Source organism: Spermophilus citellus (assembly GCF_964194105.1).
Source record: "Spermophilus citellus genome assembly, chromosome: 9".
In the NCBI taxonomy this organism is placed as follows: domain Eukaryota; kingdom Metazoa; phylum Chordata; class Mammalia; order Rodentia; family Sciuridae; genus Spermophilus; species Spermophilus citellus.
In genome coordinates this window covers 120,363,120-120,433,762 of record NC_138191.1, presented here as the reverse complement: position 1 = coordinate 120,433,762, position 70,643 = coordinate 120,363,120, and the positions used below count along the sequence as shown (strand labels likewise).

The following is a 70,643-nucleotide window of genomic DNA, read 5'->3' as shown; positions in this document are numbered from 1 at the left end:
GCTACTTAAACAGAATTACCCCAATCTAAGCACTTATGCACTGACACAAATGTGATTTTAGCTAGGTGCAGTGGTGCACACCTGTAATCCCAGCTACTTAGGAGGCTGAGGCAGGAGGATTTCAATCTAAGGCCAGCCTTAGCAATTTGTGAGAACCTGCCTCAAAAAATAGGTGCCATGGCTTACGCGCTGGGAGCCTGAGGCAGGGAGAATTGCAAGTTCAGAGACAGCCTCAGCAATAGTGAGGTACTTAGCAAATCAGTGAGACCCTGTCTCTAAATAAAAAATACAAAATAGAGCTGGGATGTGACTCAGTGGGCATATGCCCCTGAATTCAATCCCTGGTACCAAAAAAAAAAAAACAACAACAACAACAACAAAGAACAAGAGATGTAATTTAGTGATTTAGTGGTAGAGCATCCGTGGGTTTAATCCCTACAAGTTACTTGTAGCGGAAAGTATTTCAATTTTTCCTGCTTTCAACAAGTAGAAGAAACCTCCATCCTCAGGGTGCAATTCTGGAGGAGTAACCAAAGTGATCTTTCCTTTGAACAAGGGAGAACAGTGACACCTGGTGAATAAAGCTGCTTCTCTGCAAGGTAACCGGTGACTGGTTTTCCATCCTCAAGTGCCCTTTCTTGCTTGACTGGTAAGCATTGTAAGAGGAGCCACAGCAGCATGAATGGGTAAATTGTAAATCCAAGGTTGACTAAAATGGCATTTATCCTGCTTCCTGGCACCATTTGATTGGTTACGAGCTATCACAAATGATAGGAGGATCACTGACCCCACTGAGCAATTTCTGCCTATTCCTTGAGCCAGGAAAGAGTTTGATTCTGTGTCATCACATCATCATCATCTCTTTTTTTTTTTCCTTTCATAATCCCTCTTATGCCCCCTTTGAGCCAAAAATTCCAATAAGCAGAAACTTCAAAACAGATGGGTAATCATCAACAGCTTCTGGAAAGCCCTGAGAGTTGGAATTTGGACACACTCCCTCTGACCGTGACAGAAAGCTAAACTTGCCAGCTGAAGGGAAGCTCCTGGCTGAAGCCCAGCACCCTCTGTGGGAGCCTCCGGCCAGCCAGGCCAATAAGCATTCCTACCCATGGCCGCAGCTCTAGCATAGCTGAGCATTTGGTCCAGTATCAAATGCTTCTGAAAATGTACACACAGATCAGGGCAGCCCTCTGCCTTCTGCCAAGACACTGAGTGCCCTTCTTGGCAAAAGATGATCACCCTTGCCCTAGTGTCCCTCTAGCTGGCAGAAACCATTCCCTCTCTCCTCACCAACAGCTGCAAATCCAGGGACTTCCACCCTGTGTGTGGGAGGGTAGGAGTGGGGAGTTGGGGTCCATTTAAGTTCTTTATTGCCAAGCCAGGAGCACTAGGTCCTTTGCTCTTGGCTTCTATTTGCCTCTTTGGGGGGATAATCATGACTGATTGTTTCCTTACTGAAAGAGGTGACTCAAACCCCACAGTGTGTGATTTCACTGCTCTGGCAGTCTCAGCATAGCTATCAACAGGATCTCATCACCCCCAGAAACACTACACCTGAGGACCCCAGCTAGGTGGGTGTTTCTGGAGCAACATGGTTTTCTCTCTGACCTTGGAGGTCTAGTTGTTGTTCTCTAAGCATCTAAGGAATTAGTTGATTTTATGGCCAGCAGCTGTCCTTTTACCATCCTATTAACAGTCTTTAATAGTCTGGAAGAGGGACATGAAGGGCCCAAGGCAGGAAGCTTCCTGTTTACCCTGAGGTCTAACAATGCCGCAGCTGGGTTGGGTCTACAATTTCAGAGAAGTCATTTCCTTCTGAGACCCTGCTAAAACAGAAACCAGACACTTCGCTTAACTAAAAGTAGAGGGTTGTTTTTTTTCTTTTTTTTTTTTTCTTTTATGAAGGTGAGAGGAGAGGGAGTGTTTGACACATCTTTACCATTCCCCCTGGGGAAGGAGGTGGGGAAGGTCACTCCTTTCCTTGAACAGACCCTCTCATCTTCATCTAAAAATATAATGTGCAGCCTCGAGAAATTTGAAATTGATTCTTTCAGCAGTTGTTTATCACTGCCTACTTTAGGCATTGACCAAAGGAGACTCAGCTATCCCTCCTGTCCTCAACTGTCTAATGAATTGCTAGCAGATTCACAGAAGCAATAATTAAGGTAGAAAGTAATAAATTCTGGGGAGTAGGATGACACCTACACTTCTTGCTCTCTGTCTCTACTTCAACTATTTTGTGTGTGTGTGTGTGTGGTAGTGGTGATTGAATCTAGGGCCTTGTATTAGCTAGGTCAGTGCTATACCACTGAGCAACATCTTCAGCCTTTCTCTTATTTTAATTTTGAGATAGCAATTTGCTAAGTTGCTGAGGCTGACTTTGAACTTGCAATCTTCCTGCCTCAGCCTCCCGAATTGCTGGAATTACAGGTGTATGCCACCATACCTGGATGAATACTTTACTTTCATTTATATTTCATTGGCTACGAGTCCACTGGCCAGATCCACTATAAGGGAGGGGGAGGTAGGGTGCCAAAAATAATTTTTTTTGTATGACTATTCTGAATATTGCACAAGACATACTTACTTCATTGTTTGGCTGGAAACAGTGGTGCATGCCTGTAATCTCGGGGACACAGGAGGCTGAAGCAGAAGGATTGCAAATTCAAAACCAGCCCGGGCGACTTAGCAAGATCCCATCTCAAAAAATAAAAGGCTGGCAGTGTAACTCAGTGGTGGTGGTGGGGAGAATCTTGGTTGTTTTGAAATTTGAATGTAACTGGCATCTTGTGGTTTTATTTGCTAAAATCTGGCAACCCTACTGGGAAATGAAGTCTAGTATAGGTTCAGTAAGATAAGAATACAGATATGTGCATGTCACAGTGTACCTTACTGAGCCAAATACCTGTTTTTCCTCAGAATAAACTCACCCCTTCCCTAGGGAAATAACCCCCAATGCCATCTAATCATTATCATATTTAGCCCAAAGTCTCTCAATCAGTTTCAGATAAGGTTCCTTATGGTGATTTATGCACAGAAAGAATATATTATCTGTATTTCATAAACACACCCCAAATACATTGGTAGATCAGGAGATAGATAACCAGTTGAGCCTTCCATTTATAAAAGGAAAGCAGTGAGCGGCACAATAGTCTCTGGTCCAAAGCTCCTTTGAACTCCCATTGGTCAGAATTCTCTCACTGGACAGAGAAAACCCCTTCCCTGACTTTTTGTTGTTTTTAATACTTGGAATTAAACCAGGGATGCTTTATCTCTGAGCTACATCCTCATCCCTTTTTATTTTGAGGCAAGTTCTTACTAAATTGCTGATATTGACCTCAAACTTGGTATCCTCCTGCCTCATTCTCTTCAGTTGCTGGGATTACAGACACTTCCCTGGGGTCTTTTTTTTTTTAATATTTATTTTTTAGTTGTAGTTAACACAATATCTTTTTTTTATACAGAGAGAATTTTTTAATATTTATTTTTTAGTTTTCGGCGGACACAACGTCTTTGTTTGTATGTGGTGCTGAGGATCGAACCCGGGCCGCACGCATGCCAGGCGAGCGCGCTACCGCTTGAGCCACATCTCCAGCCCCATTAACACAATATCTTTATTTTATTTATTTATTTTTATGTGCTTGCATGTGGTAGGCGAGTACTCTACTGCTGAGCCACAACCCCAGCCCTTCCCTGGGGTCTTGATTAGAACCTGATCTTATTATAAGAAGGACTCCTTTGTCTATTGTTTTCCATGTACCCTCTGGGAAGTCCTGAGGCCACATCTGAGATAGCCTTTAAAGAGTATGATCTTTTTGAAGAATGCTCATCTTTGGGTTGTTTGTGGTGGTACACACACACACACACACACACACACACACACACACACACTTGTAATCCCAGCAATTTGGAATTGACTCTGAGGTAGAAGGATCACAAGTTCAAAGCCAACCTCAGCCAGATGTGGTGGCACATGCATGTAATCCTAGTAATTTGGGAGGCTGAGACAGGAGAACTGCAAATTTGAGGCCAGCCTCAGCAATTTAGTGAGGCAATTTAACAAGACAACAATTTAGCAAGACCCTGTCTCAAAATAAAAATATGAAAAGGGCTGGCAATGTGGCTTAGTGATTAAGCACTCCTGGGTTCAATCCCCAGTATCAAAAAGAAAAAAAAAACTGCTCACATATATGTATAAAAGGGTGGGTACTGGAGATTGAACCATGGGATGCTTTACCACAAAACTATATTCCCAACCCTTTTTAATTTTTCTTTTCTTTTTTTCATTTTTATTTTTGAAACAAGTCTTCCTACACTTTGAGGTTTTTGCTAAATTGCTGAAGCTGGCCTTGAACTTGTGATCCTTTTTTTTTTTTAAGTCTTTTTTTTTTTTAAGAGAGAGTGAGAGAGAGAACATCTTTGTTGGTATGTGGTGCTGAGGATCGAACCTGGGCCATACGCATGCCAGGCGAGCACGCTACCGCTTGAGCCACATCCCCAGCCCGTGATCCTTCTTGCCTCAGCCTCCTGAGTGGCTGGGATTACAAACACACACCACCATGCAGGCAAAATTTGTCATTTTAACTGATTTTTAAGCGTAGTTCTGTTGCATGAAGTACATTTACATTGTTATACAACCAGCTCAACAATTTGTCTTCCAAACTTTTCATGTTCCCAAGCTAAAACTCTATACCCAATTAAAGAATAACTTCTCACTCCCCCTCTTTGGTAACCTGGCAATCATCATTTTTGCTTTCTGTCTTTATAAATTTGACTGCTTTGGATATAAGTGGACCTCATCTATAAATGGAATCATAAGATATTTTTTTTACTTATTTCATTTAGCATAATCCTCAAGTTTCATCCATATGATAGCTGGTATCAGAATTTCTTTATTTTCTTCCTCTCCCCCACCAGTGTGATCCAGAATTTCTCTTTAATGCTGAATAAAATTCCATTGTATCATATTTTGTCTACCCTTTCATCTGTCAGTGGACACTTTGGTAGCTTCCACCTTGTGGCTATTATGAGTAATGCTGTTATAAACATAGGAATACAAATATTCAAGTTCCTGTTTTCAGTTCTTTTGAGTATACACCCATAAGTAGAATTACTGGATCATATGGTAATTCTGTTTAATTTTCCTTTTTTAAGATATTTATTTTTTAGTTGTAGTTGGACACAATACCTTTATTTCACGTATTTATTTTATGTGGTGCTGAAGATTGAACCCAGGGTCTCACACGTGTGAGGCGAGTGCCCTACCGCTGAGCCACAACCCTAGCACCTTTCTTTTTCTTTTTTGGGACAGGGTTTCATGTGTTGCCCAGGCTGGTCTCAAACTCTTGAACTCAAGTGAGTCTCCCATCTCAGCCTTCCAAGTTCTGGGATTACAAGCCGTGCCACCACACCTAGTTTAGGCTTTCATCTTTTACTTTTTGTGTGTGGTGTTGTGGATCAGACCCAGGACCTAGTGAAAGCTAAGCAAGCATGCTACCACTGAGCTACCCGAGACCTAATTTTTTGAGAAATTGCTTGTTTTAGTTAGCTTTGTTGCTGCTGTTGACTAAAAGACCCGACCAGAACAATTGTAGAGGAGGAAAGATTTATTTAGGGGGTCATTGTTCATGGTTTCAGAAGTCTCAATCCGTAAGAGGCAAGCTCTAGTCCTTGGGGCTGGAGGTGAGGCAGGACATCATGGCAGACAAGTGTGGCAGAGCGAAACAGCTCACATGATGATCAGAAAGCAGAGAGAGACTCTACTTTCCAGATACAAAATATATCTACCCCCAAGTCATGCCCCCCTGTTCCCACCTCCAGCCACACCCTACCACTTCAGTTACCACTCAATTAATCCCTATCAGGGGATTAATTAACTGATTGGGTTAAGACTCTACAACCCAATCATTTCTCCTCTGAACGTTCTTGCATCGTCTCACACGTGAGCTTTTGGGGGACAAAACCATAACACTGCTGTAAAATTTTTCATAGAAATTTTATTATTTTATATTCCAGACAATGTACAAGGGTTCCAGTTTCTCCATATCCTTGCCAACACTTTATATTTTCTGTTTTTTTTTTTTTTAAATAACCACTCTAGCCAGGTGTAGTGGCACATGCCTGTAATTCCAACGACTTGAGAGGCTGAGACAGGAGGATTTCAAGTTCAAAGCCAGCCTCAGCAACTTAGGCCATAAGCAATTTGTCTGTTTCAAACTGAAAAAATAAAAATGACTGGGAATGCCAGGCATGGTGGTGCATGCAGGCTGAGGCAGGAGGATCGAGAGTTCAAAGCCAGCCTCAGCACTAAGTGAGGGGCTAAGCAACTCAGTGAGACCCTGTCTCTAAATAAAATACAAAATAGGGCTGGGGATGTGGCTCAGTGGTCGAGTGCCCCTGAGTTCAATCCCTGTACATACCCACCTCAAAAAAAAAAAAAAAAAAAAAAAAGACTGGGGATGTAACTAACTCAGAGATAAAGTACCCCTGGGTTCTATTCCCAGTAACACACACACACACACACACACACATAGTTGCTCTAGTGGCTAAGAATTGTTATCACATTTTGCTTTTCATTTGCATATCCCTAATGATTAGTTGTGTTGAGCATCTTTTCATGTGCTCATTGGCCATTCATATATCTTCAAAGAAATATTATTTAGATCTTGTGCTCATTTTTTGAGTTTTCTTTATTGTTTTTTGAATTGAGGTTCTTTATGTATTTTAGATATTATCATATTCTATCCCATTCTGTGGGTTGCCTTTTCACTCTGTTGATAGTATTTGATACACAAAACTTTTTAAATTTTGTTTTGTTTTGTTTTTGGTACTGGGAATTTAATTCAGGGACACTAGGCCACTAGGCCACATCCCCATCTTTATTTTGTATTTTGTTTAGATATAATATCCAGCATCATACCCCAAATTTTTCAGTTTTGATAAAGATCAATTTACATACTCTCCTTGTTTAAGTTATTAATTTTTGCCATAAATAATATTGAGCCCAGGCCTCCCATGTGCTAGCGAGTGCTCTACCACTAAGTTCTACCCCCAGCCCGTATTTATTTACTTACCAATACTAGGATTGAAACCAAGGGTGTTTTACCACTGTGCCATACCTCCAGCCCTTTTTAAATCTTTTTTTATTTTGAGACAGGGTCTTACCATGTTTCCCACGTTGTCCTCAAACTTACAATCCAATCCTCCTGTTTGCAGCCTCTGAGCATCGGGGGATTACAGGCATGTGTCACTGGGCCCGGCTTACCTACTTTTCTTTTATTTTGGGGGGTGGGTACCAGGGATTGAACTCAGGGGTACTCAACCAATGAGCCACGTCCCCAGCCCAATTTTGTGTTTTACTAGAGACAGGGTCTCACTGAGTCGTTTAGTGCCCTGCCATTGCTGAGGCTGGCTTTGAACCTGTGATCCTCCTGCCTCAGCCTCCAGAGCCGCTGGGATTGCAGGTGCACACCCCCACCACACCTGTCTTTGACTTTTCTTTTGTTGTCTGTGTTTTCAGTGTCATATCCAAGAATCTTTGCCAAATACAATGTCATAAAGTTTTTCCCATTTTCATCTAAGAGTTTTAAAGCTTTAGCTCTTATATTTCAGACTTTGGTCCATTTTGTGTTAATTTTTTTTATTTAGTAAAGATTCAGTTTCGGGCTGGGGACGTGGCTCAAGCGGTAGCGCGCTCGCCTGGCATGCGTGCGGCCCGGGTTCGATCCTCAGCACCACATACCAACAAAGATGTTGTGTCCACCGAGAACTAAAAAATAAATATTAAAAATTCTCCCTCTCTCTCTCTCTCTCTCTCTCTCTCTCTCTCTCTCTCTCTCCTCTCTCACTCTCTCTTGAAAAAAAAAAGATTCAGTTTCATTCTTTTACAGCTATTACCCAGTTTTTCCAGCTGGATTTGTTGATAAGATTAAACTTTCCCAATGAACAAACTTGGCATCCTTATTGAAAATAACTGAACCACATATAAAGGTTTATTTCTAGGCTCTATATTTTATTCCTCGGTTTATATTATCTGTCTTTCTTTTTAATTTATTTTAAACTGATATATAAAAAACATAATAGGAACAGTCAAGATGACTCATGCCTGTAATTCCAGTGGCTGGGGGAGGTTGAGGTAGGAGGATTGCAAGTTTGAGGCAGCCTCAGCAACTTAGCCAGACCCTAACCAACTCAGTGAGACTCTGTCTCAAAATAAAAAGTAAAAAAGCTGGGGATATAGCTCAGTGGTAGGATACCCATGATGTTCTACCAGTATTGCCAATAGTAGTAGTAGCACTAGTAATAATAATAATAATGATAACAATAATAAACATCTGTCTTTATGCTATTAACACAGCATTTTGATTCCTGGAGTTTTGTAGTAAGTTTTTTGTTTGTTGTTTTGAAACAAATTTAATGTATATATTTTTATTTAATTAATTAATTAATTAATTTATTTATTTTTGTGGTACTGGAGGGCTGAACCCAGGGGCACTCCACCACTGAGCCACACCCCCAGACCTTTTTATTTTTATTTTGAGGCAGTGTATTGCTAAGTTGCTGAGGCTGGCCTCAAACTTGTTATCCTCCTGCCTCCGCCTCCTGAATCACTGGGATTACAGGCATGTGACATTCACACAGCTGTTAGTAAATTTTGAAATTAGAAATTGATACATCTCCAACTTTGTTCTTTTTATTTAAAATAAATTGTTTTCACTTGAGATTCCATATGAATAGACACAGAGAGACAAAGACAGAAAAAGATTGATTTTAAGGAATCTTGTTCACATGATTGTAGAAGATGGCAAGTCCAAAATCTATAGGATAGGCTGGCCTCGGAAGATCTATGGAAGAACTGATGTTGTAGTTGGAGTGCAAAGGCCTCTGCTGGCAGAATTCCCTCCTTCTTGGGGGAAGTAGGTCATTTTTCTATTAAGACCTTCAACTGATTGAATGAGGCCACCCACATTATGAAGGGTAATTTGCTTTACTCAGTCTACGGATTTAAATGTTTATCTCATCTAAAAAATTTTTTTACAGGAGCTGGGATGTATCTAAATAATAGAGTACATGCTTAGCATGCACAAAGCCCTGGGTTAAATCCCCAGCACCCCCCAAAAAAAAATGCTCACAGAAACATCTTGAATAACATTTGACCAAATATCTATGTATTGTGGTCTAGCCAAGTTGACATGTAAAATTGATCATCACAGTAAGTTTCTGTTCTATTTGCTTCTAGTTAGATTCATGTGACACACAAAGTTCTTTCCTAGATTCTCAAGCTGATGTACTTATTTGCACCATTATCCCCTTGCCTTACTCTCAACGCAATGGTGGCCACATTGAAGCCATGTGAAATAATAAGTTAGAAGGCCACACTCTTTTTTTTTTTTTAAATATTTATTTTTAAGTTTTAGGTGGACACAATATCTTTATTTTACATTTATGTGGTGCTGAGGATCAAACCCAGTGCTTGGTGCATGCTAGGCGAGTGCTCTCCCACTGAGCCACAACTCCAGCCCAGAAGGCCACACTCTTAACCTGATATTTGCCTTAGATGTGATCATATCTTTCAGCTCATGTTTTTCAAAGCCTTTTCAATCTTACCTTGTACTACTGTTGTCTAGAGGCAGTAACTTTTCCAATCCTGAAAGGCCCATGATCTCTGAACTTTCTCTATTCTCCTTACCTATGCTTGAAAACCAGCTAATTCTCACCTAAGATCACCTCCTTTTTTTATACTACTTTATGAAGACACCTGTGCTACTTATTATGTGTTTGCCTCCATATCCACTTTTCTGGCTCTCCTGTTTGAGATACTGGAGCTGGGACTCTGCAAATCACATTTGACTGTCAGCTGACTTCATTTGGCTATGTCAATAAAGGCCACTAGAGGGAGATACCCCAGAGGAAGAAGAAGGGGCTTGCTCTTTAAATTTGCTTCTTGTTCCTCTGAAGACCACTCTGGTGACACTCCTTCACCCTGGTGGCAGCAGGCCCTTCCTGTAATAGCAAGTGAGTCCACCTTTGAAGTTTTTTTTCCACTAGCAATTGTAGAACCAGCTCCATGGCACCCCACTCAGAAACACCAGCATGAACTGGATAGTGTCAGGTTCTTCCAAGCTGAGATCCTAGATGTCGGCCCTAAACTTTGAGGTTTGAGTGTCAGCTCTGTAGAGCCCTCCTAAGTTTCGAAGTATTAGTAATTTCATAACCTTCCCTTTGTTCTCCTAGCCCTAGGAGTTACAGATGCTTCCTACTGTCTGTTACTGCCTCCATGATATTAAGAGGGTTTGTGTTTTATTTATTTACAATTAATGACTTTATACTTAGTGAATCATTCTTTCCCTACTCCCACTGCTCCCAACCCTTGGTACTGGGTATTTAACCCAGTACCACTGAGCCACCTCCCCAGCCCCTTTTATTTTGAGACAGATCTTGCTAAATCTGGCCCCAACTTGCAATCATCCTGCTTCAGCCCCCTGAGTTGCTAGGATTACAGATTTGGGTCACCACACCCAGCAGAGTTAACCATTATTTACATTAAATTTTTAAAATATCTATTTTTAGAACTTTATTTATTTACTTTTTATGTGGTGCTGAGGATTGAAACCAGGACCTCAACTGTGCTAGGCAAGTGCTCTCCTACTGAGCTACAGCCCCAGCTACCTAGATTATTTTTGTCAATAATTGGTTTGATTTCTGGGGCTGGGGATGTGGCTCAAGCGGTAGCGCGCTCGCCTGGCATGTGTGCGGCCCGGGTTCGATCCTCAGCACCACATACAAACAAAGATGTTGTGTCTGCCGAAAACTAAGAAATAAATAAATATTTTTTTTAAAAAAATAAATAACTGGTATGATTTCTGTGGCATTGACTAGACTTTGATTGATACAGAAATTAGTACTAGGATTGGCCCCAGGAAATAAATCCCAAAAGATGAGATTAGAAAACTGGCTTGGTTGGGTCATCAGATTTGAATGTGCTAAGCTCCTTGTCAATGAAAAAATGTCATTCTATCAATTCATGGCATGCCATGGCATTGTAATTAATCAAAAATTTTTAAAGCTTTTTTTAAAATATTTATTTTTTAGTTATTGGTGGACACAACATCTTTGTTTGTATGTGGTGCTGGAGGATCGAACCCGGGCTGCATGCATGCCAGGCGAGCGCGCTACCGCTTGAGCCACATCCCCAGCCCCGTAATTAATCAAATTAACACCTGTAGTTATTTGTGATGAAGTGCCAACTAAACCAAGTGCCTTGGGGACCCATGTAGTTGTACTTGACAATTATGACAGTGATCATGACTATAAGGACTATGGTGTGGGACAGATTCTTCTGACTACATCAGGATTCTTGCAAAAAGAAAATGACAAACTTAGGTCTTGAAACTTTCAGCTCAAGTCACAAACAGAGAACTGTAGGGATTCCATGTGTTAGGAGTTCAGGGATACCAAGATGGCAGAGGCAGGATACAAGAAAAATGCTGATGAAGGACAAGACAAGGAGATGAGTCATCAAGTCCCTGTTACAGTAAGTCCCATTAACAGGACAACTCCTGCCACTGAGGACTTATCACCTGCGATAACTCCCACCACAATTTTGGTATTCTAAAATAACCAATAGGGGAAATTGGACAGTATTCTAATTAGGTACTATAAAGTAACCAATGGAAGCAAATGGGGTGAGGGCTTCAATCAGGTCCACATAGGGAAGAGATGTAAGACACACAGCTCAGCATGTTAGACACTAACTTCCAAACAATGGGCCCTTGAGCCTCTCTCTTGCTCAGCCTTCTCTGCTCTATCTTGAGGAGTGCTACTTTCAACTTCACCTTCACTAAATCTGTACATTGCCTGTTACTTTTGTGTGTTTTGCTCAGTTCTTTGTTTAGGACACCAAGGACCTGGACCCCAACTTAACACCCCAGTAATAATATCTTGGCTAGTCAGCCAGGAGATAAACCCCTTTTCAGGGACCCCCACATTGCAATCACCTAATAAGTCGACTTTTCTTTTCTATCAGGCTCTCCAATAGTACCATGTGCAACCTCAGGAGCAACTAATGATCTCCCGGGCCTTCCCCAGGGTAATCAGAACATTGGGACTTCTATAGCTTGGGAGGGTGGTGACTCTAGGTACTTCTCAGCCTCCCCACCAGGTGCTTGACCTGGTTTTGGGGGGTTTTCAGTTTCATTGTTTGTGTTTTTAAATCTCCTGGTGAGCCTGTGTGCTCTTCTTCCCCTTCTCAACTATTTCACTTGCTCATCATGTCATGTCAGGGCTCTTGATTCTTTGCCACACTCTCAGCAGGCACAGGTTGGACAGATAAAAATGCCACTAGGAAACTCACCCCTTGAAAACTGCTGTGACAGGATGATCTGGTAGTGAACCACAGTTAGACTTAGTCTGTTTTGGACACAAGACAAAGCTCACCAATGCTGGCACATTGTACAATCAGCCAGTTACCCCAATCCTGTGGCTTCTCCAGAAGGAAATTAGAACTTAACCTGGTGCTCACAGTCTCTGTTTCTGCTTTATTCCCAGTCTTCTTCCACCTCCTTTGGGCTTTTACTCCTTCTCTGTTAATCAATCTTCCTTGCTTGTAGGTATCACCTCCTCCAAAATATCTATGGCTCTTTTTTGAAAGGTTTTAAAAATTCCCTCCCTATGAGGGATGGGATCTATTGGTTGCAGATGTTACCCATATTGTTTGCCATCAACCAAAAGAAAACAGGCCAAGATTAAACTGGTCTTTTCTTTTTCTAGGTTTAAGGAGACAGGAAAGGTTGGATAGGGATAACTGGAATGCCACTGAGTGGACCTTCACAAATAGAGTTTCATGGTTCTTTTTAGCCTTTGAGTAGGAAGGCTAAATACCACTGGGAAAGAAAGAATAATTACCAAGATGCTAGGAGCAGAGGAAAACATGCAGGTATTACACAGCCCATGGAAAAGAGCCAAACCAAAAAGAGAGAGCCTAGATTCCAAAGGGAATGGGGCAAATTATGTCTCCAAATTGGTAGACATAATTTGGCAGCTTGTAGTTCTGGTCATAGGAACTCAAAGGAAGTAGTGTGCACCCACCATAGGGGTCATAGACATCTGTCTACAAAATTGTGGGATTTCTACGAGGATGCCTGGGAAATACCCAACCCCTAAGTTCCCAATTCCTCACAGTTATGCCTCAGGCAGAATTCAGGGCCCTAGTTACAGAACCTAAAAACTCTTTTTTTTTTTTTTTTTTAAAGAGAGAGTGAGAGGGGGAGAGAGAGAGAGAATTTTTTTTTAAAGAGAGAGTGAGAGAGGAGAGAGAGAGAGAAATTTTTTTTTTTTAAAGAGTGAGAGGGGAGAGAGAGAGAGAGAGAGAATTTTTAATATTTATTTTTTAGTTCTCGGCGGACACAACATCTTTGTTGGTATGTGGTGCTGAGGATCGAACCCGGGCCGCACACGTGCCAGGCGATTGCGCTACCGCTTGAGCCACATCCCCAGCCAAGAGAGAGAATTTTTAATATTTATTTTTTAGTTTTCGGCAGACACAACATCTTTGTTTGTATGTGGTGCTGAGGATCAAACCCGGGCCGCATGCATGCCAGGCGAGCGCGCTACCGCTTGAACCATATCCCCAGCCCCCTAAAAACTCTTTCTTCCAGAATAGCCAACATGGGAGGAACTACCTCCATTGTACATGACTCCCCACTTGGATATATTCTCCATTACTGAAAATGCTTCCACCCTGACAATTTGAGGTGGGGAAAAGGACTTTTTAAAAATTATAATAATATTTGCTCCAATATGAGCTAGGGGGTTGAAATCAATGGCCTCTGAATGGAAGCCAAAATTATAATACCATCATGTAACTAGACATCTTTTGCAGGAGAGAAAGCAAGTGGTCAGAAGTCCCCTACACCCAAGCCTTCATGTACTGTACAAAACCCACTCCTATACTGTGACAAGATCCCACAAGGGGCTCCTAAGGCAACTGCCCCAAATCACAATATCCTGAATGACCCATTAGTAAATAACCCTCCTGTTTCTCAGGGGAACAGCTATGACAACCTCCTTCAGCTCTTTGGGTTAGGTTGCCCTAGTTAATGCTCTTTGCCTCTCATGCTCAAAATGACAAATTTCCTTTCTCCTTAGCTTTCTGCCACTTATCTATCTCTCTGAGGCTTGCATCTGGAATGTAATTAAGCTGCACAGGCAATTGTCCAATCCAGTTTAAGAGTGTTATTTTCAGGCTGAGGATGTATTGCAGTTGGTAAAGAGCTTGTCTCACATGCACACCACCCTGGGTTCAATCTCCGACACCCCCCCCAAAAAAAAATAGAGTGTCACTTTTAAATTCAAGCTGCAATGGGACATAAATGACTATTTTCTCTGTCCTTGTACTCTGGAATTCTGCTCTCTCATTAAGTTCCTCCCTAGATGCTAAAACACAGGGAGGGAAAATGGAAAGATCCTAGATATATAAATCTTTTTTTCCTTGAGAACTTTTTCCTGAGAAACTCATGGGCTCCTACGTTCTCTAAATATCTGGACTGACTCTAATCTGATCCAAAAGTGCACTCTAGTCTGTATACAAGAGTAATTACAGTTGCATCATTAGAAAAAAACCCTGTCTTTTTCTGAGTTCATGTTTTTTTTTGGGTGAACTCACTTTTCATCTTTCATTCCTAAAGTAATATATTTTGTTTGGATTAGTCTTGTTTTATCTGACTGGAGTTTTTCCCCCCTCTGTCTGTTTTTCCTGTTGTCTTTATTCAGTGGTCAATAATTCAAGGGTTAACTCTCAAATGCACTGGAAAAGGAAAGAGATCTTCTCCTTTGGAGAATCCTAAGGAAGGAGATTAACAGTGGTGATGGTGGAAGGAAATCTGCCCCCATGGAGGATGAATGGTCCCCTTGAACCTTTGATTTCAGCATCCACCATGGCTGACAGACTCTACTGCTCACATTCCCCAAAGCACAGGCTCTTCCTATATCTGAGTCATAGTGAAAAATCTGTGACAGGCTCTATTTTAATTTCTAAATTAAAATTTATATCTGATAGTAGTTCTTTTGTCTCCTACCTATAGGGATTTTTTCCTTGTAAAAATCTACAAAATCCTTGTTTCTTGTCTGCTTTATGTATATTTGTGCACATCTGTGTACTGTATGTTATATCTACTTATGTGCTTGTGTTTTATATCATTTACATGGTACCAAAATTAGTATAGAGATAAATGAGCACTCATAAATTAATAAAAAGAAAGAAAGAAATGATACAAATGCCTTTTGGTTCACATGTCTTAAATTGGTTTAAATAAGAGTAAAGATGTCTTTAAGATTAACACATGGGCTGGGGATATAGCTCAGTTGGTAGAGTGCTTGCCTCACATGCACAAGGTCCTGGGTTCAATCCCCAGCACCACCAAAAAACAAAACAAGATTAACCCACAGGTTTTCTTGGTGGTCGACTAATCAAGAGAGCACTGGTTTCTATTAAGAGTTTAAAGTGTAACATTCATTGCTTCTAGAATTTTTCTTCAGCAGAAAAAGATGGTTTAAAATGTTAACTAGGTTTGATTTCCATGGGTAACCTAAGTTAAAAATGGGTAAATTATACTTAACATAACTGGGTTTAATCTTCATACATATGTTTGTTACAAGAGACATTTGAGGGGCTGGGGTTATAGCTCAGTGGTAGAACACTTGCCTAGCATGTATGAGGAACTGGCTCAAGCCTCAGAGCCACATGAAAATAAATAAACAAAATAAAGATATTGTGTCCTTCTACAACTAAGAATATGTAAAAAAAAAAAAGAGAGAGAGAGAGACATTTGATAAATTTGCAAAGTGAAAATACTAAAACATTGACTGATAATACAAATTCAAGTACTCTTGGCTTCTTATATTCTATAAGACAGGATATATTTGGGTCTACCAAATGTGCTTTTGTATAAATTCTTGATAAATTAACAGTTTGAGACTTCTTTGTGTTGGGGTCTTCAAAAGCAAGGTTATGAAGAGTTAAAATTCTAACAGGTGGGCTGGGGATGTGGCTCAAGCGGTAGCGCGCTTGCCTGGCATGCGTGCGGCCCGGGTTCGATCCTCAGCACCACATACAAACAAAGATGTTGTGTCCGCCGAAAACTAAAGAATAAATTTAATAAAAATTAAAAAAGTTGTTTATCTCAGCTATTTAAAAAAAAAAAATTCTAACAGGTGTAATTCTATATACAGAGTATGAAAGTTCCAGTTGTGCTTTGATTAGTGTACTATAAAAACATAAATATTTCATTTTATTAAAAAGTTATAACTTGTCTAAATTCAGAAATTTCATAAGGATTGTTTCATAATGAAAATTTAAGAAAAAATTAGCAACTGGGAAAAAGAAAATATAAGAATGTTAAGCTTGTAAATTGGAAGCTATGTAGGTTTAATACAGGCAAGGTAACCAATAATTGGTCTCTTTTATAAATTGTATCTGACATAAAAGGGCCACACAGCCATTTCAAATTTGGCTTACATCTCTTTGCTTTGAGAAAGTCTATTTTTAATCATTAACACTGTTTCCTAAACTTAAGAGATTTAATGTTATCTTTTGATTTTTGTCAGTGTTATTAACCTATGCAGACATATGATTATAGTTATCCTACACTATCGATTCTAAATTTTTCTTTGAAAGTTAAACTTGGTTAATATAAGTACATCTGAGTAAATGTGACACTGTTGTTACTAGCTTCTTTGTGTATTAGATGTATTTATGTCCTCCAAGAATACAAGTCTTAAAATATAAAGCTTAGGAGACCACTTTACCAAGCTTGTCTTCTCCAAACTAAGGTTGTCTGTAGCAATAGTTTATTTTCTTTCTTTCTTTTTTTTATATAATGTTAGGCAGAAATATGGCTTTATTTTAAATTTTTATACCTTTATTTTATTTATTTATCTTCATGTGGTGGTTAGGATGGAACCCAGGGCCTCACACGTGCTAGATGAGCACTGTACCACTGAGCCACAACTCCAGCCCTTTAATAGTTTCTTTCAGACATATAAAAATAACAAATTTAGCTGGGCACAGTGGCCCACCCCTGAATTCTCAGCAGCTTGGGAGGCTGAGAGAGGAACATCGTGAGTTCAAAGCCAGCCTCACCAATAGCGAGGTGCTTAGCAACTCAGAAAAACCCTGTCTCTAAATAAAACATAGAAAAGGGCTGGGGATGTGGCTCAGTGGTTAAGCATTCCTGGGTTCAATCCTCCCCAAAATTAGTTAGAAATATCATTTTAATGTTTAGTAACTGGATAAAAATAACCTATCTTCACCAGGAGCAAAGGCATATGCCTATAATCTCAGCAACTCAAGAGACTAAAGCAGGAAAATCACAAGTTTAAAGCCAGCCTCAGCAACTTAGTGAGGCCCTAAGCAACTTAGTGAGAGTCTGTCTCAAAATAAAAGATAAAGGGCTGGGGATGTAGCTCAAGCGGTAGCGCGCTCGCCTGGCATGCGTGCGGGCCGGGTTTGATCCTCAGCACCACATACCAACAAAGATGTTGTGTCCGCCAATAACTAAAAAATAAATATTAAAGTTCTCTCTCTCTCTCTCTCTCTCCCCCTCTCTCTTTCAAAATAAATAAATAAATAAATAAAAGATAAAAAGGGCCAGGGCTGGGCGTAGTAGTGCACACCTGTAATCCCAGCAGCTTGGGAGACTGAGGCAGAAGGATCGTGAGTTCAAAGCCAGCCTCAGCAATAGGGAGGCTGCTTAGCAATTCATTGAGACCTTGTCTCTAAATAAAATACAAAATAGGGCTGTGGATGTGGCTCATGGTAAAGTGTCCCTGGACTCAATCTCTGGTACCCCACCCCTCAAAAAAAGCAATGAGGGTTTTGTTTTGTTTTTGTTTTGTCTTTATTTTGAGACAGGGACCCACTAAGTTCCTGAGAGCCTTGTTAAGTTGCTGAGTCTGGCCTCGAACTTGAGATCCTCCTGTCTCAGCCTCTTGAACTACTTGGGTTATAGGCATGAGCCACCACACTGGCTCAATGGTTCTTTTAATGTAACTTAAGATGCACCCTTGAATCAGCCCTACCAAAAGTAAATAAAGCTGGAGGCTGTAAAGGAAAAGGTTATTAGATAGGAGTGCTTGATAACTATCACAAAAGACTGTCAGAGTCACAGATTTTTTTGTTGTTGTTGTTGTTTTTGAGTCAATTTGAGACCTATGAACCTTTTTAACCTCCTACGCAGGCAGACTTGATCTATGTTTCTGTGTTTTGCTGTTATGATTATGTAGCCCAGATATCTATCCCTCTGATTGGTCTAAAAGATGCAATATAGCACATAAAAGCCCTAACTAACTACCAAGAGAGCCCTAAATGACACAGTTTAAGGAATTCCTCTATTAACCCAGAAGTAATACCAACAAGAAAGCTAGTTTACAAAAATAAGATAGCATTAGATATCTTAACTACAGCTCAGGGGATACCTGTGACATTATAAAAACAAAATGTTGTGTACACACTTCTAACAACTCTGCTGATGTTTCTTTTCTTTTTTTTTAAGAGAGAGAGAGAGAGGAGAGAGAGTGAGAGAGAGAGAGAATTTTTAATATTTATTTTTTAGTTCTCGGCGGACACAACATCTTTGTTGGTATGTGGTGCTGAGGATCGACCCCGGGCCGCACGCATGCCAGGCGAGCGCACTACCGCTTGAGCCACATCCCCAGCCCTCTGCTGATGTTTCTAGAGCCTCAAATGGCTTCCATTCACAAACCAATGCCACATTGGATTTGCCTTAAGCTTTAATGAGTTGCTGTCTTCATGTTTTTCAGAGACTGACCGATAATACTAATTGTTTTGTGCTAATTGTTTGCAAGGAAACAATGCTTTGCTGTCTTGTTTGTTGTTGTCCTACCCATGATCTCTGCTCTCTGTCCACCCCACTCAGTTGCCCACCAGCTGCCTCTATGGACCTCTGTACTCCCCTGATGCTGAATCCTTAAGTTCCCATGTTTTACCTGGTAGAAAATCATAAAAAAAAATCTAGGCTGTCAAACTCCAACTGGTACTATGGCAAGGCTACAAACCGATCCCACAAATGGACCCCAACACTCTGCTTTTTGATCTTTACCAGATAGGGCAAAAGTTCTGTGAATCCCAAATAGGCAAGGACAGTAGTCCATTGTCAGCCTGAAGCAGCTATAAGAAGATGAGATCTCCAGCCCCTCAACCTCCCAAAAAGAATTTGGGGATCATGTCTCTCAGGGGGAAATGTTAAGTAGGAGTTCAGGGACCACCAAGATGGCAGAAGCAAGGTTTAAGAAAAGGAAATGCCACTGAAAGACAAAACAGGGAGATGAGTCATCATGTCCCTGTTACAGTAAGTTCCATTACCAAGACAATCCTGACAGTAAGGACGCATCGCCTGTGATAACTCTGACCATGGGTTTGGTATTCTAAAGTAACCAATGGGGGAAAATTGGACAGTACTCTAATCAGGTATCATAAGGGAGCCATTGGGAGCAAATGGGGTGAGGGCTTCAATCAGGTCCACATGGGGAAGAGAACACCTCACAGCTCAGCATGTAAGACAGTGTATGCTGGCATCAAGGCCTTGAGCCTCTCTCTTGCTTGGCCTACTCTGCTCTACCTTGCGGAGAGCTTCACCTTCAATAAATTTGTTCTTTGCCTTTTACTTCTGTGTGTCTTACTCAATTCTTTGTTTGGGATACCAAGGGCCTGGACCCCAACTGGATATCCCAATGATAACACATGCTAGCCATAAAATAATCTTTTATTGCTTGTAACTGACACTTATTTACTATGAAAAAAACCACAAAATTTTGCATATTGAAGAATTACATCAGTTAAATTCATAGCTTAAGTTTTTCCTGTGAGGGGCTGGGGATGTGGCTCAAGCGGTAGCGCGCTCGCCTGTCATGCGTGCGGCCCGGGTTCGATCCTCAGCACCACATACCAACAAAGATGTTGTGTCTGCCGAAAACTAAAAAATAAATATTAAAATTCTCTCTCTCTCTCTCTCTCTCAAAAAAAAAAAAAAATCTAAAAAAAAAAAGTTTTTCCTGTGAATGAGAAGGAATGGATCCTGAAACTTGGAATGGGAATGTCTGATTTGACTTGGAAAATTCCATTTATGTCTGCGCTTCCCTTGCTGGAGGAAGCATCTCGTCTGCTTGTGTCTAAGTAGACCAGCCTACCCTTGCTTGAAAACTGTAATCTCCTTTTCTGGGGCAGAATATATGCCTTGCAAGGATCTCTTTAAGATCTACCTGGGTCATCCTTTGTTGCTACTAGACCTATAAGTAGAGTCAAATCTCAGCATTCTCCAAGGGGGCAAATACAAAATTTGACTCATAAGGAAGTAACTTACACACTAACAAAGTTAGAAGTTTTCACTGACTTCATAGCCATTATAGTGTTGAAGCACATAGCATTACTGTATGTGCTTGTAGTGATGTTGGTGTAAACAAAGCTACTGCATTTCCAATTATATAAAGTACAGTACAAGCTGGGTGTGGGGTCGCATGCCTGTAATCCCAGCGACTCAGGAGGCTGAGGTAGGAGGATCTTAAATTCAAAGCCATTCTCAGCAATTTAGCAAGACCCTGTCTCAAAATAAAAACTAAGAAGGGGGCTGGAGCTGGAGCTCAGTGCCAGTCTTGGAAGAGGAGCTGGGTCTTCCATGACTTCTTGTTGCTCCTGTAGTACACTGGCAGTTTGTGTTTATTGATAGGCTTGAAAGCCATGGGGTTCTCACTTGCCAAACAGTTTCAATGTGGCAATGACTGAAACATTTCCCTCAAACAAGGCTACTATACTGTCCTTGAAATCCTTGAAACTGGGCTTAACCACTGGGCCACATCCCTAACCCTTCTTAGTTTATTTTATTTATATATATATATATATATATATATATATATACACTTTTTAAAAATTGTAGATGGACAGCATGCCTTTATTTCTTTTTTTTTTTTAAAGAAAGAGTGAGAGGGGGAGAGAGAGAGAGAGAGAGAGAGAGAGAGAGAGAGAGAGAGAGAGAGAGAATTTTTAATATTTATTTTTTAGTTATCGGCGGACACAACATCTTTGTTTGTATGTGGTGCTGAGGATCGAACCCGGGCCGCACGCATGCCAGACGAGCACACTACCGCCTGAGCCACATTCCCAGCCCCAATGCCTTTATTTCTTTAGTTTTTTATGTGGTGCTAAGGATCAAACCCATTGCCTCACACATGCCAGGTGAGTGGTCTACCACTGAGCTACAAGCCCCAGCCCAAACAATACCTCTTTGATTCACCAAATGGGTCAAGGTGTTATAGCAACTTTTAAGGCCTATAACCCAAAGAGGATCTTTGCCCAGGCTACTGCTGCAACTGAAGAAGACATTGAGCAGATACTGATGCAATTCTGGAATGATTACAACATCTATGACTGAATCAAGAAAGTTTCTTATTTTGGGGGTGATGTTACCAAAGACTGGCATCTGGAAGAAGACACTCAAGAGACTCATCTGTGATCTCAAAGGATTTTCCAAGAATGGGGAGGTTGTAAAAATCAACAAGGCTGTGGTTGAGATGACATACATCTCCCTCTCTCTCTCTCTCTCTCTCTCTCTCTCTCTATATATATATATATATATATATATATATATATATATATATTAGTTGTCAATGTGCTAGGAGCCACAAATAATATGATGCATGGCACCTTTGGTTGTAAAGCGAAGCCAGCTAGCCACTGAGATGATATGATTATGTTAAGATTTACATTCATATGGAAATTGGACTCCTGCTGTTCAACTTGGCCTGCTACGGGACTCATGTTACGGGACTCCTGGAGAGTTCCCATTGGTTGGGGAATGATAGTAGGAGGGAATTCCGGGGGAGGTGTGGGAGGGGAGAGGGGGGCCGGTTCCGGGGCCGGCCGGTTCCGGTAGACGCGCACGTGGGTGGACCAATTCTGGCTTGCTGGCGCCTACGGAGTATTGGCGGCTTTTTCAAAAATAAAGTTTTGTTCCTGCTTGAGTGGCTCGTGATTCTGTGCCCAGCCAAGACTGCGGCAATTGGTGGCCCGTGCGGGGAACGCCTGAAACTTAGAGGTGAGTAAAATTGCTCGCCCCTGAGGGAAGGCGACAGAATGGGTGAGCATTTCAAAAAACAATGTGTTCTTGTTTTGATTTATTTTGTTTTTATTTCAAGCTCCCTAGCCCTAGAATTTTCTCAGGCGAACTGGGAAAAATGGTTGGCTCAAGGTTTGAAGTTATTCGGCCCTGAGAAAGAGAAAATTGATATAACCATTCTCTGCTCTGTTTTTGTTTCATTCTGCTTCGGCTTTGTTTTATCCTATCTTATTGGGTTACGTTACCTTTATAGTAGATTAGAATCTAGTAAAAAACAAACCGAAAAACTGTTAAGTAAATTGTTAGAGGTCCAAACTATGGTAGAAAAAACGCTAGGTCAAGCAAAAGAGAAGGTCTCTCAAGCTAGTCAGACAGAGGAAAATTTAAAGAAAGAAAGCTTAGAGGAAAAACAGCCATCAGGTGGAGAATTACAACAGGAGGTTGCTACTAACTCCGTTCTATCACCAGAGGGCGTAATTCAACCAACAGCTCCATCTACCGCTGAGCGGCCCTCAACTCCCGTAGTTGATGGACGGAATTCTGAGGCAGGACCCCAAAGATTAGCATGCCCTGTACTTGAGCAGGCAGGAGGGCAACGAATTCACCATGCTTTAGATTTCAAAGCAGTAAAGCAATTAAAGGAGGCTGTAACAACCTATGGGCCGCAAGCTCCCTTCACGGTAAGCATGGTCAAATCTGTTACCAACTTGGACATGACACCAGCAGATTGGGCTAACATGTGTCGATCTGTGCTAAATGGAGGACAATATTTGTTATGGAAGGTTGCCAATGAGGAATTTTGCATGGAGACAGCTAGGCGAAATGCAGAAGCCGGTTACCCTCAAAGAAATATAGATATGCTATTGGGAAAGGGACCTTATGAGGGTCAAAGACAGCAAATTGAATATGACCCTGGCGTATACGCACAAATTGCTGTAGATGCAGTTAGGGCATGGAAAACTTTACAGGGGCATGGAGATTTACAAGGTCAATTATCTAAGGTAATACAAGGAACTAATGAACCTTACGCTGAATTTGTAGATAGACTTATCCAGACAGCCTCTAGATTATTTGGAAATACAGAACAGGTAATGCCATTTATAAAACAACTGGCTTATGACCAAGCAAATCGTTGCTGCAGAGAGGTCATTAGACCATGGAGACATGAAGATTTAAACACATATATTAAATTATGTAGAGACATTAATGAACAAGGGCAAGTCTTAGCAGCAGTACAACAGGCTTTAGATGCCAGGCCAAAAACATGCTATAATTGTAATCAAACAGGACATTTTAAAAGGAGTTGCCCCATAAGAGGAGGGTTTAACAAAGCTGGGTATCAAAGGAATAGAATACCGGGTATTTGCCCACGATGCCATAGAGGGAAACATTGGGCTAATGAATGCCGTTCTCAAACCACCATAGAGGGTATTCCGTTATCAAAAAACGGACAAGGACCAAGTGTTTATCCACGATATCGTGGAGAAAGGTAATAGGCTCCATTGCCAAAAAACGGACTAGAGGGCCCAATGCCCCGGGGCCCAAAACCACAAATATATGGGGCAATGGAGGAACCCAGCAGCACCATCAAGGTAGTGCCCAGGATGCATTATCCATTAAATCCCTCATCAGACAAACTAGAGGGAGTGCAGGGTTGGACATCTGCGCCTCTGCCAGAGCAGTACTAACTCCAGAGATGGGAGTTCAAATCATTCCCACAGGAGTAAAAGGACCTCTTCCCCAGGGAACAGTAGGCTTATTATTGGGACGCAGTTCTTCTACACTAAAAGGACTTATGATAAGTCCTGGGGTAATTGATCCCAATTATGAGGGTGAAATAAAAATTATAGCTAGTTCTCCCAGAGGTATATCAGTAATTTCACCAGGAGATAGAATAGCACAGTTATTAATAATACCCAGCCTGCATGATAAATTTTCCAGTTGTAATGTAGAAAGAGGTTCCAAGGGGTTAGGCTCCACAGGTGTAGATTGGGCTATGCTGTCTTTAAATTTAGATTCTCGCCCAATGCTAAAATTAAATATTCAAGGACATGACTTTAATGGGCTGCTGGACACAGGAGCTGACCTCAGCATCATATCTCGTCAAGAATGGCCAAAACATTGGCCATTACAACAAGCCACTCAAACGCTTCGAGGCCTAGGAGTGGCAACAAATCCCCATAGAAGTGCTATGGTATTAGATTGGAGGGATCCTGAAGGATGTGAAGGAACTATACAGCCCTATGTATTGGATCATCTTCCCGTAAATTTATGGGGACGAGATGTCCTAGATCAATTAGGATTGACATTAACAAATAACATCAATCCTAACGCGCCCACTACTAGGGCTAAACAAGGCTTTAGGAAAGAAAAAAGATTAAGAGAACAAGAACAAGGTATGACAGCACCTATTCAAATAGATCAAGAAATAAATAGACATGGATTGGGTTTTCAGAAAGGGCCACTGAGACAATCAAAATTACTTGGAAATCACAAAGACCAGTGTGTGTTCCTCAGTGGCCCCTGACTAAAGAAAAGATACAAGTAGCCCATGACTTAGTCAGACAACAATTAGTGGAAGGACATATACAACCTTCCGTATCCCCCCATAATACTCCCATTTTTGTCATTAAAAAGAAATCTGGTAAATGGAGATTATTACAAGATTTAAGAGCCATTAATAATGAGATGGTTATTATGGGACCTGCTCAATCAGGGATTCCCCAATTGTCTGCTTTACCAAAAACCTGGCATGTTTTAGCTATAGATATTAAAGATTGTTTCTTTTCAATTCCAATTCATCCCGAGGATAGTCCACATTTTGCATTTACTATCCCTGCACTGAATCATGAAGGTCCTGATCAGAGATATGAATGGAAAGTACTCCCTCAAGGGATGGCTAACAGCCCAACTATGTGTCAAATTTATGTTAATAAAGCAATCCAGCCACTTAGAAATCAAAATCCTGAACTACAAATATTTCACTATATGGATGATGTGTTATTGGCACATAAAGATAAAAACACATTGCTAGAATGTTATGCCACACTTACAAACTTATTGAAAAATTATAATCTAGAGATAGCAATAGATAAAGTACAATTAAATCTTCCAATTAATTATTTAGGAGTTCTATTATCCTCAACCATGGTCCGTCCACCAAAAATTCAAATACGAGTAGATCAACTCAAATCACTTAATGACTTTCAAAAGTTATTGGGAGACATAAATTGGATAAGGCCTTATCTAGGCATACCAACAGGAGAGTTAGGACCTTTATTTGATATTCTAAAAGGTCCATCAGATCCAAATTCACTCCGCATGTTAACGCCTGAAGCAAGAAAAGCATTAAAAATCATTGAAACATATATGGAAAATATGCATTTGGATAGAATTGATATAAGTTTGCCTTTATTATTTATTGTACTACCAACAAAAAATATTCCTACAGGAGTATTTTGGCAAGAAGGTCCATTATTGTGGATACATTTATCTTATTCTCCTAACACTATTCTTACTAGATATCCTGAGGCTGTAGGACAATTAATACTCAAAGGAATAAAAGTAGCAAAGGGAGTGTTTGGGATTTCTCCCAATAAAATTATTACTCCATATACTATGGATCAAATTGATGAGTTAGCTAATGAGTTAAATACTTGGGCAATAATCATGTGTAAAACTAGTGTTTCATTTGATAATCACTTACCATCTAATCCTTTGTTGTCTTTTTGGTCTAAGCATCCTGTAGTTTTTCCAAAAATGACAAGAAAAACCCCTATCATAAATGCTCCAAATATATTCACTGATGGGTCAAACAATGGTACAGCAGCAGTAGTTACTCCTGATCAAACTTTTACATTTTTAGTACCCAAACAATCAGCTCAAAAGGTAGAGCTTAATGCAGTATTACAAGCTTTTATGATGTTTAAAGATTCTGTATTTAATTTATTTTCTGATAGTCAGTATGTAGTTAATGCTATAGTATCCCTTGAAGATGCTGGTAGGATTTCACCTTCTTCTACTGTTTTCTCTTTGTTTTCTGCTATACAAAGTCTAATCTGGGACCAAAAAGATCCATTCTTTATAGGTCATATCAGGGCACATACAGGATTGCCTGGAGCCCTTAGTATGGGCAATGAACTAGCAGATAAATCTACACATGACATACATATTTTCTCCACAATAGAAAAAGCTATAAATTTTCATAAAAGGTTCCATGTCAATGCTAATACTTTACAAAAGCGTTTTAAAATAACTAAAGAACAAGCCAGACATATAATAAAACAATGTCAAAATTGTGTGACATTTTTACCACAAGTTAATCTTGGAGTCAATCCTAGAGGACTGATACCTAACCATATTTGGCAGATGGACGTCACACACTTGCCAGAATTTGGAAAATTAAAATATTTACATGTTACAGTTGATACTTCTTCCGGATTTTTGATGGGCTCCCTTCATGCCGGAGAAAAAACTAAAGATGTTATAGTTCATTGCTTACAAAATTTTGCCACTGTGGGCGTTCCAAAACAGTTAAAAACGGACAATGGTCCTGGTTATACTTCCACCTCTTTTAAACAATTTTGCTCATCATTTGACATTACTCACATAACAGGAATTCCATACAATCCACAAGGACAAGGCATAGTTGAAAGAGCTCATCAAACTATTAAAATGTACTTATTAAAACAAAAGGAGGGAATTGGAAAGGGGTATATATCCCCCAAAGATAAACTTAAAATAACCCTTTTTACTCTAAACTTTTTAAATTTGGATTCATCAGGACTTAGTGCTGTGGAAAGACATTTGTATCCAAAAAATGTACATAAGCCTAAGGTACTTTGGAAAGATATTCTAACAGGACAATGGAAAGGCCCAGATCCAGTGATAGTCTGGAATCGGGGCTCTGTCTGTGTTTTTCCACAGGAGGAACAGCAACCAATTTGGATTCCAGAGAGATTAACTAAAACAATTTCTACAGAAAAAGAAGATGATTTGACTCAAATCCATAACAGCTGATATCCAGAGCTCCAGCTTGGCTATTCTTACATCTGTGACAGTGATTAACCAAGGTGTTTTTTTCAATATCTATTTTATTATTGCATTTTTCCCACATCATAAAGTTCTATTTTATTTTTGAGCTCATACAAACCTAGGTTAATGTTTTTCTGATCAGTTTTATTTTTTGACTGTGTTTTATTTTTTGACTGTGGAGTTTTTAAACATTGCAATGGAGATTTCACCTAGGTATAGCTACAAGGCCTTTATTTACTATTGTCTTATGTGTTGTATGTTGTGTGCACACTTCTGTTTTGTGTTGTATGTCTGTATGTGTATATGTCCATATTTCTTATATGAGGAGAGCTCATGAAAAAATGGATCCGAATTTTTTCTCTTTATTCACGTGATTTATATGGTTTAATTTAAATTAGGTGAACAGCTGTTAATGATTGTTTTTAAAGATGGTTAACAGATCTGTTTGTTTACTAATTTAAATTAGGTAAACAGCTGTTAAGGATTGTTTTTAAAGGAGTTTAACAGATCTGTTTGTTTACTTTCACCTTTCCTTTTCATTATATTTAATAATTCTGTTCAGGATAATGTCTCTTTAGCATCATTGCCAGAATTTTCATCTCCATCCCAATTCCGGTGAAGACTAAGATAAAACCAAACTACAGCTTCTATGATAGCTATCACAGTAAACTGTATAAACTGATACATCAATGAATATAACTCAACAAGTAATGCTCAATCAAGGACTTGATTTACTTTGGGAGGAAATGGACATATTGATAGACTCCTCCGATTTGAACTGCCTGCAGAACTTGCCTGGACTATATATCAGTTACATGCATTATGAAATATCATCTGGTGCAGTGAATTGTGATACTGCTGGCATATCTTTGCTGATGGTGTCACCAGTGATGCAATTTCCTTGCCAGCTCACCCCATGTTAATTGTGGTAATGCTGGCATATCTTTGCTGATGGTGTCACCAGTGACGCAATTTTTCCAAAGGAGCCATCAATTGGCTTGGTGTCGTGGCATTTCTGTATCCTCCTCCCTTCTACTAGTGATGGTCTAAATTTGGGGGCCAACAGAGGTGAGGCAAAGAACCTCACCACCCCACTGGCGCCAAGGCTAAATTTGGGGGCCAACAGAGGTGAGGCAAGAACCTCACCCCCCCACTGGTGCATAGGCCTATCCACAAGCATGGCTGAATGCTGGACCGGTAGTCAGTGACGGGTTGATCTGATTGCAGTGAATTCAACCTAAGACAGGAAGCTGACGCCTAAAGGTCAGTTCTCCCATGACGGGTAAGAACCATATGTTGAATTGGACAACCTACCAGGCACGGTCCCTAGTCACATTGCCTGTTGCTTAATTAAACAGAAGGGGGCAGATGCTAGGAGCCACAAACAAATAATATGATGCATGGCACCTTTGGTTGTAAAGCGAAGCCAGCTAGCCACTGAGATGATATGATTATGTTAAGATTTACATTCATATGGAAATTGGACTCCTGCTGTTCACCTTGGCCTGCTACGGGACTCATGTTACGGGACTCCTGGAGAGTTCCCATTGGTTGGGGAAGGATAGTAGGAGGGAATTCCGGGGGAGGTGTGGGAGGGGAGAGGGGGGCCGGTTCCGGGGCCGGCCGGTTCCGGTAGACGCGCACGTGGGTGGACCAATTCTGGCTTGCTGGCGCCTACGGAGTATTGGCGGCTTTTTCAAAAATAAAGTTTTGTTCCTGCTTGAGTGGCTCGTGATTCTGTGCCCAGCCAAGACTGCGGCATCAATGGACCTTTATTTAGTTATTTATTTATATGAGAATTGAACCCAGTGCCTCAAACATGCTAGGCAAGTGGCTCTACCACTGAGCCACAACTCCAGCCCTGATGACAAACAACTTTAACCTAGGTGTGAATGAAAATGAAGATGACATTGAGGATCTCCTAGAGTTTGTTTTTTTTTTTTAACCAGAGATTGAACCCAGGGGGGTGCTTAGCTGAGCAACATCTCCAGATAGATAGATATATATATACACACACACATATATTAGAGACAGGGTCTTGTTAAGTTGCTTAGATCCTGGCTAAATTAGTGAGGCTGACATATGAACTCGTAATCCTCCTGCCTCAGCCTCCAGAGCTGCTGGGATTACTGGCGCGCACCACTGTGCCAGTGTAGAGGTGGTTTTTGAGGAATTGATTAAGGAGGCATTTTTGCAACTGCACACTTAGCATAGCTGATGAAGAGTCAAGGGAAAAGAAAACTGTAGGAGATGATAAAGACCAAGAACCTGGGCTGGAGATGTAGCTCAGTGGAAGAACACTTGCCTAGCATGTGTGAGACCCTGGGTTTGATTCCCAGTCACTGCAAAAAACAAATGCCCAACAACAAAATAACTACTTAAGAAGACCCCTATCAAGAGTATTCACAGTAAAGGACTTAGTTGAGGTATTTTAAATCTTCCTTCCTTCCTTCCTTCCTTCCTTCCTTCCTTCCTTCCTTCCTTCCTGTGGTGCTTAGGCATTAAACCCAAGACCTGGAGTGGACTAGGCAAATGGTCTGCCACTGATCTATACTCCCATCTCCCTTGTGGAAGCTTTTTGCAGACTTCATCAGGCTCCTTAAAAAGTTTAAAAACATGACTGGGCACGGTGGTGCTTACCTGTAATCCTAGTGATTTGGGAGGCGAGGCAAGAGGATCAAAGGTTCAAAGCCAGCCTCAGCAACTTAGTGAGATCTTGTCTCAAAATAAAAAGGGCTGGGGATGTCACTCAATGGAAGAGTGCCCCTGGGTTCCATCTCCAGTATGGGGTCATGGCCAGGGGATGAGAAATGTTCATGGTATTATATGTTTATATCAAATTTATGATGAAGGAAAGAAGCAACCATCTGGACATATTTATGAAGAGCAATACCTCTTCAAGAAGAGCCTTAGGTCCTTCTGGAGATATTCCAGAATCATAGTAGATGACAATTCTATGCAAGTTATTGCCCCTGAATACTTCCACTGGAAGTATTCAGGAGATTGAAGGCAGGAATATTAATTATTCTCACTCTGAATAGGCCTAGGCTAATGAATACGTTAGTGTCCTGATTTTTAATGGAAAAATTTAAAAAGTAAAGAAATGAAAAATTGAAAAAAATTATAGAATAAGGACATAAAGAAAACTTTTTATACAACTGCCTCATATGTATATCTGTTTGGTTCTGGGAATTGAAGTGAGGGGCACTTAACACTGAGCCACATCCCCACCACCCCGCTTTTTTTTAACCTTTATTTATTTTTATGTGGTACTGAGGATTGAACCCAGAGCCTCACCTGTGCAAGGCAAGCTCTCTGAGCCACATCCCCAACTCCTTTTATTTTATTTAAAAAGACAGGGTCTTGCTAAATTGCTTAGGACCTCACTAAGTTGCTGAGGCTGGCTTTGACCTTTTAATCCTTTTGCCTCCCAAACCATTGGGATTACAGGTATGTGCCACCACACCTGGCTATGTATTTGTTTTAAATGAAGTGTTATTGCTAAAGAGTCAAAAAAGTTAAAGAAAAATTAAAAGTATGTAAAGTTTTAAAAAGCTAAGATTAATTTACTATTGAATAAAGAAAATGTTTTTAATAAATTTAGTGTAGACTGCCAGGCGATCACTCAGTCAGTGACTCACCCACAACCCACAACTTCCAGGCCTCCATACTCCACTGATGATAAATACCCTGTATAAGTGTACCACTTTTTATCTTTTATGCAGAATTTTTCTGTTTAGACACACAAGTACTTAACACTTACCTACAGCCTTCAGTACAGTAACATGCTATACAGGTTTGTGGCCTAGAAGTGATAAGTTAATAACCTAGGTGTGTAGTAGGCTAATCCATTTGTTTGTATGAGTACAGGTACCCTATGATGTTCACACAGTGGCAAAATCACTCAAAGATAAATTTCTCAGAATGTCCTCAACATTAAGCAATGCATGACTGAATTTAGCAACTAATGTGGTTAACTGACTTGTTGAGTAAGGACTATTATGATAGGAAGGGCCAAGTGGATTCCCCTCTCTATGAGGACAGCAAACCAAAAGTAAACTGCATACTAATGTGTTATGGGTTGAATTGTGTCCCCTACCCAAAATTCATATGTTGAAGCTCCAACATATGAAGCACCTTCAATAGGCCTTAAAGGAGATAGTCAAGGTTAAATGAGATAATAAGCATGGGACCCTAATTCAATAGGCCTGATACTTTTATAAGAAGAGGAAGAAACATATGGAGTGTGTGTATAGAAGACAAGGCCATGTGAGGACACAGTGAGAAGTGTGCAAGTCAGATACCTCTTCAGAAACCAAACCTGCTGGCACCTTGACCTTGGACTTCTGGTCTCCAAAACTGAGAAGCTGACTCATACATTAGGGAAGTTGCAGATAGTAGTGTCAGATCAGAGATGAAATATCCAGGTACAGTGGTGCATGCGTGTTATCCCAGCTGCTCAAGAGGCTGAGCAAGAGGAGTGCAATTTTAAAGTCAGCTTTAGCAAATTAGCGAGACCCTGTCTCAAAATAAAAAAAATATTGGAATTGTAGCTCAGTGATAAAACATCTTTAGGTTCCCTGCATGGATGGTCTGTAGACAAGGCAACTGGATTATGGAGAATGACTATGAATTATCATAAATTTAATCAGATAATGCCTCCAATTACGGCTGCTGTTTCAGGTGCAGTAGTTCTCCTGGCATCTGAATTCAGCTATTGACCTGCCAATTGATGTTTTCCTCTGTATAATTTGTAAGAAACTCAAGAAGTTTGCTTTTACCTAGCAGGGCCTGAAGTACACCTTCACAGTGTATCAAAACTATATAAAGTCTTCTGTTCCCTGTCATAAAGTAGGAGAGAGAGAGAGAGAACACACTGGGGGTCAAACCCAGTAACACAGACTAGTCAATCTTTGTACATGTTAGACAAGTGCTCTAACACTGAGCTACACTCCCAGCCTCTAGTCCACAGAGATCTTGATCATTTTGGTCTTGTATATAATATCACTCCATCGAGGACATTTTGCTGCTTGGGTATGACAAACTGGAATTAGCAATGACTTAAAGACACTTGAGTAAAACATGAGAAATAAAGAGTTGGAAAACAAACACCATAAAAATTCATAGGGCTATGACTTCAGAGTAGTGTCTGGTGGTCCAACATGCTAAAAGCCCAGCTATAGTACAAGCTGCTCTTCACTTGGACCTTACAAATCAGGAGATTCAATGACATTCAGGCTTTGTCAAATAGAGATGTTACATGGAGTCACCAATAGGTGAATCACAACACAGACCTCTAGGACCTTGAAGTAAATCCACACCATTTTCTCCAAATTACCATTCTCTTTGTGCTTCTGGGCCCTGGTACAGGCTAAAGGCCTAATCACAGGATATCAAGTAGCCATAAGACCTGAGTGTCCAATCAGGAGTTAGCTGATATATCTCGTCCACTAAGCCATGAGTGAGGTTGGGCATCCACAGCAGTCATCTCTCTTCAGTTGAAAATGGTATATAGGAAATAAGCCTCAGGCACATCTGGAAGAGGGAGGCATGAGTTAGTGGAATGAACAGGTAATTTTCCTTTGACCCCACCTCCCACTGTACTGCCTCCTCCTGGGGAGTTCCTTATGACTACAGCCTGGTTTATAGATGGCTCTGCACCATATGTGGCTGACACATCACAGCTCCACTCAGGGGAGGCCCTGAAGGACAGTGGTGAACTCCCATTGAAGATCCACATCCTTCAGAAAAGAAGATTTGGATCCCCCTGCTAGGTACAGAACTCTAAAACAGCTGAGATCCCAGCAGAAGGCAAAGGAAATATAAAAAGAAGATTAGAAAAATAAAGCTATAAATATCAACCATGGCCTTGTGACCAATTTCAGAAATAAGAACTGTTAAACCAATGCATATTTTCTTCCATTTGTTATGTGGTATATATGATTATAACTTATAAATACTATAATAATAAGTATAATTATAATTTATAATTACATATATAAATAAAGTATCTATATACTTTTTCTTCTTTTCCTTCTTATTTTATACAAATTTTCTTCAAATTCTATGATACAACTTAGTTTTTAGGTAACATAATTTTCAGGAAGAAACGTAACTGGTTTTGAGGAATTATTTACAGAGCCCAGATATAGATACAGTGATTATTAGGATTTTGCATTTCTTTGTTTTGGGGAGTGGGTGAGAACATATTTGTACAAAATATAATTGCAGCTTGTCAAGTAGAAAAATAGAGTTGTCTTGTTGTATGGAAGTTTAAAACTAGAGAAAAGTGCATATGGATACTGAGTAGCCACAGAGGCGGACTGTGCCTGATATTAAATTATTGTCTGTCTGCTCCAAACCAGCCTGTCTATACTTGGCTTTGAAAGCCTGGAGCTATGGGGCTGGGGATGTGGCTCAAGCGGTAGCGTGCTTGCCTACCATGCATGCGGCCCGGGTTCGATCCTCAGCACCACATACAAAGATGTTGTGTCTGCCGAAAACTAAAAAATAAATAATAAATAATTATCTCTCTCCTCTCTCACTCTCTCTTTAAAAAAAAAAAAGCCTGGAGCTGGGACTCTGCAAACCACATTTCTCCTTTACCAACTGATCTGTGTTTGGTTTTGCCAGTTGGGAGCACTAGGGAAAGACTACACAGCTCTCCCTTTCAACAAATATTTTGCTATAGCATCCCCGAACTCTTCAGCCATCCAGCCTGTTAGATTTGTTTCCATGTAGCCCACTGCCTAATCATTAATGCTGTGATATCTATTTTTGCTTTTATTATACCAGCATTCCATTCCTGGTACCAAATTTTGTACTCATAAGGGTCAGCTAGCTGGGTAGGGTAATCCCAGCAACTCAGGAGTCTGAGGCAGGAGAATCACAAGTTTGACATCAATGTGAGCAACTTGGTAAGACTGTCTCAAAAAAATAAATAAATAAAAACTAATAAGGGCTAGTGGTATAGCTGTGGTAAAGCACCCCTGGGTTCAATCCTAGTACCACAAAAACGGGGGTTAGCTAATTGTTACAGCAAACAGCTTCCCAAATTCAGTGGCTTATACAACAAAAGTCTATTTTTTGCTTACCTCAGAGTTCAATAGTCATGTAGGGAGAGCTCTGCTCTCCACAATTATGCAGAACCCAGGTTCTTTTCATCTTGTGGTTCCACCCTCTTCTAGGTTCTTGGAATCTTTCCCATTCTACTAGCAGAAGAGAAGGAAGGCAAGAATCAGCTCACGGAAGTTTTATGGGCCAGGCTGGGAGTAGAACCTACCACCTCCAGAATTCTGTCACATGGCCACACCTATTAGTGACAGTGGCTGGGAACTGTGGGTATTGATGAGAAGTAGTATTTTTTAACTATAACAAATGGGTCACTGGTAACATTCAAGGTAGAAATTTTTGAGGAGTGATGTAGACAGAGACCATATTATAAAAAGTTCAGAAATGACAAAAAAAGTGGCAGCTATTTTTTTCTTTTCCCTTTTTCTTTCTTTCTTTTCTTTTCTTTCTTTTTTTTTTTTTTTTTTTTTTTTTTTTTTTTTTTTTTTTTTGTCCTGGGGATTAAACTCAGTGCAGTGCCTTGTGCATTCTAGACAAGGAGTCTACCACTGAATTATACCCCGAGACCCACATCCTTAAGTTGAGAGGAAAGAACGGATAAAACCAAACATATTGAGATAGGAGGGAAACTAAAAATCAAGTAGGATAGCTTTGGCTTCTATAATGTGACAAGGAACAAGAAAAGCTTTAGGGTTGTAAGAGGACCCAGTTGAGGTGGGACGATGGGAAACTGCTGTACTACAACAAGTTAGTTTTGTGACTGTTTAAGAGCCAAAGAGTGGAAGGAGAGGAAACTTACACAAACTTACACTTCAAGGTGGGAGTCATCAAATCCAGAGCCTTTGGCACCAAGGACGTGGCAGGGCAGCCTTTGGCATATGTACCGGTTAGTAATCCTTGAGGTCACTGTTGGCTTCCTACCTGTCCCCATGTGTATTCTGCCTTCCTTTCTTAGTCTCTCTTAGTCCCCAGCTGCTCGCTCTCTCCCTCTCTCTCTTTAACTGTTGATAGACCTTTATTTTATTTATTTATATGCAGTGCTGAGAATCAAACCCAATGCCTTACACATGCCAGGCAAGTGCGCTACAGCTGAACCCCAGCCCCAGACCCCCCAGCTCTCTCTTTTCTTATTTTTTCCCCTAGGTTTTAGAGTAACTCCAGTATGATGGACAGATCCTAAGGTGACCCCCAATGATTTCTGCCTCCTGATATTCACTTCTTTGTGTAAACTTCTCCTCTTGAGTGTAAGTGGAACCTGTGAACCTGTGACTTCCTTCTAACCATAGAATAGGGAAGGCAATAGCATGTTATTCCTGTCATAATAAGTTATATAAGGTCTGTCAAGGCTAGGGGTGTAGCTCAATGATACAGAGCTTGCCTAGTACATGAAGCCCTGGGTTTGATCCACAGTACTGCAAAACAAAACAAAACTAAACCCTATTTTAGCAAACTGGAGTTAGAGATTGTACTTGTTGGCTTAATGAGGTAACTGGCCATATTGAAGAAGCTAGCAAAATAAATTGGTATTCTCCAGGAACTGCAGGTGGAACTGGAGGGAAGAAGCCTCCTGCTGACAGCCAGCAAAAAGCCCAGGCCCTCAGTTATACAGTGACAAAAAGTAAATTCTGCCAACAACCTGAAAGGACTTGTAAGTAGGTTCTTCCCCATTTGAGTTTCTAGATGAGACAGCCGCCTGGATGACTTTTATTTTTTATTTATTTTTTTGTGGTACTGGGGATTGAACCCAGGGCCTCACACAAGATAGGTAAACACTTTACCATGAGCTACATCCCCAACCTTCTTATTTTTTGACACAGCAACTCGCTAAATTGTCCAGCCTGGCCTGGTACTTGTAATCCTGCCTCAGCGTCCTGAGTAGCTCGGATTAGAGCCAGCCCACCCTACTGGGGTGGGTCCACCTGGATTGGAACCCTGTGAGACTCCAAACAAAGGATTTAGCTCAACTGTTTCTGGGTTCCTGACCTGGGATCCATGAGAAATAGGTGTGTTTTTTAAGTTTGTGGTAATTTGTTCCGTAGCAATAGAACACGAATATATCCAGAATTCCTGAAAAAAACACGGAGGCCCTCAGGCATGACCCCTGCATATACCTAGGTTATACCTAGGAACCCCTGGTCTGGGCCCAGGACAGCTGGGTGAGGGAGACCAGAAGGTGGGCCCTTTGGGCATTTGAACTTTGGATGTGTCCACGATTCCCAAAGATGCCTGCCTCCAGAATGCCTTCCAGTCAGTCCTCAGGGATGTGCGAAGCCTGGCCCGGGAATTATAAATTGGGCCACCACCTGAATCTCGGCTCTTGGCACAGTGTCTGGCACACAGTGGGCTCCTAACAAACGGTTTGCTTGCAAAAGAGAAAGCGCCCTTGAGAGCGCATCTGCTGATGGCTCCTGGTGTAGAACTGCGGGGGGGGGGGGGGGGCGCAGGGACTCGCTGGGGTCCTGCTGTGGGCCGGGACCGCAGCGGCCGCGCCATCCCGGGCCCCGGCGGAGGGGGCGCTGCGGCGGGAGGCCGCGGCGGCAGCGGCGGCGGCGGGCCGGGGGCGGGGCGGCGGCGGGGCCGCCCCCAGCGAGCCAGCGAGAGAGCGAGCGCCGCGCGCGCGCGCGCGCGCGCGCGCGCCGCCACACCACCTCCGCTTCTCGTCCCGGTCCCGGAGCGGTCCGGCCGGCCCGCGGGGCACGGAGCCGAGGCCCGCGGCCGGCCGCATGAAGGACTGCGAGTACCAGCAGATCAGCCCCGGGGCTGCCCCGCCGCCCGCCTCCCCCGGGGCGCGCCGCCCCGGCCCCGCCGCGCCCCCCGCCCCGGGACCCGGGCCCGCGCCCGCCGCGCCGCGCTGGAGCGGCAGCGGCAGCGGCAGCGGCAGCGGGAGCTTGGGCCGCCGCCCGCGGCGCAAGTGGGAGGTGTTCCCGGGCCGCAACCGCTTCTACTGCGGCGGCCGCCTCATGCTGGCGGGTCACGGCGGCGTCTTTGCGCTCACGCTGCTGCTCATCCTCAGCACCACGGTCCTCTTCTTCGTCTTCGAGTGAGTTCGCGGCGCTCGCCGCGCGCCCATCGCCGGCTGCGCGCCCCTTGCTCCCCTTGCCTGGGCACCCACCTGCACGGCTCCTCCAGGCACTCGCCCTCTCAGCCCTGAGGCTGCCCGCAGCCGCCTGCTCCTCTCCGGTCTGTCCTGAGGCCTCCCCTGGCTCCCGACTCATCTCCTGTTTGCCCCCCCCCCCCTCCACCCTTGCCAGCCACTCTGTCCTTTGCTGCTCTGCTTTGGTTCCCTGCCTTTGCTGGCCTCTGAAGGAACACCACCCTCCAGTGTCCCTTCACCCCGCCTCCAGTCTCCCAGAACCAGCCCCCCAGGCCTCCTCGGTCATCCCTGGACCATCTTTTGCACATCCCACACTCTTTCTGACCCCTCAAGGCATCTTTTCTTTCTGAGCCTTCCAGACAACTTCTAAATTTCTATGTCCTTTGGCTGTGTACATACCATCCTGAATTTCCTAGCATCTTCTTGCTCCCTCCAGGTCATCCCAGGGTCTCCTTTCAGACCCCTCCCGTTTTTGCTTTCCCTGTCATGCTCACTGAGGATCCCAAGGCATCCTCCCACAAACATCTTGGGGCCTCCGGCTGCCTCTTCCTTCTTCCCTTAGCTTCCTCAGAGCTTCCTGTCCTTCCCTTAGTCCCCTGATTCCCCCAGATGTCTTCCAGGTCCCTGCCCCCATTCTTGACCTCATGGCTTTTTCCCCCTTCTTACCATTCTGGAGCATTCCTCTGGCCTGTTCCACATCAGGAACAGCTATGTGCCTTATTATTTCTTAAAGAAAGGATCCAGAGTGCTTTGGTGTGACAGGTCCTTTTTGCCCCATGGGTTTTTTACTCCTTTGTCTCCCCAGTGACCCTGGATTGTCCCACACAGGATATCTGTTTTGTGGATGAAGGAGTGGGTACTTATAACCTTACGAGGACCACATTGGTGATCAGAAGTTTCCACCCCACCTCTCTAGCTGGAGCCACCTGCCACATAATTCCTTGCACAGAATCCCAGGCATCCACACCCACCCCATGAGCCCCACCTTCCCCTCCTGGCTCTCATCTCTTGTGGTCCTCTTGTGGTGTGGTTGAGAACTCTGTCTCTGGGGCCAACAGCTTCACCTCACACTAATTTGTGACCTCAGGGCAGTAACTTCAATTTTCAGACCTCCTGCTTCCTCATCTGTAAAATAGGGTCTTTAATAGTACCCATTCCCCAGGTGATCATGAGATTGGCCTGCGGGCTTTTAGCCCAGTAACACTAACCTGATGTTGGCTGCTGTTAGTACTTGTTGTCTTCACCAGAAAAACACTTCACAAGGGCATGTGGCCATAGCGAGGCTGTCACAAAGACACCAGCTCCCAGGTCCCTTTCCAGTTGCTAGATCATGTAACTGCAACCTCAGATTGCCCCTTGAAGCAAGGGGAAGACTTCCTATAAATCGGCTTCTTCTTTTTATCCACTAAACACTCTGCTCTTTCTTTGTCTTTGTGGGAAAAAAAGTTCAGGAATGATTTAGAAATAGAAGCTCTGGATTCCCAGCCCACAGGGTAGCCCCTGGGCTGAATGTGAGACCTGGTTTTCTAGACCAGACCTGTGGATGCTATGAAAGTGTCTCCTCCAGGAGCCCCAGGCTGTGCTCAGTCTCTTGCCCAGGCAGGAGGAAGCAGTGCTTGCAGCTGTTGGCCCTGTGACCTACAGTGTGAGATTCAGTCAGTTCAGAAGCAGGACGGTTGCTGGCTGAGTGAGTAGCTTTGCTGGTAACTTATTTGTCCCCTGCTAGGGAGAAAGCAAGGACTTCCAGGCTCAGAGAACACTTGTGAATCATCTTGGCTTTTGTCTCTGCTTGTCCTTGTCCTCACTTGAAGTGGTAGATTTGGCAGCAGGGTTTGGTGAGGTCCCTGAGCTCACCTGGGTCTGGACCAGAGTGAAATCTCAGTAAGAAGCTGGAGTGGCGGAAGTGCCTTTAGTGAGGCAGGGAGCATGGAGATGCTCAGACATCCCCATTGCTCTGGGAAAAGATACAGGTGGCCATCTGGGGCCTTTTCTGCAGTGAATGGTTTTGCTTCCTTGTTTGGTTTGGTGGATTGTTGCGCAGGCCTCCTGGCTTCTGCCTACTTCCCACCCCCACCCCCACTGCAGCAGGAGTGTCCCTTTGATTCCAAGTCAGATCTCAGTCCTCCTGGTTCTCTGGGTAGGAGCCAGAGCTCTGGTCCCTGCTTCCCTTCTGTCTGCTTCTGCCCCATTGCCCTGGTGTGCATTCCCATCCAGGCAGGTTGGCCTGCTTGCACACTCCTACCTCGGGGCCTTCGCACCGCTAGGAGTGTCCTTCCTTCAGGTAGCCTCATGCCTCACTCTTCCCTTTCCACACCCTTCCCTGACATCCATGCTGCATGCATACTTGTTTGGTAGTTTCTTGCCTCCTTTGTACATGAGAGCAGGGTATTGTTCTCACTGTTGTATCCTTAGTCCATAGAACCAGTGCCTGAATATTGCAGATACTAAATACAGCAACTACTGGTTGAAAGAATGAATGAGCAAATCATTTTTTGGGAGCCCAGAGACTTTGGCCGGCTAAGTGAACTTAAATCTAGCTGTGGGCCCAGGAGTTCCCCTCTGGAAAATCAAGAGACTAGGACTTAGTGTTTCTTGAAGGTTCTACAAATCTCAGAGTTCAAGTCTTCTCCGTTCTCCAGAGAAGTCTGGTTGTGCATGAACTGGACGAGTTGCCATGTGGGTGACCCTGAGCGCCCTGCTGGTTCTTTTTGAGAATCAGATCTGGGAGCACTGAGATTTGTGGAGTAGAGCGTGGGCCCCTAGGAGTTGTCCTTGGCAGTCTCTGCTCCTCAGGGGAAAGGCCTCTGTGGAAGCCACAGCACCTGATGCTAGAGGCTTCAGAAGCAGTGTGTAGATGCCCACAGGTTTGCTCCCTGCCTCTGTGCTGGCTCCAGGCCTCTTGGCTGTTCTCGGGCCTCCAGCCTCCAGTCATTTCCAAATAGCTGCTTCCCACTCCATTAGTCCACTCTGTCTCTAGGAGGGAAAGCAGCATATGACAGTGATTCATATAGTATGGACCTCAAAGTCAGATCTGGCTTGAGTCCCCCCTCACCTCAGACAAGTTACCTAAGTTCTCTGAGCTTTAGTTTCTTCATCTATAAATTAAGAAGCATAATTTCAGAGGGTCTCTGTAAAGATGTTTGTTTGTTTGGTACTAGGGATTGAACCTTAAGGGTACTCTGAACTACATCCCCAACTCTTTATTTTTTTATATTAAGACAACATCTTGCTAAATTTCTGAGACTGGCTTTGAACTTATGATCCCCCTGCCTCAGCCTCCTGGGTCATTGGGATTACAGACATGTGCCACTGTACCTAGCTCTACTATAAAGATTTATGGCACATAGTAATTGTTAGTACTTAAGATATTATTAATAATAATTTATGAATTAGGGCTGTAAATGGCGCATAAAATGCCTTCGAAGAAGACAGCTATTTCTGACCTCTTGCCGGAGGGGAACACTATTCATTCATTTTTGGAAGATATATACTGAGCACCTTCTTGGTACCAGGTGCTGGCAGGGTGCTAGGGTTAGGTGAACAGGGGATCACAGTCTGTCTCCTCATAGGGGCTTGTGTCCCAGCAGGGAACAGGCAGTCAACACATCAGCAGACAATTAATATTTTTAATTTTATGCAAGAAATAAGAGTATTGGGAAGGGCTGCTTTATACAAAATTTGTCATGGATGGTCCTTCTGAGGAAGGAAGAGCATTCCAGAAAAAGGAACAGCAAATGCAAAGGCTCTGATGTAGGAAAGAGCCAGGTTTGTTTTAGGGGCTATCCTGAAGCAATTGTAACAGGATTCATGGGGGCAAGGAGAATTTCATGGAATGAGGCTGGAGAAACCTTCAGTAGGAACCTTCCTGAATTCAGTAGGGTCTGGACCATGCTTGGCCTATGAGGCTGTGGTAGGGAATTTGGATTATATTCAAAATGTAACAACATGGTATAATTCCAGCAACTCAGGAGGCTGAGGCAGGAGGATCACAGGTCAGCCTCAGCAACTTAGCAAGACCCCGTTTCAAACTAAAAAATAAAAAGGACAGAAATGTGGCTCAGTAATAAAGCACTCCTGGGTTTAATCCCAATACTACCAAAAAAAAAAAAAAAAAAAAGGATGGAAGATGGGTCTGAGAGAGGGATGGGGGCCTGTGATAGGCTGCCCACCTGCCTGGTAGAGGAGGACACATGTTCATCCGGCAGCCTCACAGAGCCTGAGCTTTCTTTTGGCTGTTCTCTGAGCCACCTAGGGTTAGGGGTCCTGGCACATTCCTATGGAGTTATCATGCCTTAGGTGACCGTGGCCATGACTGACTGTGCTGTTGCCCCCAACCCTCTACTCATTCTGGTTTTAGCTTCAGTGTCTCTCCTTCAGGGGGCCTCATGGGCTAGGGACTCTTGTCATATTTATGGCCATTATTCCTGCTGTTTATTAAAAGTGTTGCCTGGCTCAAAGAAGAATATTTGGGGAGTGAGTGATGAGGTGAATGAATAAACAAACATGGCCATGGGTGGTTTATCACGATAGTTCACTTAATTCTTAGTACTGCCTGGAGCCCTGTGTTTCAGAGGATCCTGAGGCTGCAGCTAAGCACTGGGGTTAAGAGTGCTGGGATATGAGCTTGGTACAGTGGCACAACTGTAGACTCAGCAGCTACAATGGGGGCATCACTTGAGCCTAGCAAGGAGTTCAAGGCCAGCCTGGGCAATGCAGTGAGACCCTCTCTCAGTGCGGGGGGCGGGGATGGCACTGGGATCTGTTGATCACTTTGCCATGAGCTCATCGGGGAAGTACAAGGCTAGATAAGTGATGCTTATTATGGGCACTTATATGGGAGTGGCTGCACTCACCCAGAAGCTGTGCCTCAGCCTCAGCTTTCTTCAAAAATGTGATACCTAGTGCCCCAGCGAGTCCTTGGGGTGTCTGCTGATCTCTTTCTCCATCTCTCTTTCTAGCTGCCCCTACCTGGCTCGCAAACTGACCCTGGCCATCCCCATCATCGCTGCCATCCTCTTCTTCTTCGTCATGAGCTGCCTCCTGCAAACAAGTTTCACCGACCCTGGGATCCTGCCCCGGGCTACTGTCTGTGAAGCAGCTGCCCTGGAGAAACAGATTGGTGAGGCTCATTTATACTCCCAGCTGAAGCTGTGTCTTTCCCAGCTCCAAGTTCCTGGACTTGGGAGGAGGCCCAATTTTTATCTTCTAACACTTTGCTAGGAACTGGGTTACAGTAGTGAGCAAGGCAGGCCGGAGTGGACGCTGGAGTGGTGGGAGCCAGATGATAAACAAGCAAGAAATGCTAGCCAGGGCTGGGGATGTGGCTCAGTGGCAGAGCACTCGCCTGGCATGTGTGAGGCCCTGCATTCCATCCCCAGTTCCAGACCAAAAAAAAAAAAGAGAGAGAGAAGAAAGAAATACTAGCTAAGCTGGGTGTGGTAGTACACATCTGTAATGCCAGTGACTTGAGAGGCTGAAGCAGGAGGATCACATTCAAGGTCAGCCTCAGCAATTTAGCAAGGCCCTTAGCAAAATGCCATCTCAAAAATAAAAAATAAAAAGGGCTGGGGACATGGCTCAGTAGTTAATTTCTCCTGGGTTCAACTCCCAGTACCAAAAACAAATAAACAAACAATAACAAAAGAACTAGTCAAGAAAAGACCGTATTGGCAGTCAGCATGGCACTGAGTGCTAACTCAGGGTCAGGCACTATTTTAAACTTTTCATAGGCATGATCTTCTGAACCCATTAATCCTATGAAATGTACTATTGTTATTCTCTTTTTACTGATTGATTAAATTGAGGCACAGATACATTAAGTAAATAGTCTAGGATCACACAGTAAATGAAAGAGTTGCACTGAGACTCTAGGCAGTCTGGCTACAGCCCTCCTCTTTTTTTTTTTTTTTTTAAAGAGAGAGAGAGAGAGAGAATTTTAATATTTATTTTTTAGTTTTCGGTGGACACAACATCTTTGTTTGTATGTGGTGCTGAGGATGGAATCCGGGCCGCATGCATGCCAGGTGAGCGCCCTACTGCTTGAGCCACATCCTCAGCCCTACAGCCCTCCTCTTAAACATTCATAAATAAGTTTATTTATTCATCAAACATTTATTGAGCAACTGCTATGTACCAGGCACTTTTCTAGATGCTGGTGATAGAGTAGCAGTGAACAAAACTAACTGACATTAATCCTTGTCCTCATGGAGATGATATTCCAGGGGAGGAGAGAGACAGTAAACAAATAATTAAATGTCTAGGATTCAGACAGAAAGAGGAGGGAGAGAGGATGAGAGCTGCGGAGGGGCATAGGGTTTTAAGCAGTGTGGTCAGGGGAGGTCCTGTGAAGGAGGTGATATCTGACCAGAGGCATGGGCCTGTAGAGATGAGAGCCTGGTGAATGGACAGTAGAGGGACACAGTAGACATGGGCTTGGGCTGGTTTAGATCCGGTGGTCAGGAGCCCTCTAAGAGATGGGCCCCATATGATGTGGTAGGAATACGAGGGTCTTCAAACAGTAAAGGGAGAATCCCAGGATGGTGAACAAACTGGGTGGACGTGAGAGACAGCAGGTGCCTTGTGTGGCCCTTGACTCCTCTTAGCCTGCTGTGCAAGTTCCCCTGGACCGCTAGGCTCTGGGGACGGGGCCTTAATCTTAGCTTGCTCCACCCTAGCTCCTTCCTGTCGAGAAGTGACGTGGGTGTTTGCACACCTCGGGGGTTTCCGGTTGATGGCTGGTTCCTTCCCCTGACAGGCTTTTAAATGCCCAGCTGGCCCTGAAGAGATCTAGTGGCCTGTAAATGTCAGAGCCCTGCTGTGCCCATCACTGGAGTTAATTTCACTAATTCTCGGGAGCAGCCTGGGAGGGACCAGCGGGGAGAGGGTGCTCTCTCCAGTTTTGTGGGTTCTGTCTCATTCCTTCACCAAGCCTGTTCACAGCCACACCCAGGGCCGCTGCCTGACTGTCATCTCCATCCAGCTTCCTTCCCTTTGTACCCCCGGCCACTGGCCACACGGCCTCCCAGGTACAGCCTCTTTAGTATCACTGGGTCCGACCTGGGCTGGTGCACCTGGCAGCCAAGGACGCCCAGCACCTGGTTTCTCCTTCCCTGCAGGTCAGGGCTAATCATAAGGCAGGATTATGGTCCTGCTCAGCCAGACTCTGAGGTCTGGCAGCCTGGAATCCTCTGACCTCCTGTGAGCTACTTGGGTGATAATGACAACAGTAATCCCCATGTTTGGGAGAGTGTGACCATTTGCTCTGTGCCTTCCCTCCATTATCCCCACAGTTCTTCACAACATCCGATGATAAAGGCGACCCTGTAGGCCTCGCAGACACTGAGCTGGTGGTCACAAGGCGTGGGGTGAAGGAACAGAGATGGAATGTGTCCTCACCCCCAAACCCTTTGCTTTGTCTTCTGACATGGCCGTGGGGACACAGTCCCTCTGTCCTCCTGTCTGCACTCGGGGACCTACCTGAGCCAGGCCATCCATGACCTTCCCATGTGCATTCTCCTTTCTTTTCTCCCCTGTGCTGCAAGGGTGTCATTATGGAGTTGCCCTGTCCTCTGGGCTGTGAGATACACAAGTATCTTGTTCACCTTGTCATATGGAAGGGTCAGTGATGGTGGCTGACAGGATGGATGAACCGCTAAGAATGAACCTACGTGAAGATGCTCCTTGCTGCCCGTGGGGCTGTCAAGAGACGGTTGGCATGTCCCATGGAGGCACTGTGGGTTCGTGCCTTTGTGTGTGAGTTCCTGTGCTGCCTCCTTACCGCAGAGGGGCGAGGAGTCTGAGTGGTTTCTGGTCTAGGTCAGCACACCGTGGAAGGCCTGCCCACCACAGGCCAGGCCAGGCCAGGCCAGGCTTTGGGAGAGGATTGCAGGGACTAAAGTGTCTTCCACCTGAAAGACTTGGAGAGACTTCCTGGAGAGGTGACAGTTGAGTCAAGCCATGAAGTTTGGGTGGGATTCAAGCACAGGAAGTCGGAAGGGTGGGGCCAGGAAGATGGAATAGAGAGAGGACAGGAGTGGGAAGGAGGGACAGGCCTGGGGCTGCTGAGAAGGCCGAGTTGACTGGAGCACACGGAACACCACAGCAGGAAGGGAACAGTGTAGGGGACAGTGGAATCAGCCTCACAGGGCCTGAGCTTTCTTTTGAGATCAGTTGCCAAGTCTGAAAGTGACATCTTTGGGACCTTTGAATCCTTAAGCTACAACCGAAGCCAGATTTTGGGGTGTGGCCAGGAGGCTTCTGATCAAAGTGGAAATGTTTTCTTGGTAAGGACTAAGTCTGTGGGACTTTTCTGAGAGGGTGAGGGTCTACTCTGAGGCGGTGGTCATAGAAACACGCACTGATTCCTGGTCCTAGGCTCATGCAGACAGTGCAAACTTCTCCTCTTTTTACCCTCTCCCAAACTGGAGATTGAATTTGGGTGCCCTTTACCCCTGAGCTACTCTTCAGCTCCCCCCACCATTTTAAATTTTTTTTTTTCAGTTGTCAATGAACTTTATTTTATTTATTTAAATGTGGTGCTGAGAATCAAGCCCAGGGCCTCACACATGCTAGGCAAGTGCTGTACCACTGAGCCACAACCCTAGCCCCTCCAGCCCATTTTTATTTACTTTTTTTTTTTTTTTTTTTTTGCAGTACTGGGACTTGAACTCAAGGGCACTCCATGACTGAGCTACCTTGCCAGCCCTTTTTACATTTTATTTCAAGATGGGGTCTCGCTAAGTTGCTTAGGGCCTTACTAAGGGCCTCAACTGAGGCTGGCTGGTCTCCAACTTCCTGCCTCAGTCTCCCAAATTGCTGGATTACAGGTGTGCACCACTGTGCCTTGCAATAATATAAGGTGTTTTCCCAGGGGTGTTTAACCACTGAGCCATGCCCCCAGCCTTTTTTTTTTTTTTTAATTTTGAGACAGGGGACAGGGCCTCACTAAGTTGCTGAGGTTTGCTTTGAATTTGGGATCCTCTGCCTAGCCTCCTGAGCCACAGGAATTACAGGTGTGTGCTACCATGCCCAGTTAGTATAAGGTTCTTAATTCTGCCCCAGAGACCAGGAGCTTCAGTCCTGTAGATGTCCAAGGTGCCTGTCCAGCAGGGTGACCAGCTCCTTCCAGTTTGCCTAGGACTGCTGTTTCCTAGCACCAGGGGTCTAAATCATCCTAGGCAAACCAGGGCAGCTGGTCACCCTAATCTGAGATTGGGACTTGTCACCTGGTGCCTGTGTAGCTGGATCAGCCTGTAGGCTCTGGGCAGTTGGAAGAGGTAGAGTGTGGGAATAATACGCCTGAGAAGCTTCTGATCTGATGAGAAATAACAGAGACATCTGCGTTTGAGGGACAGATGCATACCTAGACCCAGCTAGACCCAGGTGCACTCATGGGACAGATGCAGTCTTTCCCGTGTGCTCCTATATGCTAGCTCACAGACCATCGGGTCCTTCTCTCCACCAGGTCCTGAAGGCCGCTTCCTGGGGCAGTCCCACCTCACCTTCCTCCTGTCTTGACTCAGGCTCTGCTGGCCAGGCCCCCAATCCTGGTCTTCAGTTGCAGTTGTTTCTCTGAGACCCAAATTTGTCCCTGGTCCTCCTAGACTGGGAACTTGGGTGATTCCCGGAGCCCTCGGTGCTGTTTCCATCCGTCATGAAGTTCATGTCTCTTGCCCTTCCCATATCCATATGTACCTTCATTTCCCTGGTATTTTCCTTTAAATATAATCACTGCATTTGGGCCAATGACATACTCCATAAAGGACTGGAGTCCCATAAGATCCTATCACCTAGTGGCATCATAGTCCTCTTTGTTTGTGTAAGTACACGCTGGTGTTCACACAGCAAGGAAATCACACCTAGCGATCAATGACACATTCTTAGAATCTAGCCCTGTCCTCAGGCAGCAGGGGGTTGTATATTTTGAAAGTAAAGTGTCTGTCACCCTGTTAAGTGGAAAACCAGACTCAGCTTCCTCTCTGTAGATGAGTCACGTCAGCAGAGGCAGCAATGCTCCTGGCGGTTACAGCTGCCCCTGGACCGCAGTCCCTTTGCAGTGCGGGAGGTTCGCAGTTCCAGGTATTAAGAGTTGTGGCTTTCCCTTGATGGAGAGTAGTGAAGGGAATCATTTCTCATGACATGATTCACTGGTGCTATGTCCCGACAGGAAACAAGTCATCTTCCGTCTTCTGGAATGTTCGCTGACAGGGGTGGAGCCAGCAGAAGGAAGCCAGCTGCAGCCCTGCCTGCCCTCATTTCCTCCCACTCCCCAGGACCCGAAGCAAGGCTGCGTGCTCAGGGCCTTTGCCTGTGCTCGTGCTGTCCCCTCTGCTGTCCCTTCTGCTGTCCCCTCTGCTGTTATGCCTTCTAGCCCTGGCAGGCCTGTGGTGTCATACTCTCTTCTCTGGTCCAGCACAATTGCCACTTTTGATTTGTATGCTGCCTCCCGTCTTCACTCCACTACTCCCTGCTGAATTCTCAAGGCATTGAGTATAGACAGTTGCATCAGTAATTGACTGATTATGGGTTAGACCTTGATGTTATCTTATCTGTGTGTCTTGCGAGGTTTATTATTGCCCATTTTAGACTTGAGGAAAGTGAGGTTCAAGGTGCTAAGCAGCTTCCTCAAAGTCTTAGACCAACAAGTGGTCATACCAGGTTTCAAAATGAGGAAAAAAAAAAATTGACACGTCAGGGCTGGGGCTGGGGCTCAGTGGTAGAGCGCTTGCCTGGCGCGTGTGAGGCACTGGGTTTGATCCCCAGCACCACCTAAAAATACATAGATAAAGGTATTATAAAAAAATGACATGTAGCTGCTCCAGAGTCACTGCATGGTGGCATTGACTCAGTGCTTCCTACACAATTCCTCTACCTGACTGCCCTCAGGCTGAGCTCTTCCTGTATCCCCAGGCCTAGCACTAGGCTTGGTAGGTGATAGAGGCTCCATAAACCTCTGGGAATGAACCCAGTGGTCATGTAGGGATTACAGTGACCTACCCCTAGAGACCTGGGCACTGTGGCTGACCTTGAGGTGGCCCCGGGAGCTGGGAGACCACAGTTACCTCCATAGGTGGTGACAGGGGGGCAGTAAAGCAGTCAGGGCCTCCCTTCACTTAAGCCTTCTCAGGGGCTGGGGGTGGAGCTTGGTTGCAGACAGCTTACCCAGCATGCCTGGGGCCCTGGGTTCCATCCCCAGCAGTCCAGAGCCAGCCAGCCCTGGGGGGTTTCCACACCAGCACTGGCCTTTAATATAATAACCTCAGCCATTCATGACGCCCAGCATGTCCCTTGGTCAGGAGGAAGTTCTGAGGAAGTATATTTGCATCTCATCATAGCCATTCGCTGGGAAAGGATAAGTCCCTCCCCTTGTGATCACATCCTCAGAGACTTTAGATACCCTTCTAGAAGGGGCAGGAGAGCCTTGCTTGCATGAGAGCACCTTTTTTGGAGGTGAGAGGTGGGGGAAGAGCCTGACATAGCAGAAGGAGCCCTGGAGCAGGTCTTAGATTTCCTTAGTGCAGGAAAGCATCTCTTCTGATCAGTCCCTCCTCCTCCAACAAATATTTTTTGAATACCTGCATGTGCCAGTTAGGCACAGGGTGAACAAACAGATATCTCTGACTTATCTATATGTACTTTCTCCTTACCTGCCACACCCAGGCCTTAAGCAGTATCGTGCCCAAAGTGGGCACTCACATTTTTAAAGAATGAACAGAGACTGCCCCAGGAAGCAAGGATTCTCAGTTCAGCCCTGCTTTGTTCTGCTGGAGTGAACTCTCCTCCCATCAGCAAAATGTGGGCACATGTCCCCTTGCCTAGCCTAGGGCATTCTCTGTGGTCCAGTGAAACAGGGAATGTCAGTACACCTTGAAATCATGGCTTTACATTGAAGCTCAAGACTTGGGATGGGGTGTGGCTCAGGTAGAGCACTTGTCTAGCATGCCAGTCCCCAGCACCATATACTCACATAGGCACACACACACACAAACCAACAGACAGAAAAAAAACCTACAATCCTACTGGGGAAAACAACAACAATACTACAAAAGAAACAGTCTAATGATTTGTAAAGAATGGAATTGGCATAATTAAAAAGAAAGAAAGAAACTTAAGAAGCTCAGCCTTTCGGTCAGGAATGGCCGAGGGACTTGCTGCAGTTAGCTGTCATTGGCCACAGCCCCTGGGAGGAGCACCTGGAGGAGGGTTCTGAGGCTGAGTCTGGGCCAGTGAGTGGTCAGCACTGTTTGGCCTGAGAATAAGCCAGGACAGCTGCCCCTGCCAAGCCTCCAGTGACCTCTATTCAGCACCTGGCTGGTACCCTCGCTCTGACATGGCACCTCTCTCTGCCTCCCTGTCTCTTGAAGGTCTGAGGAAGTGGTGTGTGCACAGCTTCACTTCCTCTTTCTCAGAGTTGGGAAGAGTCCTTATTGCTGGAGGCCAGAACATGTTGGTCAGCGCTCCATCCCTGCCTTGTGGGAGAGTACAGGCTCCCCTCTGTCCTGGGAAGGACCATTGGGATCCACTGAGGATTCTAGTAGCTTCTCTCAGTGCTGAAGAGGGCCTGTGGCTGTCCTCCACTCACAGACAAGTTGTGTTCTGAAGGTTTCTTCATGACCCTGTGTGTGGAATGTAGAATTTCATAGAACAACAATAAGAGTAATGGCTAAGCCGGCCCAGTGTCACACTCCTGTAATCCCAGCTACTGGGGGAGCCAAGGCAGGAAGAATGCAAGTTCAAGACCAGCCTGGGCAACTTAGTGGGACCATGTCTCAAAATAAATTATGCCTAATATTTATAGGCTGGGCATCCCTAATCTGAGAACCCCAAATCTAAAACTTTTTGAGGCTGACATGAAACCACATGTGGAAAATTCCACACTTGATCTCATGAGACAGTTTGCAGTCAAAATACAGGCACACTAAAAAATATTGTATTAACTTACTTTCTGACTGTGTATATAAGGGATATATGAAACAAATGGATTTCATGTAAAGACTTAGGTCTCATCTCTAAAATATCTCATTATGTATTTGCAAATATTCCAAAATCCAAAAAGAAAAAAGAACGAAATCCAAAGTAAAGATTCGTCCAGGGCATCTGGGTGGTGATTCTGGGCTTGCACTTGTGGGAAGAGAGGGTGAAGGATTAGGAAGGAAGATGATGTCCAGACCTGGAGACTGGCCAGGTAGGGACAAGAAAGAAGATGTATGCAAAGAGACTCCAGAATGGGCTTTCTGCTTCTGCCTCTGTGTGGTCTTGGGCAAATCCCCTAACCTCTCTGGTCCTCTGTTTTCTCAACTCTAAACTGAAGAGGTTAGAATCGCCAAGCACAGTGGTACATACCATCATCCCAGAGACTTTGGAAGTAGAGGCAAGAGGGTGGTGGGCTCCAGGCCAGCCGCAGCAACTTAGTGAGACCTGGTCTCAAAATAAAAAGAACTGTGGATGCAGCTCAGTGATAGAGTGCCCCTGGGTTAAAAAAATAATAAAAATAAAACAGAGTTTTAATATTTCCTGAAAGACCACAAACCCAAGCTTTGAAACTGGTTCACATCCGGACTCTGCTGTGGACTAGCTGTGTGGCCTTGGGCAAGCCACTCAACCTCACTGAACAAATGTCAGTTGTAACCTGGAGATGACAAGCATGCTCTTACCTTGAGGGGATGTTATTAGGAGGGAAGGAAGTATGTCTGCAAAGTGCTCAGCACATAGCCCTCAGTGAAGCATTTCTTTCCCCTGCCTCTCCCCTTCTTCCTCTCAGTTGTTCTGTGAACTAACAGTAGTAGCCCACACCTTATATTAATTCATTTAATCCTTATGACAACCTGTGAGGTGGGTACTACTATTATCCTTCTTTCAGCAGTTAGGCACAGAGAGGCTAGATGATTTCCTCACATCAGCATCAGAAGAAATCTGGGTAGTAATAAGTGGAGCCAGGATTCAGATACCATTCTACCTTTGATTCCCATTTCACCGATGAGAAAGTGGAGGCACAGAGGTGTTCGCCTGACTCAGCCTCATACAACCAGTCAATGACAAAACCAGTTTCTGAGGGTGTTCACTGACCTCTAACCCCCCGCCCTTCACCATGCTGCCAGGTGCTTTTTGTTTTTTGAGAGAGGGGCTTGCTTTGTTACTCAAACTTATGGACTCACGTGATCTTCCCACTCAGCCTCTCAAGTAACTTGGACTATGGGTGTGCACCACCACGCCTGGCTCATGATGCTAGTTTTAAGGAGGTGCATGGATGCTTGGTTCTATTTTAACATGCTGTGATCAAGGTGATGGTAACTAGCCAGGAGGAGTGACACATAAACATCTAATCCTAGTGACTCATGAGGCTGAGGCAGGAGGATCATGAGTTCAAGGCCAGCCTCAGTGCTTAGCGAGGCCCTAAGCGAGACCCTGACTCAAAAAGACCAGAAAGAACTGGGAGCTGGGGCTGTAGCTCAGTTGGTAGAGTGCCTGCCTCACGTGTACAAGGTCCTGGGTTCAGTCCCCAGCACCACAAAAATAAATAAATAAAGGTATTGTGTCTATTTACAACTAAAAAAAATTTTTTTTAAATGACTGGGGATGTGGCTCAGTGGAAAATATCTGTGGGTTCAGTCCTTTGTACCAAAAAAAAAAAAAAAGGTGATTATGAAACAACCTCATGAAAGTGGTATCTGGCGATGTGAGACTGGAGTCTGTGTGGTTCACCAATACATGCCAAGCACTTAGAATGGTGCCAGGCACACATATCGGCACTCAGTAAATAATCAGGGGAGTCAAGTGGCCAAGCTGAGGACATCATACAGCAGCAGTGGTGGCTGGCAGCATAGTTGGAGCTGGGGATCTCTGGCTACCCCATGTGACTCTTAGGCTTCTATCTGGGAAGGAGCCAGTGCTCTGGGGAACTTTGTTCCTCTGTGGCCTGGGGTACCAAGAGGCTCCATGGGTAGAACCTTGGACTTTGCACATGGCAGACCTGGGTTTAGATTCCACTGTACTAATACACCAGCTATGGGACCTCCAATCAGTTACTTCAACTTTTCTTGTTCTTTTTTCTTTTTCTTATTTTTTTATGGAAGTAGAATGAGTTTACCAAAAGTCTGCAGATTATATGTGCTCTTTTGGGTGCATGTTCACAGGCTGAACACACATAAGATCAGTGCCAAGATCAACACGCTGTGGGCTGGGGATGTGGCTCAGCCGGTAGCGCGCTCGCCTGGCATGCGTGCAGCCCGGGTTCGATCCTCAGCACCACATACCAACAAAGATGTTGTGTCCGTTGAAAAATAAATAAATAAATTCTCTCTCTCTCTCTCTCTCTCTCTCTCAAAAAAAAAATAAAATAAAAAAATAAAATAGCAGTTTAAGAATTTCTAAAACTATGATGGAAAAATTATAAAAAAAAAAAAAAAAGATCAACACGCTGTGTATGACTACCACCTCAGGAGCCCCCTTTGTGCCCCTTTCTGACTACTGTCCCCCTCCAAGGGTAACTACATATTAATTCTAATCAGTAATCCTGATTACTTTTGCCTGTTTTGAACATTTTGCATTTTGAGGTGTCTGGTTTGTTTGTTTCTTTTGTTGTTGTTGTTGTTGTTGTTGTTGTTGTGATTTGAACCTAGGCATACTTTACATCTCCAGCCCTTTTTATTTTATTTTATTTTTAGAAAGAGTCTCACTAAATTGCTTAGGGCTTCACCACGTTGCTGAGGCTGGCTTCCAACTTTCATTCCTCCTGCCTCAGCCTCCTGGATCACTGGATCAGAGCACTTGGGTAGTTGCAGAGTTTGCCTTTGATGCCAATTGTTGCTCTGAGCATCCTTGTATACATCCGTGGGCCCCTGCCACCTCATGCACGTTTCCTTCAGGTAGATGGAGCAGAATTGCTGGTGTGTATATGCCAAAGTGGTCATGGGTTTCTAGTTGCTTTGCTTTTTTACCAATACTTGGTATTTTTTATTTTTTAATTTTTTTCAACTTAGCCATTCTGGCACATGTGTAATAGGAACATGTTATGGTTTGAAAACTGCATTTCCCTGCTGATTAATGAATATAATAAGTACCTTTTCCTGTGTTTATTGGCCATTTGGATAACCTTGTTTAGGAAATGCCTGCTTATGTGTTTTTCCACATTTGTATTCAGTTGTCTGACTTTTCTTACTGACTTATAGGAATTCTTTATAAATCCTGGAAAAAGTCCTTCATGAGATAAATATAAATATTTTTCCTATTCTGAATTTACCTTTTCATTCTTTCAATGATATCTTCAGCAAATAAAAATTCTTTTTTTAATTTATTTTTTTAGTTTTTGATGGACACAACATCTTTATTTTATTTTTATGTGGTGCTGAGGATCGAACTCAGCGCCCCGCACATGCCAGGCGAGCACATTACCGCTTGAGCCACATCCCCACCCCTGAATAAAAATTCTTTAAAGTGCTTTTGCCAGGCATCTTATTGCACAACTGTGATCTCAACTATTCAGAAGACTCAGGTAGGAGGATCATAAGTTTGAGGCCAGCCTCAGCAACTCATCTAGACTCTGTCTCAAAATGAAAATAAAAACAAAGGTACTGGAGATACATCTTAGTAGTAAAGCATCCTGGAACCAGTCCCTAGCACCATCCCCCCAAAAAAGCCGGGCATGGTGGCGCACATCTGTAATCCCAGAGGCTGAAGCAGGAGGATCAAGAGTTCAGAGCCAGACTCAGCAAAAGCAATGCACTAAGTAACTCAGTGAGACCCTGTCTCTAAATAAAATACAAAATAGGGCTGGGGATGTGGCTAAGTGGCTGATTGCCCTGGAGTTCAACCCCTGGTGCCCCCCAAGAATAAAAATATTTAAAGAATAAAGAGGTCTTGGAGCCAGGCATGGTGGCACACACTTGTAATCCCAGTGACTCCAAATGTCAAGGCAGGAGGATCACAAGTTCAAAGCTAGCCTCAGCATCTTAGTGAGACCCTGTCTCTAAAAAATAAAATGGGCTGAGATGTGTGTCTATGGTGAAACACCCGTGGGTTCAATCTCCAGGACCAAAAAAAGAAAGAAAATCCTATTAACCGTCTAGATTCAGTGAAGTAATTCTTAATAGTGTCTTATTTATGTCATATACATATATTCTTATTAAACCATTTCCTAGTATATCATAGACATTTTACTCATAAGTATTTCAGCATACATCTTCGTGTTGCTGGGGCTACAGGTGCCCAGCTAATAATTTCCTAATTTTTAATCCAGTCAGATTTGCTTGCATGCTCTCCAAATATATTTTGTTGGGGTTTTGTTTGTTTGTTTCTCAAAACAAGATTCATTCAAAGATCATATGTCACATTTACTTTTGTCTTTTCTTAATGTTGAATCACCTCCCCTCTTTTCATAAGTGAAATTGCCTTTTTTTTTTTTCTTGGTGCTCGGGATTGATCTCAGGGCCTTTATCTCCTGAACTTCTGTTAACTGGAACATAGATCTAGACTTGATAAGATGTACCTGAACTTATCTCACTAAACCTTCCTGGGGACTGCATCTCTGGTGGCCCTTCTCAGAGATGAGCAAGGCCAGCAGGTGTGTGAGCAGCTGTGTTAAATGTCAGCAGAGTGCCTGGTGCGTGAGAAACCTCGGGACCTAGTAGCAGCTCTTCATATTTGTCCCTGCCTTAGGCCAGGGACAGATACACTTTCATTTGTTCCTGGGAAACAGTTTCCCTGAGGCTTTTCCTGTTGCAAGCAGGCGGCAGGGTCCTGCCCTGGGCTGCCTGGGTATCCCCTACCTCTCTCTCTTCTTGCCCTCAGACAACACAGGCAGTTCCACATACCGGCCGCCCCCTCGGACTCGGGAGGTGATGATCAATGGGCAGATGGTGAAGCTGAAGTATTGCTTCACCTGCAAGATGTTTCGGCCACCCCGGACCTCACACTGCAGCGTCTGCGACAACTGTGTGGGTGAGTGGGAGGCCTCAGGGAGGATGCAGGGGTGCCTGAGACAGACTGAGTCACGGGACAGGAGGTCTGGTGTAGAGCAAGGTGGGTAGTGTCTTAAATACCCAGGGCTGGGCAGGAAGTCTGGTTTGCTCAGGTTTGCTCTGGGTGTGACCAATGGCATTAGGATCGGTAGGTCCCTTAACCCCCAGCTCTGAAGTGTGGAGCAGATAGAGAGACCTTGAACACTTCTCCTGGCTTCAGCTGGTCTTCAGTAGTCCAGCTTCTCAGCCTGGAGCAGTAATATTCCAGATATGTTCAGACCAGAAAGAGAATGGTTTACCACCCAGTGGTCAGAAGTACTGGTTTCCAGGATTGGGGAGGGTCAAGAATCAAGCTGGTAGCTGGATGCAGTGGCACATGCCTATAATCCCAGCGGCTCGGGAAGCTGAGGCAGAAGGATCAAGGCAGCCTCAGCAACAAGGAGGCGTTAAGCAACTCAGACTCTGTCTCTAAATAAAATACAAAATAGGGCTGGGGATGTGGCTCAGTGGTCCAGTGCCCTGAGTTCAATCCCTGGTACCACGCCCGCCCCACCCCCCCCAAACGGGGGGGGGGGGAACAGAATCAGGCCAATGAAGTGGTGAGGATAGATCTGGGACTGGAAACTGGACTCCTGACCTACACTTTAGTGCTTGCTTTGCCTTCTGGCCCTGCTCTCCAGAGGCATGCAGCTCTGATGGGACCTCACTAGGTCCATAAGGGAGGGTGCCATAAGGGAGGCACTTCGTGAGGACCCAGGTGAGCTGAGCCATGGTGACAGTGCACAGTTCTCAGGGCAGTGAGCTCATTGTGCCAGCTCAGCATGTCCCACGTGGGAGAGCAATGAGGAACACCCATGACGGCAGGCAGCAGAGGGGGTGACTCAGTGGGTGTCATTTGCCCCTGAAAATCTGCCCCACCCGCCTCCTGTAAGGGCAATAGTCTTGGCCTGAAGCCTGCAACGGGCTTGTGACCCAAATTCCCACAGGGACTTTCCTCACCAGTCTGGGTGTGGCCCACCCCCAGGGACATAGCACTGGTGTGAGCTCAGCCCTGGCCCAGATGCCTGCTCTCCATGAGTTACATAGCGGCCCGGCCCCTCCCTGAACCTCTAGTCCTAGAGCAGGGGACAGGATCATTGGCTGTTGGCATATGGCTGGGGTAGCAGGTCAGGCAGCATGTACTTTTTGTGGGTCATTGTCCCAGGGACAATGGTGGACCCTGGGGATTCAGCCACTGTATGAGGAGGCCACCACAGTCCCTCTCGGGGGGCTCATGATCAAGCAGGGACAGTTGGCCAGTCCAGTGACCATGAGCAAGTATCTGAACACACACGGGCCCAGTGCAGTCAAGAGGAGCAACAGAGCAGACCACAGGGGACCTCCACCATCTGGGGTCTGAGGGGACTTTTTAAAGAAGTGGCTTTGCAGCTGAGGCATGAAGGAGACATCACTGCTCACCAAGAAGAGAGGGAAGAACGTGTCCAGCAGTGGGAACCAGTGCGAGGCAGGCCCAAAGCCAGGCATGACCAAGGCCAGGAGCCTGCTGGTGCGGAGAGGACAGGGGTTGAGAACCCTGGCCCAGGGTGAGAACTCTCGACTCCTATGCTGGTCAAGGCCAGATTCATACTAACCCGTCCCCTTGGCCCTTTTCTAGAACGGTTCGACCATCACTGCCCCTGGGTGGGCAACTGTGTGGGGAGACGGAACTACCGCTTCTTCTATGCGTTTATTCTCTCCCTCTCCTTCCTGACGGCCTTCATCTTCGCCTGCGTGGTCACTCACCTGACACTGCGTAAGTTGTAGGGAAGGGACAGGGGAGCAGCAGGTCTGAGCAGCAAGCTCAGTGAGGACACCACCCCTCTGAGCTGTGTCTTTTGTTTCTTCCTCCCCAGGCTCTCAGAGAAGCAACTTCCTCTCCACTCTGAAGGAGACACCAGCAAGATATCCTTTGTCAGATAGGGGACACCCAGGTGGGAAATAAGTCCCAGCACTGGGGCAAGTCCCCAGAGGGGACAGTAGAGCCTATATCTGGGCAAGTCCCCAGAGGGGACAGTAGAGCCTGTATCTGGCCTCTAGAATCCCATGCACCAGCTGCCTCTGTTCACACCAGGCTTGGGCTCATCCTAAATAGGGCATCTTGGTGCTGAGCTGGCTGAGAACTCCCAGGAGGCCCTGTCCACTGTCTTCAGGGGCCTGGAAGAAAGCACCCTGAGCTCCCTGGACTGGGTTATGTCTGAGGCTCCATATCTGGGAGCCTCGGTTCCCCCTGCTGTCCATCACCCCAATCTGGTCTTGTTCTGGTGGGGAACTCCCTACTCCTCCTGGGAACCCAGGAGGTGATCCTGCTGAGAAGTGGTGACTGGGCCACAGGAAGGTTCCAAAACTTGTCACCTATCTGGGAAATAACCCAGAGAAGGATGTTGAGAAAGGAGAATTGTGGTAAGCTCCCAGGCCCAGAGAGGCTCCTACCCTCCTCCACCCCATGCATGATGTCCTTGACTGTCCCACTGTGCTGGAGTTGGTGATCTGCTTCTTCTCCATCTGGTCCATTCTGGGCCTCTCAGGGTTTCACACTTACCTCGTCGCCTCCAACCTAACAACTAATGAAGATGTGAGTAAGGCTGAAGCTGGGCTGGGGGAGCTGGGGTGGCCAAGGGCAGCCCTGCTGGCAGACTGCTGGGGGACAGGATGGAGGTAGAGGGCAGCCAGACATGTTCCCTGGCCCCCGAGCACTCGATGCAGGCTCCTGAGATCCCAGCATGCTTTGACCTCTCAGTGCAGCCTACTAAGGTCCCCAAGTTGTTCTCAGAGCTCTGTGGAGGCAGCACTCATGCCGGGGTACTCATGACTGGCCAGTGTGTGGCCACTTACAGAGTTCCTGAAGTTCCCATCATCTCTTTGGGTCCCTTTGCCTAGCCCAGGCACAAGCACAGGGATGCTTTTTATCCATTGGATGGCTGAGAGATGTGCCTCAGGGTCACAAGCTGGGAAGGCACAGAGCCAGAGTTGGTGCCCAGAAGCCACATCTGTGCTAGCTGTGCTCTGCCGCGCTGCACCTGTAGGCAGCAGCTCTGTGACTGCGGCTCCCTGAGGCATTCTTTCTGAGAGCTGCCGTGGGGCTCTACTGTCCCTCCCTACCTAGGGTCAGTCCTGATCTCTCCTCCCCACGCTCCAAACAATAAAAAGCAAACCTGAGCATATGTTCCCTGGTTCACCATCTGGTACTGATCAGAGACCATTATCCGAAGAAAATACATTCCATGACCTCAGCATCTCACTTGGGGAAACAAAATTTAACATGCATGACAGGGTGTCCTGTGCTCGGTAATTGGCAAGAGCAGAAGTGACATCAGCCACCATGTCCCAGAGTGGTTTCCTGGGTGCTGGTTCTGTAGGGTAGTTCCAGAGCTTAAGCAAAAGGGCTAGCTATGGCACAATGAGACTAGAAACGTCTGGGTTTTACCTAGGTGGGTCTTTCCCAGTGCCTTCAATAGCTGACTTCACAGAGCTAGAGATCAGCCAGATTTTGTCTAATGATTCACTAGTCTGAGAATTAGTAGTATTATCTGAGAATTAGTATTATTGTCCCTATTTTTCAAATGGTGACAGACTAAGAATGATCTGTCCAGGGTTGTGTAGCTAGTGAGTGGCAGGGCCAGGGTTCACAGCCAGGTCAGCCTGAGCCCTGTGCATTAAATACTGTCCTTCCTCTTGGGTGGCTACCCAGAGCAGGGAGAGATTGACCCACAAACTTTTCTCTGGAGATTTCTCTTTGATTCTATTGTCTTCTGTCCTGGTTAAGGCCTCTGATCTCTGCTGGGGACCCTGACATCTGATGGTCTCCCACATTGTCATTGAATGACCTGGGTTAAAGACCTGTTCCCTCTAATAGTTCAGTCAGAACTACCTTCAGAGTTGGTAAACTTTCCCCAGCCTCTAGAAGAGTGAAACCAAGCCAGGCATGCACACCTGTAATCTCAGCTACTTGGGATGCTGAGGCAGGAAGGTCACAAATTTGAGCCTAGCCTCATCAACTTAGCAAGAGCCTCAGCAACTCAGTGAGAGCCTATCTCAAAATAAAAAATAAAAAGGACTGGGAATGTAGTTTGGCAGTAAAGCACCCCTGGGTTCAACCTCCAGTATTAAAAAAAAAAAAAATAGGAAAGAAAGACAAATGGACCCAAGATAGATAGCTGGGGGTTGGGGGGGCTGGCAGTGTAGCTCAGTGGTAGGTTGCCTGCCTTGCACTTGTGAGGTACTGTTTTCAATCCTCAGCACCACAAAAAATAAATAAAGATATTGTGTCCATCTAAAACTAAAAAAAAAAAAAAAATATTTGAAAAAAAAAAAAAAAGATAGCTGAGAGGTTTAGCTCAGTGGTAAGGCACTTGTCTAGCACTGCATGAGGCCCCGGCTCCAATCCAGTACTGAGGGGGGAAAAAGAAAAAAGGTAAGGGGAGGAATTTAGGGTAAAGTGTGTACTTAACATGCACAAGGCCCTGAGTTCAAACTCCAACACCATGTTCAAAAAAGGAAGGTAGAGCTGACCCAGGCTTCCTTCATGCTTACAGATCAAAGGCTCGTGGTCCAGCAAGAGGGGCGGTGAGGCCTCTGTCAACCCCTACAGCCATAAAAGTATTATCACCAACTGCTGTGCTGTGCTCTGTGGCCCCCTACCTCCCAGGTAAGCCACAGGGTGCAGAGAGAGGTCCCATGGAGGGTGGCACATCCTCACAGAGGTCCTGGACCTCAGCAGACCTCTCCCTACACTACAGACCTCTGCCCACTGCCCCATGCAGAGTGCATTCTGGATTTGTCATGTAAAGAGATTCTGTGCAAGTTTGTCATTTTTAGTTACATGAGCTCAATGTAGGAAAAAATTAAGTACAAAATATTAAGGACTATTAGGTATTACATATAATCCTACCCCCTCAGGGATCATCACAGGGACTGTTGTGTCCACACTTGAGCAACCCTGCCATTCCAGCTGGTGCTGGGTGGGGTGTCTACCCTCTCCTGGCAGAAGGGAACCCTGGTGGCTCAGCCCTGCCAGGAAGTTTCCTGTCCATCATGACACCAGGGGGCACCAGAGCTCCAGAACAGGAGTTAAATTGCCAAAGACACTGCTAGGACAAACCTCCCCTTGTGGTCCTGTGCCGTCTCCTGTCCCTGCAACCCCTGGTCCCACCCAGTGTTCCTGTGACCTGTCCTGCCTGGTGGGGAAGGGACAGTAGGAATTTCACTATTTCCAAATGCTTATTTTTCACTTTTCTCTTAACCTGCAGCCTGGCTTCTTGTTAGCCAATCACACAGGTGGGTCAGTTTGAATTAACAGTGAATAAATCTTGTGGCCAGAAGCTAGGTGTCCAGAGACAGAGAGAGGCCTTTCAGAGAGAGTGTCTTAGCCCCGGATGGAGAGCAGCCTCCCTTTCCTCAGCCTTGCTAGGACCAGTCTTTCCCTGGCCAAGAGTCGGACTCTGCCATCTAGCTCCTGGCCTGGAGCTTTGGCATTGGACACGGTTCTCATGTATCACTGTGCCCTTGTGTTTTGGAAGCCTGATTGACCGGAGGGGATTTGTGCAGTCTGATACCGTGTTGCCCTCGCCCATCAGAAGCGATGAGCCAGCCTGTGGAGCCAAGCCAGATGCCAGCATGGTAGGAGGCCACCCTTGAACACGGCTCAGTACTTGCCACCTGCTGGCCTGTCCACCCCTCCGTATTCGCCTGCTGCCCTCCACACCTGCTGGGACCCTCCCCATTCCATCCAAGGGAAGCAGAGCTGCCAAAGACTGATGTCTTTTCATATTTATTTTCCACTCTGCGTGGCTTTTCCTGAACTGTTCCATAGCTGTACCCTCTACTCCCCAAACCCAGGTTCCCAGAGCCATGGGCCCTAGGTCTCTCAGCCGATCAGTAGCAGGAATGACGGGAGCCAGAGCCTCTGGAGGCCATCAAGGGGACCATGCCAAGTCTCTGTGTGCCAGGGCGAGCCCTGTGTGAGTGAAGGTGTGAGCTGAGTGTGAAGCCTCCCAGGTGGGGCACTGCCTGGGCCTTGCTGAGCTGGGGCCTCTGGTGAGACAGGACTGTTGAGCAGCCAGCTCTGGACCTCAGGCCACAGAGATGATGTGCCAGTGGGCTGCTTTGGTGTGGGGACTCCTGCATTCTCTTTATGATGATCATTGTTCTTTCTACTATTGGGTTTTTGGTCTTTTTGTTTTTTTGTTTGTTTGGAGTTGACCAATAGGATGGGTTCCACGGGGGTAGGGGGAAGCCAGCCAGGCAGCCAGAACCTTAGCTCCTGTAGAGTCCTGAGCAGCGCATAGGAAAGGGGTCCTGGCCCTTCCCCTGCCTGTGGAGGCTCTCTAAAGGATCCCAGGCTACCCCACTATGTCTCTCGCAAGTCAGGGCTGGGGATAGACGGGTTATTCTCATGCTGGCAATACTTGAAACGGGTTTATTATTGCTGGGTATTTTGCACAATTTTATAGACCTCTTTTCTACATAGCCTTTTTTAAATGATGTGTAGTGCAAGGTGAAGGGTTATCAGAAGCCTATTTCATTTTAATAAGTTTGTTACAAGAGACCTTCTGTCTGTGAATGTGTGTGTATGCGCGTGTGTTCATGTGTGCCCTTGTATGCGTGTGGCTGGTTCCCACATCCGCTGGGCTGCCCCTTTTCCCTGTCCCCCTTGATTCAGGAGCAGCTTAAGCCATGGGGCAGGGAACATGTGCGTTGGTCACAAGAGCCCCCTGGCCTCCCATTGGGGCTCAGACCCCATCCTCTTTAAAGGCAGGAGCTGGGGACTCTGCCACCACTTCCCTTGCCACCCAGCCTCCAGGTTAGGCTTCCAGCTAAGATCTGCCCAGACAGGCTGTGGCCGGGCGTGGTGGGTGGGGTGATGGCTTTGGGGAGCTGCTGCCATTCATCCCACAAGCCACACCTCCTCCCCAGAGCTCTGAGTATGGAACCCAGTGCCAGGGACTAGAGGACAAGGTATTTCTGCCAACTGGGGGCTTCGGTCCAGAGAATAGGAAGGAAGGAGCAGGATGGGCCAAAAGGCGAGGGAAGGTTGACCTAAATCTGGGCCAGAAGCTCAGAGGATGTCCCTCCTTTGCCAGAAGCTGTAGTTTCTTATAAAAATAGAGAATTACCCCCAGACTCCTTCTTGGCCCTTCAAGTGAGCCAAAGCCCTTGAAAAATGACATAGGAAGTCATTAGATCTTGTCCTTCCTTGCTCCAGAGACCGGTGGGTCACAGAGCTGGGAAGTGGCCACAGCAGAGGGCCCTTCTGGGAGAACCAGCTCCGCCCAGCCTCAGGACTCTGGGCCCTCATGCAGTGGCCCTGCGGGGTGGGGAGGAGACTGGTTGGAAGAGGGGACTCCCACCTGCCTTTTATTTAAGCCAGTATTCTTTGATTCTGCTTGTAATAAAACTTTTGTTTTTAAGAGTTGATTTGCTTTGGTTTGGTTTTTGTTTGTTTTTCCTTTGCTGAGGCCCCAGCTGGCAGCCTTGGGTTCTTTCAGACAAACTTGTCTTTCCTGGGGAGACAGAAAGATCCGACTGAACGGTCTGGCTGAAGTTCCCCTCATGGAGCTCTGTCTGTGGGAGGCAGAGTAAAGGAGGAGGCTGTGACTAAGCCACCTTGTCCCCTCTTCACCCCCTCCCCTTCCCCTGCCTCAGAGGCTTGGAGCCCTCTTGACTGCTTGGCTAAGGAAATGTTGGAGATTCCAGTTTGTGAGCAGAGCCTCCCGCCTGGGTGGTAGGGCCCAGCCAGACAACTCATAACACTGGCCCACCTCTCTGGTATCTCCCCCAGGAGGACACCTGTCAGGATTTTGCCATCTCCTGCACAGCCTGAGGGGGCTAACAGGCCTCTTTGCAGAGGGTTAGCTGGTAAGACCGTATCTCGCCTGGCGGCCAGCACTGCCCGCTCCCCTCACACACCATTTCATCGTCACCGCATGCCTCGCCAACCCCATGGAGCCCATCCATCTGTCTGTGTGTGGTGCGGTGTGTGTGCTAGTGGTGGTAGGTCCCCAGGGCTCCCCTCAAGCGGAAGGATCTTAGTCCTGCCCTAGGCTGGACTGAGAAAGTGGCTTCTCTCAGAGCAGCTGTCCTGCTGGAAGAGGAGTGAAGGGTGAGGTCGGGGAGGATGGGGCACCTGCTCTGAGGTGCCTGGGACTGTTATGGTAGTGTCCTGGTGTGCAGAGGCCCTTGGTCACCAACACTCCTGGTCCTGGCTTTCTGTCCCTGCTGAGCTTTCCCTCACCTGCCTGTTTCTCTCCGCTTCTTTGCCTGCTGCTCAAGCCCTGGCCCTTCTCTAATGGAAAGGCAGGCACTGTGGCAGACCCTATCCCCACTGTGGGCCCCTTAGGTCACCTCTCTCCTCCCATCCCCTGATAACCCTCTCTCTTCTCCTTCTTTGCCATCCTGCCTGGGATCTCCAGTGTGTGCAGGGGCTTAAGGACCTCCTGAGGACCGCTGCTCTCTGCCTCTCCAGGAGTGGCCTGGGGGGAGCCAGGCACCCGGCACCTCCACCTGCCTAACCTGTGGCCCATCTGCCACCATCTGTGCCTATAGGCTCTGCCCCCGCCTGCCCTACAGTGTGTGCTCTCTAGGGCCCTCAAGAGGGGACGGGGTTGGCCTCTTTGCCCCACCCCCACTCCATGCTGGCAAGAGTGTAGGAAGCCATAATGCAGCTGTCAGCACAATACCTGTAACATGATGCTGAAACTCTCCCACCCTCCCTTCCTTCCCCTTCCCCAGATTTGTGAAGTGTCAAGACTCTTCAGGAATCTTGCCTTACAGCCCTCACCCCCCAAATCAGGCATAGCCATAGTCAAGCTGAACAGGTTTCTTAAGGAGCCGTCTGGGGTGTTGATGACGCTGCTGAACAAGTTTGGTGACTGTTCTAAGCACAACCAGATTGACACTGTTCCCACGGCCCCATCCCCTCCCCCAGTAGGTAGGATGCAAGGAGCCTGTATCCTTTGCCCCAGGCGCTGAGGGATAGAGCTGGCTCTGCACAGAGCCATGTTCCTTAGAAGACCTAAAGGAAACCAGGCCAGGTGTGGGAAAATCAGCTGAGCCCAAGGCTGGGGGCTGCTTGTCTTCGACCTTTTATAACCAAAATAAAGATTCCCCTCTTCTTGCTGTACCCTTGACTGGTGCCACTTTTTACTTTGGGGTCTGCAGCTGGGTCCATGGTGGTATGCAAGCATGGCTGACCCTCACTCCCAGCTTTGCTCCAACATGTCACCTCTGCTAAGGAGAGTTAAAGGGAACACAACACAACCAGGAGGGAAGTGGGAAAGTGGCCTATAGCCTCTGCACTGGCCCCCCCAGAACTCATCACAATTCCAGAGACCTTGGAGCTTTAGCTGACCTCTGAACTCTGAAAGGCCCAGCCCTGACCAACACAGGGGTTAACTCCAATCTGCGATCCACACCCCCTGAACTGAGCCCAGCCCAGGGTAACAGTCTCATGAAACCTTCCTCTCCCCAGCTGCCATCCCACATTGAGACACACACAGGCATGCACACTGTACCAGGAGCTAAAAACTAATTAACTAAAAACCAGGTGTGGTGGCACAGGCCTGTAATCCCAGCAACTCCAGAGGCTGAGGCAGGAGGAGGATCACAAGTTCAAGGCCAGCCTCAGCTGCAACTTATCAAGGCCCTATGTCAAAATAAAAAGTAAAATAAGGGCTCTCGGTGGAGCTTTGTGGTAAAGTGCTCCTGGGTTCAATCCTCAGTACCAAAAAGATTAAATACAAATCTAATTACTGCTGCCATTTAGCAAGGGCTTGCCAAGTTCCAGGTCCATTTTCTCACATTAACCCAAGAAGATGTCAGCCTTTGTTTTGTTTATCTTTGGAACTAGGGATGGAACCCAGGGATGTTTTACCACTGAGCTACATCCCCAGTCCTTATTTTACTTTTCATTTTGAGACAGGATCTCACTAAGTTGCTAAGGCTGGCCTCGAACTTTTCGATCCACCTGCCTCAGCCTTCCAAGTAGTTAGGATTATAGGTGCATACCACCCGCGCCCAGCTGATGTCAGCCTTTTTACAGGTGAGGGAATTGAGACTCCAGGAAGGTGCAGGAGCTGCCTAAGGTCATCCAGCTAACAGAGCAGCAAATCCAGGTTTGGAACCTGGTCTCTGCCCCAACTGCTAACCCTTCTGCATACCCCAGGAATGGATGAAATCTTGGAGAAGCCCTAAACTCTGCAGGGGGTTTGGAGGTGGTTCCCTCCTTGAACTGAGGGAAAAGTTGAAGCCCAGGGGCAGGAACGGACCTGCTAAGGCCTTATAACAGAGCTGGAATGCAGTCCAACACCCTGACCTCATTCCAGTCTCTCTCCATAAATTCCACACTATCTCTTAGACCAGACTGGAGATGTGGGGTACTCTGAGCCACAGCACCTTGAAGAGAATGGTCGAATCACTTAAAAGTAATCTAGGATCCATTCCTGAAAGCAACTAGTAGAGAGAGCTCTTACCTACATAACTGGACTCTTATTCACAACTAAGCAGGAAGAGAAGGTACTAGAGCCTTCTCTGATCACTTGTTTAATTTGATCATTTCAAAAACAGACAAATTTACTTTGAAGGTCTTTCTGGAAGCTAGCCAAAGTCCCCCTAGTTGCAAACAGAAAACCCCATCTTTTTTCTCGGTGAAGATAGATAGCAACTGGCTGCTACTTTCTCTCTAGCACAGCTCTTCAGAGCCTGTTACTTCAAAGCCAGCTAAGAAAGGACTAGTTGAATATGGGCCTGGGGATGCTCCAGGAGGGTGGGAAGGTGGCAGGCAGGATGAGGAAGGCCCCCTTGGGCTGCAGCCCCAGCTCCTGTCCTGCTGACTCAGGCAGCTGATGTGGAGCTTTGTGCCCTGCCAGGGCCTGCTGCCTCCTGCCCGCCTGGGCTCCTGGACTTGGGAAACGGAAGCCTGAGGCAAAAGGAGGTAACAGACAGGAACTGAGTCAGGATCAACAGGCCAGAGCTGGCAGGAGGTGTCAGGCAGCCTTACTCCCAGATTCATCCCGGAGCCTCAAAAGAGGAGAAGGGGGATGAGAGGGCTTCCTTTCCTCTGCTTGGGTATGCTGAAGGCATGGAACCTGCGATATGAACCAGGCCCCCTGGCTGAAGCGGTGGGAAGAGAATTCCTCCTTAATTTAGGAGAAACTCTGAAATTCCTAGGCCTAACAGGCTCCCATTGTCTTGGGATCCCTAGGTTTCCCCCAGGACTTGGGGAAGCCCAGGCTCGATGACTAGTGCAAAAGAAGGTCCTTGAGGGCCCAGGGCCTGCTGAGACCAGAGGAGTGGCCTAGATGGAGAGAGAGGAGGCATTGCTGAGGGGCTGTGACCATTCACTTTACACCTACAGGATCTGAGGCTTACAGAGGTTGTCACTTGGCCAAGGTTACCACGACTTGTAAGAACTGAACTCAGGCAGTTGATTCTAAAGATACAGGTTACTCTGTCTCATGGAAAACAAGGCATATTAATAAGTTGGAGATGATAGGAAAAAAAAAGTCAGGGAGTCTCTCTACCTAAAGACACTCTCTATAAGTGGTATTCTTTTTTTTTTTTAAGAATTTTTAATATTTATTTTTTAGTTCTCGGTGGACACAACATCTTTGTTGGTATGTGGTGCTGAGGATCGAACCCGGGCCGCACGCATGCCAGGCGAGCGCGCTACCGCTTGAGCCACATCCCCAGCCCCCTATAAGTGGTATTCTAATGTAACTACTTTCCATCATTTTCTGTCAGTGCTCTGATTAGAGCAAAACCTTCAGGATGTCAGGCCTAAAATCCCGTCTGCTTTCTTTTAAACTCTACAATATTAGCCCACATAAGTCCTTACTTTTTCTTGTGGCAAAGAGGCAGATCTCAACTTCAGTTCTTCAGAGTTCTGGGCCTCCAGAGGGCAAAGAAAGTGCTCAGATACTCAGGGGAGCTGGGGGAGACACAGGCCTGTGAAATGGTTCCAGGTCAAGGATCAAACTAGCTGGATCCCAGAGGGGAGTATCATCTCTGAGCCATTCCGAGCTTTGGGTAGGGCAGTGTAGAAAAGCAGGAAGCCACCCTCGTGGGCCCAGAGCCAGCACTCTTTGTTGATTCTTGATGAAACTTGAAGACAGGACATCCCCCGACCCCCCCGCCAACTAGCAGCGACAGAAGGTTGGCAACAGAGGAATCTCCATCTCTGAGGCCTCTTTCAAGGGGTCAGAGATAGGGCCATGGTCAAAGAGAAGGAACAGGGAAACTTCTGGAAGACAGGTTTGGGGGAGACATCACTCAGCTCGAACTGCCGCCCCATAAAACAAAATGATATGTGTTGTAGCCATCTCCCTTGCCTCAGCCCCGTCTCTCCCCAGGTTGCTGGCGTTCCCCCCCAGGGGGATCAAACTGGACTGAGCACCTTGGTGGCCTGCTTCCCAGCCTCTGTCAGAAGGCAGTCTGAGTCAGACAGGAAAATGGGACAGCCAACCAGCTGGGCCCCCACCCTTGGTGAGCCCAGCTGATACATGATAGTAGGCAGCTTCAAGGGGCAGGTGACCTGGCATGGAGAGCCAGAGGGTAAGTCCTCAGACAAGTGGCAACAGGCCACCAACTTGAAAGGGAAAATTGTGCTGTGATGGGGAAGGTGTTGAAGGAACTTACTGGGTGACTAATTACAAAGGCTGGGCTGGAGCGTCAGAGGCCACTTGTTAAACTCTTCATTAAGTGGCAACCTGAAAGCTGCTACCTATGCATTCTGGGAGCTCAGAGGGGACCTTGAGAGAGAATGAGGACCAGGGGATGGAATGATGTTTAGGTAGACTCAGGAAGAAGCCTGGAAGAAAGGTGTTGAGGGAAGCAATATAGGGAGCTGGTAGCTGTGTGACCTTGGGCAGATTTTGCCCCTCTCTGAGACTTAGTGTTTCCATCTCCATGGACCTGTGCACATAGACATAATGGGAATTAAGTTAGATTAGGGATTTGAAAGTGCTTGGGAAACTATGATTCTATGGAAACATGAGCTATATCGCCTGAACCAAGGAAGGATCCACATTCTGCTGCTCCTGGCTTGCTGGACTCTGTCTAGGCTGAAGTAGCCAGGTAGCTGAAGCCATTCTTACCCCTAGAAGGGTGCTGAGAAGGAGAATCTGATTGGGGGAATCCAGGCCACTTCCTAATGTGGGTACCCTTGCATTGCAATCGTGAACGGCAGGAGGCAGCCTGGAGCCCCCATAGGTGCCTGCCCTGGTGGAGCCCACACCTACATTTCTCCTGATTGTCCTGATGACTCACACATCCCAGCCCTTTTACCTTTAAGGAAGAGCCGGAAAGGGTGTGGGGAGAAGAGGAGAAGGAGGCAGGTCCTGGGCCCCAGACCCGCCCCTGCTCCTCCCCACCCTACCCTGGGCCAGGCCACCCAGCCAAAAGGCAGACCGAGAGTCGGAGAGGCACAGAGTCCAGCATTGGTCCCAAGGCAGCCAGTTAACTCGCCGCCAGTCTGTCTGTCCCCAGAGCCATGGAGAGAGCCAGTCTGATCCAGAAGGCCAAGCTGGCAGAGCAGGCTGAACGCTATGAGGACATGGCAGCCTTCATGAAGGGCGCCGTGGAAAAGGGTGAGGAGCTCTCCTGTGAAGAGAGAAACCTGCTCTCTGTGGCCTACAAGAACGTGGTAGGCGGCCAGAGGGCTGCCTGGAGGGTCCTGTCCAGCATTGAGCAGAAGAGCAACGAGGAAGGCTCGGAAGAGAAGGGCCCCGAGGTGCGAGAGTACCGGGAGAAGGTGGAGACCGAGCTCCGGGGTGTGTGCAACACCGTGCTGGGCCTGCTGGACTCCCACCTTATCAAGGAGGCCGGGGAGGCGGAGAGCCGGGTTTTCTACCTGAAGATGAAGGGCGACTACTACCGCTACCTAGCCGAGGTGGCCACTGGTGACGACAAGAAGCGCATCATCGACTCTGCCCGGTCAGCCTACCAGGAGGCCATGGACATCAGCAAGAAGGAGATGCCGCCCACCAACCCCATCCGTCTGGGCCTGGCCCTGAACTTTTCCGTCTTCCACTACGAGATTGCCAACAGCCCCGAGGAAGCCATCACGCTGGCCAAGACCACTTTTGACGAGGCCATGGCTGACCTGCACACCCTCAGCGAGGACTCCTACAAAGACAGCACCCTCATCATGCAGCTGCTGCGAGACAACTTGACCCTCTGGACAGCCGACAACGCCGGGGAAGAGGGTGGGGAGGCTCCTGAGGAGCCCCAGAGCTGAGCCTGCCCGTCACCCACCTGCAGCCCTGCCCTCCAGTCCCCAGCCCTCCAAGAGGACTAGTATGGGGCGGGAGGCCCCGTCTTCCCAGACCCTTCCCAATGCTCTGCCCCAACTCCGAAAGCCTTGGAGGGGAGCAGTGGAGCTGAGCCCACCCTGGGCTGGGGATCCCATTCTGCATGCAGCTGTCAGATGCTCCTAACCGCAGGTGGTCCCACTCACCCCTGCTCTCTGCACCCCCTTTCCTCCTGTCTCTGCCCCTGACTGGGCTACCCACCCTCCTGCTGTCTATTAGGAATTGAGGAGTGTCCCACCCCTGGTGGCTGAGAATGGACTGTGTGGCAGAGGCTGGAGATGAGAGAGAAGAGTGTGTGTGTGTGTGTGTGTGTGTGTGTGTGTGTATGTGTGTGTGTGTGTGTGTGTGTGTGAGAGAGAGAGAGAGAGAGAGAGAGAGACTGTGTGAGATCGAGGGCGAGAGAGAATGAGGGAAAGCATGTCTGCTGGGTGTGACCCTGTTTCCTCTCAATAAAGTTCCTGTGACACTCCTTCAGTCTTTTCCAGTCATTGGCCATGGGCTGGGAGAGGGAATGACTTTGGACTTCTGGATTGGGGCCTGACCTCCCCTGGGGCTGGTGAAACTAGGTGACAGGCGGGGGTCCAGCTCTCTCTGACAGAGGGGCCCCAGACTGGTCTGGTCCCAGGAGAGTCAGGTGAGAGCTACGGAGGCGCTGAGGCTCCTCTGCCCGGCTGAGAAGATGAATGGTGCTGCGGGGCAGGGGAAAGAAAAGCTCGGATCTGGGGGAACCGGAAACCAGTGAGGTCTCAGGTGTGAGGTGTGAGGACAGCGCCGCAGGGATACGCCTCATTGAGTGGCACTAAGACCCCAGACAAGAAAGCGGCAAACAGTTCCATCAAATGATCAGATCTGAGCCAAGGGGTGCACGATCTGAGGCAGGGACGATCTGAGGCATTAAAAACCTAGACCTAAAAAGGGAACGACCCCCACCCCCAGCGTATGGAGATGGGGACAAAAGGAGACGCGCGGGCGGGGAGCAGGGGCTAGCTGGGTAGGAAGGGCCGCGGGGAGCCCGGCCAGCCTA

The 70,643-nt window shown here is 45.8% G+C and overlaps 2 protein-coding genes and 1 long non-coding RNA gene across 7 annotated transcripts; 2 read left to right on the top strand and 1 right to left on the bottom strand.

Annotated features, from left to right (window-relative positions):
- Positions 1 to 31,640: 31,640 nt before the first annotated feature.
- On the bottom strand, positions 31,641 to 38,138 carry LOC308656704. 3 transcript variants are annotated; one of them, XR_014023774.1, is made up of 3 exons: positions 37,990 to 38,138; positions 34,253 to 34,369; positions 31,641 to 32,693 (listed from the first exon to the last, which is right to left on the bottom strand). It is a non-coding gene; the product is annotated as an uncharacterized lncRNA (long non-coding RNA). The 3 variants fall into 3 exon arrangements; XR_014023775.1 differs by lacking the exon at positions 37,990 to 38,138 and adding an exon at positions 37,342 to 37,600; XR_014023776.1 differs by lacking the exon at positions 37,990 to 38,138 and adding an exon at positions 37,342 to 37,600 and having other exon boundaries at positions 34,253 to 34,366.
- ZDHHC18 (zDHHC palmitoyltransferase 18) lies at positions 36,861 to 64,434 on the top strand. Of its 3 annotated transcripts, XM_081308044.1 has the most exons (10): positions 36,861 to 37,269; positions 42,282 to 42,442; positions 55,108 to 55,257; positions 56,932 to 57,069; positions 57,170 to 57,218; positions 57,786 to 57,888; positions 59,849 to 59,961; positions 60,833 to 60,932; positions 63,094 to 63,170; positions 63,725 to 64,434. In XM_081308044.1, the coding sequence occupies exons 1-9, from the start codon at positions 36,953 to 36,955 to the stop codon at positions 63,133 to 63,135; spliced, it is 1,173 nt and encodes a 390-aa protein (XP_081164170.1). In that variant the 5' UTR covers positions 36,861 to 36,952; the 3' UTR covers positions 63,136 to 63,170; positions 63,725 to 64,434. The 3 variants fall into 3 exon arrangements, with proteins under 3 accessions (XP_081164170.1, XP_081164171.1, XP_081164169.1); XM_081308043.1 differs by lacking the exon at positions 63,094 to 63,170 and having other exon boundaries at positions 36,862 to 37,269; XM_081308045.1 differs by lacking the exons at positions 63,094 to 63,170; positions 63,725 to 64,434 and having other exon boundaries at positions 60,833 to 61,787.
- A 2,338-nt stretch (positions 64,435 to 66,772) lies between these two features.
- On the top strand, positions 66,773 to 69,933 carry SFN (stratifin). Its single transcript, XM_081306699.1, has one exon. It carries the CDS (start codon positions 68,800 to 68,802, stop codon positions 69,544 to 69,546), a length of 747 nt encoding a protein of 248 aa, XP_081162825.1. The 5' UTR covers positions 66,773 to 68,799; the 3' UTR covers positions 69,547 to 69,933.
- The last annotated feature ends 710 nt before the right edge of the window (positions 69,934 to 70,643 follow it).

What these genes read in the sequence shown, in the direction of transcription:
- SFN (XM_081306699.1), top strand. Translation starts at nt 68,800, where the DNA reads ATGGAGAGAGCCAGTCTGATCCAGAAGGCCAAGCTGGCAGAGCAGGCT.
- ZDHHC18 (XM_081308043.1), top strand. Translation starts at nt 36,953, where the DNA reads ATGAAGGACTGCGAGTACCAGCAGATCAGCCCCGGGGCTGCCCCGCCG. An exon ending in ACCTAACAACTAATGAAGAT is followed by an intron (nt 57,889 to 59,848) that starts GTGAGTAAGGCT and finishes TCATGCTTACAG; the next exon opens with ATCAAAGGCTCGTGGTCCAG. An exon ending in TGTGGCCCCCTACCTCCCAG is followed by an intron (nt 59,962 to 60,832) that starts GTAAGCCACAGG and finishes GTGTTTTGGAAG; the next exon opens with CCTGATTGACCGGAGGGGAT.